The sequence below is a fragment of the Kogia breviceps genome, chromosome 1 (genome assembly GCF_026419965.1).
Source record: "Kogia breviceps isolate mKogBre1 chromosome 1, mKogBre1 haplotype 1, whole genome shotgun sequence".
In the NCBI taxonomy this organism is placed as follows: domain Eukaryota; kingdom Metazoa; phylum Chordata; class Mammalia; order Artiodactyla; family Physeteridae; genus Kogia; species Kogia breviceps.
In genome coordinates this window covers 24,786,305-24,857,269 of record NC_081310.1, presented here as the reverse complement: position 1 = coordinate 24,857,269, position 70,965 = coordinate 24,786,305, and the positions used below count along the sequence as shown (strand labels likewise).

The 70,965-nt window shown below is 47.6% G+C and overlaps 1 protein-coding gene across 2 annotated transcripts; it reads left to right on the top strand.

Moving 5' to 3' along the window:
- Positions 1–21,031: 21,031 nt before the first annotated feature.
- On the top strand, positions 21,032–64,269 carry RGS8 (regulator of G protein signaling 8). 2 transcript variants are annotated; one of them, XM_067029063.1, is made up of 6 exons: positions 21,032–21,240; positions 34,481–34,553; positions 39,460–39,561; positions 40,574–40,638; positions 57,729–57,895; positions 59,118–64,269. In XM_067029063.1, the coding sequence occupies exons 1-6, from the start codon at positions 21,135–21,137 to the stop codon at positions 59,298–59,300; spliced, it is 696 nt and encodes a 231-aa protein (XP_066885164.1). In that variant the 5' UTR covers positions 21,032–21,134; the 3' UTR covers positions 59,301–64,269. The 2 variants fall into 2 exon arrangements, with proteins under 2 accessions (XP_066885164.1, XP_058914924.1); XM_059058941.2 differs by lacking the exons at positions 21,032–21,240; positions 34,481–34,553 and adding exons at positions 35,925–36,053; positions 36,462–36,592.
- The last annotated feature ends 6,696 nt before the right edge of the window (positions 64,270–70,965 follow it).

The following is a 70,965-nucleotide window of genomic DNA, read 5'->3' as shown; positions in this document are numbered from 1 at the left end:
CATGTGACCTTGGACATGTCCCTTAACATTTCAGACTCACCTGTTTAGTGGGAGTAACAAAGCCCACCTTGCAGGGTAATTGTAGGGGAGTAAAGAAGATAATATTTATAAAGCGCCTGGTATTTGGTAAGCTCTTTAATTGTTACCCTTACTGTTACTATGTGCACTCTTAAATAGCAGAGAGCTGTGCTTGCAGTTACTCAAGAATTTTGATTTCTAAACATAAAACAAATGAGAATCGCTAGGGTGATGGGAAGCAAAGGAGGAAAATAGGGATTGGTTGGCATGGTGGAAAGCCCACGTTAGGATTTCTTGGCGCTCAGGGAGCTGAGATCCCAGGTCCTGTGCAGCATCTGGGAATTTGGGGAATTTAGCCGACATCTGGGGCCAGCATATCCCCGGCCGTTGATGCCAATGCCAAGTGCTTGGCACACAGAGATTCGGGTGAAGCTAGGCTGAGGCCATCACTTAGCTAGGTGGTCCCAGGGCTCCAGCCAATGCTGGCTGACCCTGGTCCACTGAGTAGCTGTCTTGATATTTGTCACTGGTGTGTGTCCCCAGCCACTTCTCAGTCCTCCTTTCCTCCCCCCTGGGTCTTGTCCTAGTCAGGTGTTCTGCTTCCAGTCAGGTACCCAGCCTGTGTCCTATTTCGGTTCTCAGCTTAAGGAGAGCAAAACTCCGCAAAGGTGAGGTATTTGCTAAAAAGGTGGGACCTGTGTTATTTTGCAAAAGACTCTCAGAAACTGAAAGGATGACATTTTAGTGGCAGAACGATAGGCAACAGGTTGATGTTTGGGGTCGGGGGCTCTGTCTGGCATTTGTGATCGGGATACGTCATCATGCACTGGCTACACACTCTGCTCAGAAGGCCAGTCCTTGCCAGATGCAGTGTTTTGAATAGTGTTCCTCTTAACTTGGAGGACATAAATAATCAGGAGAGTGGCTCAGTGCAGGGGTGGTATCGGTTCATCCCCTGTTCCATTCCCGCCGCAGGCAGTGACATTATTGCAGAGCAAGGTGCCTGTATGATGCCATACTGCCTTGTCTGTCTGCTCAATTCAGGAATCCCAAGCAAGGGGGTTTCTGCCGGTATCTCTGCACTTCCTGCCTCGGGACCCACACCTGTGGTTGCCTTAACGATGCCTTTGGCTTTTTGGGTGCCTGGTGCTCTGTACTGCCATGAAGTGCTGGGAATACGTCTGGAGAGGGGGGCAAAGAGTACTCCATAAACATGGAAAATGCTACAGTAGGAGGTTTATTTTCAGAGACTTTGTCGATTTCCAGGACGATGTGGAAATAATGTTACTACTGCCTGCATTTTCAGGATCACTTTCTGGTTTTCAGGCCCTGTGTTAAGCACTCTTCATGATGTACTGGGCACCTGTTGTTTTTGTTGGGCCTGCATGCCTCCTAGTCTCTGGTAACAGCACTTGACTTTGCTCTTGGGAACCACCCAGCCCCTAGAACATGTAATCTTAGGGGCCTGTTTTATTTGCCTCCCCTTTACTCCATCGGTGAAGGAGGGATTCTCTCCAAAGCGTTATGGGAGTGGATGGACACATGACTCCTGACACTGGACAGATGAGATTGACAGAAGTTTTTGAGTCACATGCTCTCGCAGGCTGGGGGAGGAGGACAGCACAGGCCACACAGGGTCACATGGGGGCTGCATGTGGGAAGAAAGGGAACAAGCAGAGGCTGTGGGAGGCAAACTTTGTAGTATCCAGGGTTTGGGGTGCCCCCTGGTTTCCACATGAGGATGTGATTGGGTTGTTTGAATAATTCCATGAGCTGGCAGGGAACTGAAGCCAGCTACTCAGGGATAGGCAGGACTTGCACTTGGTCTGTTTGATAAGGAGGGTCCTTTGACTAGGGGCCCCTATTTGCAGGAGCAGAGAGGGAGGAGAATTTGCGGTTAGGTCATTCGAGACCCTCCCAGTTTTCCCCAGATGTCAAGGCGCACGTGATATTGGGTCTGAATTTTAGGCTTTATACCACACCTGTAAATCCACATTCTGAGCCCTTCACTGGTAACAAAGATGGGTGTATGACCTGTGCTGGAGGGATCAGGCTCTCTCTTGGAAATACACAACTTGAGTTGAGTGAAACAAGATGGGAACAGTGAATGGAGTTGATGAACCCCAGTAGGGCTGCCTTGAGGAAGTTGTTCCTTTCTGCAACCTGGAATCTTGGTGTTTCACTGCCTTTTCCGGGACCTGAGCATTCATTTTTTTTCTCTTGAGCCTCGGCACTATCTTGTTAGTTAAGCTGTCCAGAGTTGGATTGTTGTAGATGTTTCCTATTGAGTGGATACCATGACCCTAAGGGATACGTGATTTTTGGTATCCTTTTTTTTTTTAGTGGTACACGGGCCTCTCACTGTTGTGGCCTCTCCCATTGCGGAGCACAGGCTCCAGACGCACAAGCTCCAGACGCACAGGCTCATGGGCCCAGCCGCTCCGCGGCATGTGGGATCTTCCCGGACCGGGGCATGAACCCGTGTCCCCTGCATCGGCAGGCAGATTCTCAACCACTGCGCCACCAGAGAAGCCCGGTATCCTTTTTTAAAGATGAGGAAACTGAGGCAAAGGAATGTTAAGGTTGCCTGAGCTTGCAGAGCAAGTAAGGGGCAGATTTGAAAGTGGTGAGATTTGAAAAAATAAGAATTAACTTGACAATAGTTTGCAACTCAGTATCTTTTTCTTTAAGACTGGGGATAGGTAGCTTGTCAGCATTTTAAATCCCAAGTAAGCAGGGGAGTGCCAGTGAGATACAGTGTTATCCAGTGCCAACACCTGGTCACCCATGGTATGTCATCCAGTCTTTGGCCCTATGGAGTAACTTAACAGTTCACCAAGAGCTAAGGAAATGCAGCCCCTGGATTCTAAAGGTGATTAGGCGTGAGGTGCCACATTGATGTGGAGATTGTAATTAGAGAGAGAAAGGTCATCGTCTTCTACTGGCTTGGGTGGGTTTGAGCCAAGCATATATTCTGTCCCAAGTGGGAAGGGTGTGCACGCGTGTGTGCGTGTGTGTGTGCACGTGCATGTGTACATGCTTCATAGTTCAGATTCTTGAGTTTTTTTCCTCACCAAGCACTTAGGCCTGGCCTTTGGTGAGCAGAGAGAGAAGACCTGAGGAAAGCAAAACTGGCTATAATGGAAATGATGAGAGCCTAGGTTTTCCCACTAAGATATAAGACCCATAAAATTAGGGAAGTGAGAGAAAACTGGACAATGTCCTATAGAGGATAAAGACCCCTACAACACACGTAAAAGCACATCGGCAGAAGTAGGAGGAAAATCAGGAAAAAGAAGAGCCACTAAAACCGAAGAAAGAAAGGAGGAGAAGGAGTGCGGTTAGGTCACTCCTTCTTTCTAGGTCAGAGGGTGCTGGCTGTCCCAGCGTGCTGCACAGGTGAGTCCTCACCCCTCTGCTCTGCCCGTGTAGAGCTGCTTAGGGGAGCTGTGTGTCAGCCAGCAGATGCCGGGAGCGTCAGCGTCCCCTTGGATGTTCAGAGGCCGTCACTTCAGGACACACAGCTCTGGGGCATGGCGAGAGAACCCGTGGTAGCCCTGAACCTTGCTCTCCACTGGGGCCCCAACCGACTTCCCAGAGTTTGCAGTCTGTGGTTCTTAACCGGGTCTGAGGGCCTTGGTGCAGAAGGACACAACGGGCCTCTGTCTGGAGCCAGTCGGGCGGCAGGAGAGATGGAGCTGTGCTAAGGCACGTGGAGCTAAAATTATCCTGTCCGTATTTCTGCAGCTGAAAGACACATACTGTGAAAGTCATTATGCTGTCAGTCCACGGATGGCTTCACACCCCTTGTCTGAGCCATGATTTCATCTCAGGGGTGGGGAAGCCCAGGCACGCCTCCTTGGAGACGGCTGCTCTTCAGTGCGGGGCTGACAGCGGCTGTGAGCCACATCTGTCTCTCCTTCATGCATCTCCTTGAAGGATGCCTTGGGGCCCAGGCCAGGGTTTCCTTTCCAGTACCGCCTGGGAGGTATGTGGGCAGAAAGTCTTTTGTCAGGTCGCCTTGCGCAGGGAGGAGGCCAGAGTGGACGACACACAGAGAGCAAAGCTTTCGCAGTTGAACACGCCACTAACGAGTACTTCTTCCCAGGCGTTGCTGGAGTTAGACTGCCTTCGGTGAATCCCAGCTGCACTACTTACAAGCCCCGTGACCTTGGCTTAACCTCTCAAGCCTTGCTTTTATCACTGGACAATGAGAAACTTACTTCATAGGTGTTTGTGATGATCAAAAGAAATAATCCACGTAAAGAGCTTAGCGCCATGCTGGCAGAGAGAAAGTGTCTAATAATATACATGTTCCTTATTGACGATGATGATGACCAGATATTTGTCGTAGGTGCCTCAGCCCTTGGACTTTTCCTGGCCACAGCATGGAGATCATCTGATCCCAAGTTAGGGGGTTATTGGAATGATTATCCGGGTGGTGTTGGGGGGCAGGGAAGGGGAAGACAGGAAAAGGAATAAGGATGGTTGACAAATATTAAAATCAACTTATTGATGCTTCTGGGCACACCCTATCCTGCTTTGTTCAGAGCCAATCTCAGATGGCCAATGTTCTTAGAAAGCTGGTTCAAACCACAGTGGCTGCAGTTTCTTTGTGGGCAGGAGGCCGTGTTCCTCAGCTGGACCAGCTCTGAGCACCACGAAATAGAAGGTTGTCTTAGCCTCTCCAGCCTCTTTCCTTGAGGCCCCTTTTTTTACGACGGTAGTATCCTCCAAGCCACCTGGGCTTGTCCTGTTCTTTTCTTGTTCTTACCAATACCTGGTTTTAGAACAGGATCTGAAACAGATTCACACTGAGATGTAAATGCTGGACAATCTAAAGTGTTACCTCCTCAGGGGAATTTGGTTTTTGAAATAAAATATACTTAACTCCCACATTAATTTTAAGAGTGGGGAAGGCAATCTGGGGGTGTCAGGTCTTCCTACTTAGGTGGTTAATTACTTGCTCAATCTCGGTGTTCAAATCTCCACCTGCTCAGTTTAGTAGGTGGCATGGTTAGCACCAGTTATACAGGGGAGTCAGAGTCTTTACAAGATGTATTTTTTAAAAATAAATTTATTTCTTTTTGGCTGCGTTGGGCCTTCTTTGCTGTGCGCGGGCTTTCTCTAGTTGCGGCGAGCGGGGGCTACTCTTCGTTGCGGTGCGCGGGCTTCTCATTGCAGTGGCTTCTCTTGCTGCGGAGCACAGGCTCTAGGCGCACAAGCTTCAGTGGTTGTGGCACGTGGGCTCAGTAGTTGTGACTCGCGGGCTCTAGAGCGCAGGCTCAGTAGTTGTGGCACATGGGCTTAGTTGCTCTGTGGCACGTGGGATCTTCCTGGACGAGGGCTCAAACCCGTGTGCCCTGCATTGGCAGGCAGATTCTTAACCACTGAGCCACCAGGGAAGCCCCTACAAGATGTATTTTTGAAAAGTTTCTCAGGGACACTGGGGCACTGAATCTCCTGCCCTCTCTCCCTCCCTTTCTCCTAAAACTCTTCAGTTATAGGAGAAACTATAAAGTAGATGGCTGCTTTTCCCTTGCTGAGTGATGCTTTACAAGAGGCATTTCTGAAAACTTGAAACCCATGGCAAGAATTGGAAGGATCCGCCAGCTCCCCTATACACAGCCTTGTCTTGAGAGGAACTTCAGGGACTTCCCTGGTGGTGCAGTGGTTAAGTCTCTGAGCTCCCAATGCAGGGGTCTGGGTTCGATCCCTGGTCAGGGAACTAGATCCCACATGCATGCCGCAACTAAGAGTTCGCATGCCACAACTAAGGAGCCCACCTGCTGCAACTAAGGAGCCAGTGAGCTGCAATTAAGGGGCCTGCCTGCCACAACTCAGACCCAGCGCAACCAAATAAATAAATTAAATATTTTTAAAAAAGGAACTTACTCTCCCTTGTCCTTTTATTAATGTTGTCAATGCTTGTTCACGATGCAGATATTTACTCTTACCTGAGTACTGATTCTGTGAGTATTAGGGGATCATTTCTAAGGCTTCTGCTTCATGCTCATCCACATCAATACTGAATGTCCTAGATAGAGTAGTTTTTTAAAAAAACCCGTGATACAGAGTGAGAATATACCTAATGTATGTGTCATTTCACATAACAATTCTTACTTTTACTATGTGTAAAATATGTTGTTTGACCTCTGAAACGAGTTCACTGATTCCCTAGGTCACCTGCAGTGAGGAGGCACCTACCTTGCACACATACAAGCGAGCCTGTGTGCTGAGTGCCTCTGACCTTGGTGCTGACAATGACCAGGTAAGCCTGGCTGGAGGTGCCCTCTGAGAGTGCCTCACTCATCGCTAACAGGAGGCCACCCTCTCTCCCACAACGCACCAAGGACAGCTTGGGGCCCAGATGCTCTCCCAGCAGTGGGGGCAGTGAGGGTATGTCTGGCATTCACACACTGCAAGTGACACGCACATAATCCACCTTACCAATTCCTCTTGCCCTCGTGGAGATGGCAGCGAGAGAGCGGAAAGGCATCTGTTTTAGTAGGAGAATCTGCGTGAAGGGTTAGTGTTATGGAGCCACACTTTTGTACCACTTCACATGTGGGTCCACCATGGCTCTTGTCCTCTCACCTGCTTTTCCCAGGTTGACACACTTGACTTCCATGGATGGCTGAATTGGGGAAGGCTTCTGCCCTTTGAGGGGCAGTGTCACAGATTCCAGGCCTAGGGACGCAAACCAAAAGGAAGGCTGTGACGGGCTTGCCTGAATGTGACACACTGAGTGTTTGCTTCCTCAGTGATTAATTCATCAGTAAATTCAGAAATGCTGTCTCAAGGGGAAACCTCTCCAACCCATTATCGTGAATGCTCGTGTACCCTGGGAAGTGACTCCTCTGCTATTTTCTACAAGCTGAGAAACGTGCATTTTATGCAAGCAGAGAAACACAGAAAATTGCAGTATGGTTCTTGGAGAAATCCCTATTTATCTGAGCCTTGTTCGATCAAAAGCCACCTAGGTTCTGCTGATATTTGTGTTAAAGACAGTGCTATTTAGGCTCATATTTAAAGCTGTAGCGAAATTTCAATTGTATAAACACCAAGTGTGTGTGTACACTTCCCGAGAAGATGGCAAACCTTAAAGGCAGACACTGTTATCTCATTCCTACTTTCTACCTCCTGCAAAAACCAAGTGCCGTGCTGCACCATTTCTTGCCGTTCAATAAATATTTGTTAAATGAATGATGCAATTTGTGGCTTAACTCCTACCAATTTTAATCTCAAATAAGCTTTTCTCAACACTCAGCCCACTCCCTGCACCCCTCCCTGACTTCCCTGTCAATGTGTGCTGAGGAAATGCAAACAAAACATAATTAGGAAGGTAAATGTACTTCGAAATGCACACATACAAACAAATGTAGGCCAAAGGCAAATTTAAATAGTTTTTCAGAGTTGTCTGTGGTTATTATCCCTTACCCTCTGCTGGCCCAATTTTAACAGATAATCAGGTTAGAGCTGATATTGGTTCTGTATTTCCACTTTAGAACAGAGGGGAAAGGTAGGAGGATGCTGTGAGGATGGATCAGGAGAAAATTAGAAAAAAAGTTAGAAAAACCCGAGTTGTGTTGAGTCGAAGACTCAAAAACAAAAGGGATAGTATTTTTATTTTATTTTATGTTTTTTAATTAATTTGTTTTTTAACATCTTTATTAGAGTATAATTGCTTTACAATGGTGTGATAGTTTCTGCTTTATAACAAGGTGAATCAGCTATACATATACATATATCCCCATATCTCCTCCCTCTTGTGTCTCCCTCCCTCCCACGCTCCCAGGTGGTCACAAAGCACCGAGCTGAAGGAGAAAAACAAATACCGTACGCTAACACATATATATGGACTCTAAGAAAAAAAAAAATGTCATGAAGAGATTAGTGGTAGGACGGGAATAAAACACAGACCTACTAGAGCATGGACTTGAGGATATGGGGAGGGGGAAGGGTAAGCTGTGACGAAGTGAGAGAGGGGCAGGGACATATATACTCTACCAAATGTAAATTAGATAGCTAGTGGGAAGCTGCCGCATAGCACAGGGAGATCACCTCTGTGCTTTGTGACCACCTAGAGGGGTGGGATAGGGAGGCTGGGAGGGAGGGAGATGCAAGAGGGAAGAGATATGGGAACGTGTGTATATGTATAACTGATGCACTTTGATGTAAAGGAGAAACTAACACACTGTTGTAAAACAGTTATACTCCAATAAAGATGTTAAAAAGATAAAAAAATAAAAGGGATGGTATTTTTTTAGCTGAAGCCTACGTCCATTTACATTCAGGCTACCCCTCTGCAAGCTCTAATTCTATTTGTTCTCTCATCAGGTTCGCTCAGGGCTGAGGCTGGGAATGGGTGGCAGGTAGGGTTTGTGAGACCAGAGCAGTTTGTTGCCCAGACTAGTGTCATCTCCTCTGGGGATGATAAAACTTTGCCAGCCCCCCACGGAGCAGTTCTGGTTTATGCTTTTGCTAGCACCCAAGCAACTCTCCCAGAAATTTGGGTTGCAGGCAAAAGCGCTCCTTCCCCTTCAGAGGGCAATTTGTTGAGGCTGAAGCCTGGAGGGCCAGGGATTTTTGCAAAATTTAGGTCAGGGCTCTGGCTGGAAATTGTGTACTCAGTCTAGACCATTCGGAATCCCTCTATCTTGTCCAGCATTGCAGGGTGCACAGCACATAACAGATACTGAACATGAATGAATGAATGGGTGAGTGCATGAATAAACTTACTGAAAACAAAATGCTCCTGCCTTTTTGTCATTGGCCTGCGCATTCCAATGACCCAGTGTACTCCCATTTAGTAGAGGTGACTTGCCATGTATTTGCAGTTAGTGGACTGTGATATATGTTAGGTGGATACGTATTTGGTGTAAATCGAGGGACAGAAGTTTTTAATCTCCTTCAAGATATTGGGTCATCTCCCAATGATCCATTCCTTTGACCTGGTCTGAAATTCCCATCGTAATTATCACTTAGGGGTTAGATAACAAAGCTGAAGAATTGAATTTGTTGAGGAAGTCCCTGGAAAAGTGTAACATTGATTTATTTAAGAAGTCACAGATAATATAAATATTTTACTTAGGATTGGACTTTTAACCCTCTCTCAGGTTAGCTGGTTGACCCCTTTGTTAACAAGTATATGAGAGGGACTTCCCTGGTGGTCCAGTGGTAAAGAATCCGCCTTCCAATGCAGGGGATGTAGGTTCGATTCCGGGTCAGGGAATTAAGATCCCACATGCTATGGGGCAACTGAGCCTGCGTACCACAATTACTGAGCTCTCGTACCTCAACAAGAGAGCCTGCGTGCTGCAAACTATGGAGCCCACGTGCCCTGGAGCCCACGCGCTACAACTAGAGAAGAGAAAACCCACATGCCGCAACTAGAGAGAAAACCCAAGCGCCGCAAAAAGAGATGGCGTGCTGTAATGAAAAGATCCTGCATGCCTCAACAAAGATCCCGTGTGCTAAAAAAAAATAAGGAAAATAAATAAATAAAATAAATAAATAATAAAAAAACAAGTATATGAGTTATAAGGCAAGAGCTTTAAAAGCAGAGAATCCAGCAGTGACGAGGAAAGATCTAAGGGTGGACGACAGCTCAAGGTTTTAGCTCAAAGGTTGACTGGACTCCGAAGGGGAGACCTTCGCCTCTGCCTCTTTTTTTTTTTTTTTGCGGTACGCAGGCCTCTCAGTGTTGTGGCCTCTCCCGTTGCGGAGCACAGGCTCCAGACGCGCAAGCTCAGCGGCCATGGCTCACGGGCCCAGCCGCTCCGCGGCATGTGGGATCCTCCCGGACCGGGGCACGAACCCGCGTCCCCTGCATTGGCAGGCGGACTCTCAACCACTGCGCCACCAGGGAAGCCCCACCTCTGCCTCTTTAGATAGAGGGTCCTGCTTTCCGATTTTATCCAGACCTTGCCCCATCCCCAGCTGGAAGTCAAGATCCTTTGTAAGTAGCATTCAGTTTTCCAGGTTGCTGGATATGAGGGATGCATCTAACGAGTAATCTTGATGTCAACCCTGTAATCTTAGCTCCTCTCAGGAGCAGTCGCTACCTCCGATGTAAGCGTTGCAGGAACCTTCTTTATGGTACACTTGGAGGGGCAAAAAGTTGCATTTGTCCCAAGGGAAGATTGGAATGTGGCACAAGAGAAATGGTAACTCGGATCTGCTTTTTCTTCTGAGTCTGACATCTTGCTGCTGGATGAAATTTCCTAAAATGCAGCTGTTATGATGTCATAATTCTGCTCAAAGACATCCAATGGTTGTTTTTTGTCCATCAACTCAAACTCCTACTATTCTACTCCACGACTCCAACTTCACTTTTTTGCCTTATTTGGGACAGAGCAACAGGTAGGGGAAGAAGAGGCCTAAATGTCATGGTGGACATACTTAACAGGTTTTCAAGAAAACATGACAGTATAACTGAATCACTTTGCTGTACACCTGAAAATAGCACAATGTTGTTAATCAACTGTGCTCCAATATAAAATAAAAAATTTAAAAAAATATGACAACCGCATTGAGCACATTTATATGACAAATTTCTTACAATGATTCACAATATATGTAAGTAATTTATTAGAATTGGGAAGCTTGGAAAGAATATTTGACTGGGATTTGGAAAACTTGAATATGAATCCCAGCTCTGCTATATTACTCACAATAAATCCTTAAATAATTTAGTTTCCTTCTGGTATCTCAGTTTCCTCAAAGATACTTAGCCCACTGGGTCATTGTGGTGATCAGAGTAGATGGCTGCAAAAGAGTCCTTTCAAATGCTAAATTTTCAATTCAAAGTTCTCTCGAACACAAAATTTCATCAGTTAACAAAAATTAGAGATTTCCAATCAGGGAATGGACCCAATCAATGAACGGAGAGTGTTTGAAATGGTTGTAAATACTGCTTGTAAAGAAAACACATCTCAGTACTTCTTTATTACACCAAAGCTCCTGCAAAATCTTCCTTATAATGAAAAGATGACGGTATTTGTCTACAATGGTCCTCATATGCTAGAACCAAACAGATGGAATTTAAAGGCTTTCCAAAGGAGGCGGTGCCGTATTACATTCACTCAGCCTTCTCAATAAAAGTAAAGGGCAAGAACTTTGGGACTTTTCTGTTAAAAAAAAAAAATTAGAGATTTCATTAATTGTTAAGTAAAGTGTTATTCAGTTTTTTTTTTTTTTTTTTGTACTTAATAAAAATGAGAAAGCTAGTAAAAAGAATTTGGTCTTCCTGAGACACCTCTGAATCCAGGAACTCTGTTTCATGGAGGCTATGGAAATTAGAGGGTGGAAGATGCATCCTGCAGCATCTGCAGGCAGAGTCCACCTGGGGCGGGACCTGGGGTCTCGGCTAGAATACCGCCCTGGACTGGCACCCCTTTCTCTCGAAAGGGAAGCCAAGAAGAATGATGCTCTTGGTTATATTTTAGGGCAGGTATGCTAAGGGGTCAGAGATTGGTGTGCTTATTAAAACACACAGGGGCAGAGTAACCCGATGTGTATGTAGGGGCGCTGTTTGGGGGGGTCAGGTTGGGGTGAGTGGTTACACCTGCTTCCTTCCATTTTCCGGGGCCAATGGCTTCAGCTGCTGCCCAGCAACAGCCAGCTCATCAAAGCCTTTGAGAACAGCTTTGAAAATGTGTTAGCCAATAGCCGGGCAGGATTGGCCTGGCAGCTGGGGGACCCCCTCGCTGGAGCAGAGACTTCTGAAGGAGAAGATGGAGGCCTTTCTCCCCCTGGCTGGCTCTCAGGGCTTGTAGGCACGCAGGACTCAGACGCTCAGACCAAAGCAGCTTCTTACCGCGTTTTTGCCCTTGGCCCACGGCTCCAGAAGGAGTCTTATATGCCCCTCTGCCGTTTTCCTTTGTGGGCTGTGAGGTGCCAGATCTTATCCAGGGCAGTCACCCTGCAAAGGTTTGCTCTCGCATTAAATTTGCCTGGAGTCCTCTCACGTGTCATTAATCAAGCAGCTGAACCGAGCGGGCACTGCTGGAGCACAGCATTCATTATGGTCCCCAAGGGATTCCTTTCACTAGATTCCAGATCTTTTGGTTCTTGGAATAGAGATATCCATGCTGCCAGGAAGGCCCAAGCCTGCAGCACGTTGCAGGCTGCTCCGGGGACTTTCCCTGTGTCCTTGTCGCAATCCCCAGGGATTCTCCACGGATTCTCAAGGTCCCTGCAGCAAGCCAGCTGACTTTGGGAAGCAGCAGCCCAGGGAGAAGAGCCTCCAACAGGGCTCTATATGGGAGTTTCTGAGGACACAGCCATATGGCTCGTATCCAGCCTGTTTTGTAAAATATTTGTCACTTTCCCTGTGGCAAGTGCTGGGATGACTCTGCCCTTTCCTTCTTCAGGACTGGTGCAGTTTTGAACACTGGAAAAGGAGTTTGCTCAGGTAGCAAATTCACCCTCACCTAAGTAACGTTGCTGATATTTTTTCATCTTCAAAAAGGAGAAATCTTGGGGAAAGGTAGATGTGGCTTTAATCTTAGAGGGAAAATAATTATGCATCAGGGAAGTACTTAGGTTTCTCCTAGGACTTTCTGGAAATGTTTTTTGGCTTTCCAGAGAGAAGGGATCATTTGTTCTTCAAGGAAATTTCAAGGAGATAATAATAATAATAATAAATAAATAACTTTATTGAGCATTTCTGTCTGGCAGGCATTACCGTAAGTATACTTATGATGACTTTTATGGGTATAAAAACTGAGGCACAGCAGGGTTAAGTTACCTGCCTACAGTCACACAGCTTTTAAGTGATAGAGCTGGGATTCAAACCAAAGCAGTCTGGCTCCAGAGTCTGCCCTTTTAACTCCTGTAATGGACACAATAAAACAAACAAACAAACAAACAAAAACCAGACAAAGAAACCATGTAATGATTAGATGATGCCAGCTCCTTATGCAAAGGTTATCCACTCATTTGTAGATTTTTATGGCTTTGGCTTCTTCTCCTTGATTTTGTATTTTTCTCCATTCTGTTGTCCAGCAGCCCCTGTGCCAGAGGGAAGCAGGGGAAGGAAGAGACAGGGAACTCAAATCCATCACTTTCAATCATCATTAGCCATTCTAGTAAATGTCAAGTGAGGAAAACAATCAGTTAATTTGTGTCATCCTTTCCAGTAGTACCTCTAATTCCCTGAATTAGAGACGATAACACGTTGCAGTTTTGGGAAACCCTATCAGTTCTGAGGCCTTACTTTTCTCTGGCTTCATTTGGATCATTTTCATAAGCAACGAGGGGTGGTGACCCATAACAACGTTTTCTCAGTTGTAAAATTCCATCCCTCAATTGAAAGAGGAATTATGTTTTTAATATAGCTTTACTTTTTGAGGGCCATTGATGGGAGTGGGGGGTGGGAATTACCCGTCTTACCACATTATATGTACATGCTGATTGTAAGACAACTTAGCTACAGAAATGTTAAAATGTGAGAAAAAAATGTATTTTAGAATTGAGAAAATATATTCTATTCCTATCATTCAACAAGGAATAAGCCTTGTTAAGGTAGCATGTTGTAAAGATTCTTCTTAAGTGATCTGCCCTCTCTGGGTATCAGAATTTTGATTACAGTTGTCAGCTGGAGTTCAGCCTTGTTCAGATGTCTATTTTTAGCAATAGCTGAAGGTTTTTTTTTTTTTTTTTTTTCATGACAAGAGGAGGATTACTTATGAATAAGAGAACCGACTCATGGAAGGGGTCTGAGTTTCTTGTTAGGAAGGGGCTGGCTTCAGGGGTTGCCCCCCTAATGGGATAGGAATTGAGTGGAGATTCTTATCTGAGGCAGAAGAGTTGGAAAAGTAGGAGAGGTGAGCCAGGTTTGAGATCAGGGAAAACAGATTCAAACTCCAGAAATAAATTCAAGCACCAAGACCGCAGTAGATTTGTCATAAAAATGGCCCCATTGTTCTATCTTGCCCTATATTCATGCCTTCATAATGTGACTTTGCAGCTCTTCTCATCGAGTGTCGAGTCTGTTTATCTAGCCCTTGAATCTCTGCTGGCCTTGTGACTCGGTCTGGCCAGTAAAGTATGGCAGAGTAAGGCTGTGGCAGTACCAAGCCTGGCCTTCAAGAGGTCTTTGCACTTCTGGTCTTTTTTTGGGAGACCTTACCTCTGCCATAAAAAGGCTTGGCTAGCCAGATGGTTGATAAGGGACACGTGCCCTGTCACCCTAGCCAACAGGCATTCAAGTGCCAGGCATGCTGGTGAGACCATCCTAGACCAGCCAGGCCCTGCTGACCCACCAGTTGACTTTGGATTCATGAGCCAGCCTAGTGAAGATCAGCCAAGCCTGGCTCAAATCAGCAGAACCAGCCAGATGACTCAGAGATACATAATCAATAACAAATGGTGATTATTTTAAGTCACTAAGATATTGAGTGGCTTGTTTCACAGCAATAACTAACTGACACAAAGACCATATACTGGATTGAAATTAGGGCACCAGACCTAAGGGTTTAGAATAAGACAGAGACTAGGTTTGGAGCAACAGCTGTTCAGAAACAAAAGATGGGCTTAGAGGATCATTGTTGAGAATGGCCTTGGGATGTCTATGACTTACCTTCTTGAGTAGATGGTCGATTCTTAAATTAGATGTTTTTTTAAAAAAAATTTATTTATTGTATTTATTTTTATTTTATTATTTTTTAATTTTATTTATTTTTTTTTTTTGCGGTACGCGGGCCTCTCACTGCTGTGGCCTCTCCCGTCGCGGAGCACAGGCTCCGGACGCGCAGCCTCAGCGGCCATGGCTCACGGGCCCAGCTGCTCCGCGGCATGTGGGATCTTCCCAGACCGGGGCACGAACCCGTGTCCGCTGCATCGGTAGGCGGACTTGCAACCACTGCGCCACCAGGGAAGCCCTATTTTTATTTTTGGCTGCATGCAGGCTTTCTCTAGTTGCAGCGAGTGGGGTCTACTTTTCGTTGCGGTGCGCGGGCTTCTCACTGCGGTGGCTTCTCTTGTTGCGGAGCACGGGCTCTAGGCGTGTGGGCTTCAGTAGTTGTGGCATGCAGGCTCAGTAGTTGTGGCTCGCGGGCTCTAGAGCGCAGGCTCAATAGCTGTGGCTCACGGGCTTAGTTGCTCTGCGGCACGTGGAATCTTCCCAGACCAGGGCTTGAACCTGTGTCGCCTGCATTGGCAGGAGGATTCTTAACCACTGCGCCACCAGGGAAGCCCTAATTAGATGGGTTTTGACACAGGGCAGAGGCAGAGTAGGGAGAATGAAACCTAGACAAGAAACCAAGATGGTTTTGTTTATAGAAGTATCCCTAGCATTGGTATCCTTAACACAATGCCTGGCCCTAGGAGGTGATAAATAAATACAAGTTGATTAGATTAATAAGTAAATCTTCTCTCTCCTAGAAATTTCATTTGTTCATTCATTCATCCTTTCAACGGATTTTATACTGAGCACTATATATGGGTGTAGATGCTCATAAGTGGGCATGATTCTGCACAGGTGTTTTTTTTTTTTGGTTTTTAAAAAATTTATTTATTTATTTATGGCTGCTTTGGGTCTTCGTTGCTGCACGCGGGCTTTCTCTAGTTATGGCAAGCAGGGGCTACTCTTTGTTGTGGTGTGCGGGCTTCTCATTGCAGTGGCTTCTCTTGTTGCGGAGCACCGGCTCTAGGCGCGCGGGCTTCAGCAGCTGTGGCTCGCGGGCTCTAGAACACAGGCTCAGTAGCTGTGACACATGGGCCTAGTTGCTCCGCGGCATGTGGGATCTTCCTGGACCAGGATTCGAACCCGTGTCCCCTGAATTGGCAGGCGGATTCTTAACCACTGCACCACCAGGAAAGCCTTCTGCAAAGGTTTTGAAATTCCATATCTACCAGACATGGAGTGTATGTAAACAATTTACTAAACATTTATCTTAAGCATGTGCATATGTACATCAAACTTCAGTGTATTCTGATATTTTCGTCCAAATCTCTCATATCTAAGGACTGGGTGTGGACTAGGAAATGTCTCTTCTGTTCAGGCTAGAACTCTCTTATTCTTTCTTCGACTTCTGCAAAGTCTATTGACCACATCTGGGTCTCAGGACATTCATGTCAGATATTAGTCTGGGATGTAGGGAATCCTTTCTTAAATAGCTGTTTAAGAGTGATTGTAGGTAGTTCTGCAGTTGCATAAAATTCAAATAGGATTCCTGAGCTCCAAAAGCTGCACAGTTCTGAGTGTGCTGAAATGTAGGAAAGTTTGTTTGCCTTCAAAGTGCTCCGTAAAATGTGAGTTGTAGCTAGTTATTGCACGTCTATTTTTGTGGTGCTGCAAATGTGTCTCACTTGGATCTACTGCCAGTGATGGGAGGGGTCAGGACCTGCTCCAGGAAAGGTTTCCAGAGTCAATATGAAAAAGGGCTAATCCCTTTAGCAGAAGTAATGCATGCTGAGATATCTCCTAGGTGTTCTTATCAAACACCTTCTCTGATTATGGTCTTTTATTATTCTACCGAGTATTTGTTTCATATATGCAATGATGCAGGCCAGTGGTTCCCATATCCAGTCCAACTATAGGTCCCAGTCAAAGATAAAGTTATCTCTAACCACAAAAAATGAAAGAAAAAGCTAACATGATCCAGTCTGTATGTGTGCATGCGTACCTGTGCGTATGCATGTGTATGTGTGTATATATTTCTTTATATCAATTTCTAAGTACCTAAATGTGGATGCAAAGTTTCCAGCTGGGCTTGCACGGGAAGAATTATCCTTCATTCTCAGATTATGTCCTTCATACTCTTCTTGGCATTAAGATTATTTTATAAAATAATGGCAACAGTAGATAACCACTTTTAATGTTCTTATTTGAAAACATAAAGATTGATGATCCTGTGGTTGCTGCCTGAGAATTTTATAAATTTACCAGGGCCATGATTTACAGCTCTGGAAATCACTGAAAGGCTACACTAGGCACTGTGAAAGACAAAGAAGGATGACTTCTTGCTCTCCAAGAGTAAGCAATTCCTGTGGGACAATTAGACATTAGGACAAAACATCTGGCAAAAAGTTATCTCCCAAAGCTGTGTTCAATAAATGGACTGTGTCATGATAGGTGAGTAAATTAACATATCTATTATATATCAAGAAAAAAATTAACCAATCTGAGGCAAAGAAGGGTTGACAAAGGTTTCAGAAGAAACAAACACAAATCAGCTTTCTCATAAAGCCTAGATTCTATTAGTTGCCAATGTCAATTTTACTCATTGATATTAGAAATGAAGTTGGGGTGGTGGATACATTAAAAATGGCTGGTGTGCAAGGAAAGGAGCTGGAAGTACACAGAATGGGTTTGAAATCTGGGCTACTCCAGGATGTATGAGTGAGCTTTTGCTGTGTAACAAAATATCCTAAAACTGAATGGCTTAAAACAACAACCATTTATTAGGTCATAATTATGTGAGTCAGTTGGGCAGTCCTTCTGATTTGTACTCGTTTAGCTAATCTTGGTTGGGCTTGCTCATTTGTCAGTAGTCAGCTGGTGGGTTGGCTGGTGGCTGGATTATCCACTATGACCTCACTCACATGTCTGGCATTAACTGGCTATTGGCTGGTTGGCTGGTACAGTAGTAGTGACTGGGTCACATGTTCCTACTCATCCAGTAAGCTGGTGCAAGCTTCTTCACATGGAGAATGTAGGACTCCAAGAGCAACAAGATAGAGCAAGCCCCATTTTACAAGTGCTTTCCAAGCCTCTACTTGCATCCTATTTATTTCTGTATCTCTACATTGTTTCATTCCTTAAACCAAAGCTTCCCAACTTGTTTGCCTAGTGTATACTGCCATGTACTCAGATATTCCTTCCCTCAGCATTTGGGCAGAGTGGCAGAGCCATGGACCCCACTTACTCCAGTGTTCCATAAAAATTTTTATTATTTTTATTTTTTAAAACAGAAACAAATATATGATTTATTTCAAATAACCTAGAGAAATTTACCAGTGTAACATAATCAAACCAGAAATAATCTCTTGCAGGTTGGAGATAGTATTGAAACTTTTCAGAAAGGAAATCCAAGAGAAAAGGGTTGTATTTTGAATGCAAATGTGATTCATTGTTCTCATAAATTGCTACTTAATTATACAAAATCTGAGATTCAGAAGGAAAAAGGTCTTGGGAAGATTATGAACTCTTTTAGCGATCTTTTTGTTAAATAGATCCATCTTTAAACATTTTTATTGCAGTATATCTGACATATAACATTAGTTTCAGGTGTACAACATTATGGTTCGACATTTGTATGTATTGTGAAGTGATCACAACAATAATAGTTTAAATCCATCACCACAAATAGTTACAGTTTTTTTTCTTGTGAGGAGAGAACTTTTAAGACTTCCCCTCTTAGCAACTTTCAAATATACAATATAGTATCATTAACTATAGTCACCATGCTGTGCATTACATACCGTGACTCATTTATTTTACAACTAGAAGTTTATACCTTTTGACCCCCTTCACCCATTTCACTCAATCCCTACCTCCCACCTCTGGTAACCACCAATCTTATCTCTGTATCTATGAGACTTTGTTTGTTTAGATTCCACATACAAGTAAGATCATATGGTATTTATCTTTCCCTGTCTGACATTTCACGTAGCATGATGCCCTCATGGTTGATCCATGTTGTTGCAAATGGCAAGATTGCATTCTTTTTAATGGCTGAATAGTATTCCATTGTGTGTGTGTATACATATATATACTTCCACTCTATTATGTGTGTATATGTATATATATATACCACATTTTCTTTGTCCATCATCCATTGATTTTTTAAAAAAATTTTATTGAAGTATAGTTGATTTACAATGTTGTGTTAATTTCTGCTGTACAGCAAAGTGACTCAGTTATAGATATATATTCTGTTTAATATTCCTTTCTATTATGGTTTATCACAGGATATTTAATATAGTTCCCTGTGCTATACAGTAGGACCTTGTTGTTTATCCAACCTATATATACCAGTTTGCATCTGCTACTCCCAAACTCCCAGTCCTTCCCTCCCCCATCCCCCTCTCCCTTGGCAAACACAAGTCTGTTCTCTATGTCTGTGCACATCTTAGCTATTATAAATAGTGCTGCAATAGAGACACAGATGCAGAGAACAAAAGTATGGACACCAAGGGGGGAAAGTGGGATGGGGGTGTGTGTGTATTGAACTGGGAGACTGGGATTGACATATATACACTAATATGTATAAAATAGATAATTAATAAGAACCTGCTGTATAAAAAATAAATAAAATTAAATTAAAAAAACCCCCAAAACTCAGATCTGCTAATGCAAATGATTTGACCAACACTCCTTTAAAGTTTTGTTTGTTTGTTTGCTTTTTTACCACCTGGTTGCAATGTACCCATTAATTTACATCCTCCACTGCGGCCTCCTATCACACTTTACTTTCTTCTCCAGCCTCCCTAGGAAGAGCACTCACCGTTCCCCAAACACCTGGGGCACCTCTAGACTCTGTGCCTTTGCCCGGGCTGTTCCTCAGCCTTGAATTCTCCTCTCACTAAACTCCGCTGGTCAAAATCCACAGGTAACCTTCACCGTGCGGGTCAGATGAGGCCTCCCGTGAGAGGACAGCTCTGCTTTCTCACGTGGACCCGGTCTCTCCTTCCCCTACAGTGTTTCTGTGTCACTCTTTGTGTCCTTAGTTCACTTATCTATACACTAGCATCACTTATTTAAATCCCTCTCTCCTTGGATCACCCGAGACGCGACAAGGATGTCTCCAGTCATCTTTGCAACCCCACAGCACACAGTAGGCTCCAACGATTGTTTGAATTGCCCTGATTTTGTTGAATTGGGGCAGTGTTTGATGCTGCAGTGAAATGGTGATCGTGACCCTTTTCAGAGGCACTGTCCAAACTGGAGCAACCATTCCCTGCCTGAGGGTCATCCGGAGCAGCGCTCGTCAGGGCATCTGAAGGCAGACCTAAAGGAAAAGAACTAGCTTGTAGCGGGGAGGACGATTCTCTGGAAGTCTGTCGCAGTTCTTGGCCCCTGCACCCCACCCCCTCCCTCTGGAGAAGGCCCTCGTTTGTGAGCTGTTTCCCTTCATTAGCTGTGCTTGTTGAGTCTCCGCAGCTGCACTTCCTTTGGTCTTCTCTGGTTTCACTGTTTGTTTGTTTCCCAGTCAGCCTCCTTCTCTGGCTGTGGTTGTAAATAGAGCCGACGACTGTCAGCTCAGGGGCCTGTGCGGTGAACGGGCTGCATGTGGGCGGCAGGTAGAGTAGACTCGAGAATCCAATGAGAAGGGTTGTCCTTCACCATCCAGAAGGAACTTTACAGACAGAAGCATCCCGTGGCACGCTCTCTCCATCCCCTCCCGGGCCTCCCTCTCGCTCCTGTTTTTGCCACCTCACGCCCGTCGCAGGTTGGGCCATTGTGAGAGGGGACACTCAGGCTTGCCTGTGGCGTGGAGTGACAAAGAACACGAAACGTTTCATGCGTTGTACTCTCCTAGGCCTGATTTTTGTCTCCTCGTCGAGAAAGTTGGAATTGTGCTTGGTCTACGCTGCCCAGCCATGCTGAATTCCTAAGCCAGAGTGGCCTGGCTTGTTGGCTATGGCAGGAGAGAGACCACCTTGAAGCCAGGGCAGGAGCAGGGCCTTTGTCTCTCGTGTCCAACCTGGTCTGTTTTTGAGCCAATGCAGGTTCTTCTCTCTCCCTGATGCCAGTTACCCCGCTTCACCTCCTTCCTCCGTGTGCGACCCAGGGGACCTCCTCCCTCCCCAGCCCCCACCCTCAGACCCCTCTGGGCTCTGCCTCTCTCTGAATTCTTCAGAGCCTCGGGCCCCTCGGAGGCAGCTGCCAGCGAACAAGCTGTCAGCAGGAGAGCCACATAGGCAGTGCCACCCTGCTCGAGTGTGCGGTCCTCCCCCGACTCTGCGTGGCAGCGCGCATCATCTGTCAGAGGGCCCCCTCCCCTCCCGCCTCTTCCCCACCCCCTTCCCCTGGCGCTAGCTGCATTCCGGTTCATGAGCTGCAAAGCCAGGCAGGCGAGGAGCTGAGCTAGTGGGAGCCGCGTGTTGCAGCCGCTCTGCTAGGGGCCGAGGTGAGGTGAGCTGCCCCTCGGCCACCCTCTCCCATGTACCAGGAGGTGGCCGACTGTCACCCAGGGCTTCACCGAGCCATGCCCAGCTGGGGCTCGCGCCAGCCACACCTTCCCAGCTGCACTGCCTACCGCCAGACAGGTAAGAGAGAGCAGCTCTTCCAGCAGGGCCTGAGTGGGTCCCTGAACAGGTCGTCCTGAGCCACGAGTCTTGCTGGGAAGTGCAGAACAACCCAAGGAAGAAAAGGCACAGTCCGCCAGTCATAAGCCCCCTTCATTCTCTAATAGAGCTCCTCAGCATGGGTTAAGCCAGTCACCCTTGCCAGGAGCTAGGGTGCAGGAATATGCCCATCCTTCCCAGTTAGTGGGCGCTAAGCTGCAGATGTCCTCTTTTTGTCCTTCCTCCTCCTCGATCCCAACTCCCCAGGTCCCCTGAAACCTGCCTTCTGATCCAAAGGGATGCAGTATCTTCCCTCGGATCCCTTCGGGAACTCTGCGAATATGGTAGGTTGCTATCTGGACCATGACGCTGTCTCTGTTAGTTTCATTCATGTCTTTTTCTGCGGTTGTTTTAAGCAGATCACCTGCACAGCAGTCTGGCTGCCCACAGCATCTCTTCTGTTTCCAGAGAGCATGCAGGTGTCCCGTGTTGCTGGTGACTAACACTGGTGACACATTCCAACGCAGGAGGACTCACAATCACAATGAGTTTGAGGGAGATCAGAATACACTGGAGGTCACCAATTTCTTTATTTTTTCAGCTTTATTGAGATGTAATAACAAATAAAATTATAATATGTTTAAAGTGCACAATGGGATGATTTGATGCATGTATACATTGTGAAAGAATTCCCACCGTCGAGTTAATTAACACATCCACTGGCAGGTCACCAATTTCTCGTTTAAAAATATTATTCCACCTTTTTATTATTATACATAATGCTGAAATAACATCATAGTTAAAATTTTGTTCACATTCTGGATTGTTTTCTTGGACATATTCTTAGAATGAGACTTGCTTGGACGACTTTTTAAAACAATTGATACAAGTGACATACATATAACATTCTTTTGGTTTCAGGTATACAACATAACGATTTGATATATGCATATATTGTGAAAAGATCACCACAATTAAGTCCAGTTAACGTCCACCACCACACATAGCTGCAGATTTTTTTTGGCAGGTCACCAATTTCTAAGCAGTGAGTCGAGGACACAGTTACCACCTACAGGAGGTGATGAATCTTTGGCATCAGCTAACTGGGTCCTTCTCAGAGCTGTCTAAGGGGGCCATGGAGGAGGAAGGTGGCTCTTCTCTGTGTTAGAGTCACTCAGTATCAGTCTATTGTTTCACTCCATACTCAAAACCTGCCTTTCAGGTCCTCATAGGTCTTTATCTTGGAAAGCATTCAATCTAATGAAATAGGAAGGAAAGCCTACCCCATCCTGCAACTTGGGTCATTTTTGAATTATTTGTTCCTACCGTTTTGGAAACCTCCAGAGTTTTCTCGGAAGATGCAAGAGTTGCTGGAATGTGGGGTAGTGAGCTAACTGTTATCATGAGCGCATCTAAGTGCTTGGGGAAAGTTCAAAGCTCTAAACATGCAATGTGGTAGTATGCTGATGATGGCTATTATTTTTAGTTTGGGCACAATAGCCCTATGAACACTCGATCAATCTGGAAAACTAGTTTTTATTAGCCATTTGCTCTCTGCTCGATCCTTAGAGTAGGTGTCCTAGAGGAAAGTTGATGGGAGTGGGGTGAGTGGGGACTGGAGTGTGTTGGGTGGCTCCTAGCCCACCATGGCCAGGCAGAGGTAAGCTGATCCCGGGAACCAGGTCCTTCTGGCATTTAAAAAAATTTTTCACACAGTGCCTTACACACAAAGGAATCTGAAAACTTCCTCATGTTCTTTGTGCAGTTGAATTAGACCTGCTAATGAAGCCAAGGTGTTTCCCCTATGGGTCAGTGAGCTCTGGCCTGAAGAGCATGGTTCTTTAGCCACAAGAGCCATTTCACACATGGCAGGGACTCCCGGGGGATTGAACAAGAGTGGATGGAAGGCACAAATCCATCGTATTTCCATTTTAAAAACCCTCCAAGTGTGGGTCTCAGGGAGAGGACAGCAGCAGCAGCAGCACTGAAAATGATGGGACGTTGTATAGAGTGGAAGAAGCCCTGGCTGTCCTGGGTTCGAGTCTCCCCTAGGGTCATTAATTGAATTACCCTGTGCCCTTCACTCAGGGCTCCTGAACAGTTTTGGTTTTGTCATTTGTAAAATGGGCACAAAAACAAGTGCCTAACTTCCCTCGAAAGGTTTTCGTGAGGATCAACTGAAAGAAATAATGATAGCTCCCAATTATCAAGATGTGCCGGGAAACTTTGCTAGGTACTTTCCTTACATGCTGCTGTTTAATCCTCCCCAATTCCCCCAACAAACTGAGTCTCAAGGAGCTTAAGAAACCTGATCAGCTAAAGAAGTGAAAGCAGTTTGTAGGCTGTGACAGTGCCATACAAATGTAAGTTTTGTTGTGTATCATGATTTCATGGCTTAGAATACTTGTCCTGTTAATCCTATCCCAGGCTCTCTGTTTTGTGCTTTCTCATTTCCTCTTTGTCCACATATCTCCAGCTCCAGAGTCACTAGAAATGCTCCTTGTGTCTCCTCTGTGCCTTGAGGGTTAGAATATTTTTTTTTGCTGTCCAAGAAGCATCAGCATTCTCATCAGAACATTTATCAGTGTTCTCTGTATGGAATTTCCACAAAGCTTTTGAATCCTTCAATAAAAGGTCCTAGAAAGAAGAGGGTCTCAGAGAAGCTGAATGGCTTCAGGTAGATTCCTGCCAGGGCCTTGTCTCTCAAGGAGAAGTGTCAGAATTTGCTCAGCATCTTTGTGCATCACAGCACACCCACACAACCCTGGTCCCTCCTCCTGCCCCCAGTGCAGACATTAATGTGCACCGAGCACAGGCTCGAAAGCAAGGCATCTCATTTCCCAGGGAGCTCTGTGAGGGTAGTAGCGGATCCCAGCGGGAGAGCTGTCCCCAGTCTCCACACCGCTATTTCCTGCCGCTGTTGCGGCCAGCCCCCATCCCTGGGTCTGATGGCTTGTGGAGTTTCCTTTTTGCATGACTCTAGGTGGCTGGCTAGAATGTAGCTGGCAGGGAGGACATAAAAGTCATTGGCTGAAGTCATTAAAAATGGAGGATTAGGACGAGCTTATTTTATATTCAGAGGAGGGGGAGAGTGCCGAAGCCGCCTTCTGCCCACAGCTGTAGACCCTGAGGGCAAATGGAAAAGCTTTCGTTACTGCCTCCGAAGGCGAAGAGATTGATAACCAGCACGCTGGCACTGCGAGAAAGGAGGAGAGCCACATTTCAGTCGTGGCAGTGCCTCGTGCGCTTACATCTCAGCCCCAGGGCTTTGAAAACTAGGTCCTGCTGCTTTGCCAGCTCCGGTCCTGCTGCCCTTTCCTCTGCAGCCTCCCCTCCGCCCCTATTTGGTGTTGGGCCTCTGTCTTCTATGACTCTGATGCTCTCCATGTTTTCATAAGGCTGAAAAATTTACAATCCATGTTTGCTTATATAGCTATGGAATTCTTACAGGAAGTTGGCGTTGCCTTAGTATTCTGATTTCAGAGATGGGAAAGTAAGGTCTTAAGCCAAGATGACCCAGCCATGAAGGGGTGGAGTTGGAGTTTCAGCCCTCGTTACCGGACTGGGAGCCCATGCTGTTTCCGTGACTCCCATGTTTCCGTGACCCTTCCAGCCAGCATCCTGCTCCAAACGTAGTTTCACTCACCCACCTGATGGCTGGTTCAGTTAAGTTCAGCAAATATTTACTGAGCATCTTCTTGGTGCCAAGCTCTGGGCGAGGTGTTGGTGATGTAGAGATGAAAAGAACATTTTTTTTTTTACCTGTGTAGTGTACATAGGTCATGTGATGGACCTATGCTGCCCGGTCCATTGCTTGGCACACAGGAGATACCTAAATGTTAGTTGAATAAATGAATGAAAGAACGAATGAGAGGATATACTTTCCTATCCTTGGTGAACTTGAGAGAGTCTGGTTAGGAGAAGAGAGTTGCAGGCACTTAATCGTGCCAGGTGCTGAGGTAGGGAAGTATGTCTGGGAGCACAGAGTAAGGCGCTTGCGGAACCTGGCTGTACAGGGGAAGCTGCTCGGAGGAAGTGGTCCTGAAGTGCAGCTTGAAGGGTGAGTAGGCAGAGCGAATGGTAGAAACAAGGCCTAGCAACTTGGAGCCGTGGTGAGTGCTCAAGATTGTGAACAGTGTGGAGTCACTGCAGCATGAAGCACAAGCCACGGGGGTGGTGGGTGACTCTCCAGGTAGGCAGGACCCAGCTCTTGGGGAGTTTATGTGTCAGAATCTTTTTTTGGCTGCGTTGGGTCTTCGTTGCTGCGTGCAGGCTTTCTCTAGTTGCAGAGAGCGGGGGCTACTCTTAGTGGCGGTGCGCGGGCTTCTCCTTTTAGTAGCTTCTCTTGTTGTGGAGCACAGGCTCTAGGCATGCAGGCTTCAGTAGTTGTGGCACGTGGGCTCAGTAGTTGTGGCTCGCAGGCTCTAGAGCACAGGATCAGTAGTTGTGGCCTGCGGGCTTAGTTGCTCCGCGGCATGTGGGATCTTCCCGGACCGGAGCTCGAACCCGTGTCGCCTGCATCGGCAGGCGGATTCTTAACCACTGCGCCACCAGGGAAGTCCTGTGTGTCAGAATCTTTATTCAAGCTCAGACTTTATCCTTAGGCTAGCGGGGCTTATGGGTTGTAAGGGGAAGGGAACATAATCACGTCTGTGATTTAAACAGGAGATTATGGCTGCAGAATGGAGTTGAATTTAAGGAGGTTAGGCTGGATCACAGATCATGAGGACAAGAACTAGGGACCGTGAGCCAGGACGTGAACCAGAGCAGTGGTAGTAAGGATAGAGTGGAGGCAGGTGTAAAAACTATGAAGGAGATTTAATCAGTATGATTTGGTAACTGGTTGACTATGGGAGATGACAGAAAAGGTGTCATCTCTAATTACTTCACTATTTTTGGCTTGAGTTACTCAGTGGATGGTGGTGCCAGAAACTGAAACCAGGGCTTCCAGAGGAAGCCAAGATTTGTGTGTGTGTGGCAGGTAGGGTGGGGAATAAATGGGTCAGGAAAAGAAAGGGATATGGTGTGCTCGATTTTTAGATATATTTGCCTTTGTTGCACCTGGGGAATATCTGAGGGGTATGCTCAGCAACCCATGGGCTATAACAATGTTTACAACTGGGAGGGGGCCCAGAATTAGAGGAAAGTATTTAGAAATGGTCAGTGTACCCGTGTGGTTAGGACTGTGGACAAGAATGAGATTGCCAAAGAAGCATTTAAGGAGAGAAGAGCAAGGAGCCAAGGTTAGAGGGCAGGAGAATATCAACATTTATGGGGGAGGAGGAGGAGGCAGCAAAGGAGACCAAGGGACAGGGCAGTTAGGAGAGTGTAAGGTCGGGGAGGTGAAGGGAGTAGAGATGCTAGAAGTGAACGGTCACCGTGGTGAATGCAGTGAAGAGGTCCTTAAGGACAAAGGTCATTTGACCTCACAGGATGGGAGTCGCTCTTTCAAGGGAGTGTAGGGATGGAAGCCAATTGTGAAGGATTGAGGAGGGGATAGGAAGCAGGGCAACTGGGAGATTCTCTCAGACAGCTTTGCTGACAAAGGGAGGAATACCCAAGAGAGAACGTTTTTTAAATGAAAGAGTATTTTTATTGGTAAGTATAATGGGAGAGAGAGAGAGGATAAAGATAGAGGCGAGAGTTGATAAAGCAAGGGAAGTGGGGAAGGAGGGGCTCGAAGCTAAGGAAGAAGAATTTGCCCTGAATTGACACATCTGAGAGGGATGGATGTGTCTAAATGTGGACAGACTTGTAGGGGAGGAGACGGGGAAAGAGGCTAAGGTATTTCATACCTGAGGCCTGGATTATCTTGATGAAACAGGAGATGAGGCTGTGGGCGTGTGAAGGATGGTGTTACCTGAGCCCTCGCTCTCTGTACTGTGGCTCTCTGCCCTTCAGCTGCCTTCACAGAAGCCAGCTGGCCACTGGGAAGCTGATTTGTAAAAACTGAGTTCACTGTTTAAGGCTGAGGTCACAATAGGGACAGAGAAGAGTTGGGGAGGTCAGCGAACAGATGGTCCTTTGCATCCTCAGCCGAGGTTGACTTATTGCCCTCCTGGATTCTGGGTGTGTAGGTGGGCAGGTCAGCAGCAGGAACAAAGGAGGTAGCTGGATTCTGCCCCAGCAGCTCTGGGCTTGAGTCCTGGCTATGACTCTAAGAAACGTGACTTTGGGCAAAGTCTTTAAAGTTTAGTTTCTGTGGGTGATATTCTAAGAGATACCCACTCTAACCTCTATGAATTTTGGCACCTACTTCCTAGGAGTCAAGTAATAGTGTTTTTTGAAAATTGATTTATTTATGGGGAAGAAAGTTTACAATGGAAAACATACAGGAAATCAATTCCCATTCAAATTGCACTTTTCTTCCGTATTTTGACTTCCTTGCACTAATAGTTTACACATGGTATGCTCATTTTACTAAAGCACATATTGTTACTGGTCACACTACTTAAAAAATATTTTATGCATAATATCAAATATACACGAGTCAAGAAAATAGGACAATGATCCCCTCTGGACCTACCACTCAGCTTCGATCCCCTTGCGCTCCCCACCCTAGATGATTTTGAAGCAGTTCCCAGATAGCATATCATTTCAATGCTAAATATTTCCAAGTGTATTTCTAAAGAAGAAGGTTGCTTAAGGAAAAAAAAATCTCAATATCAATATCACACTAATGACAATATCTAATCAGTGCTCACGTTTCCATAATTGTCTCATAATATTTTTATGGTTTTAAATTTGAATCAGGATGCAAATTAAATTCCATATACTATATTAGGTTGATGTGCTTCTTAAGATTTTTTTTTTTTTTTTTACCACCGATGACCATTGTCTGAGAGATAGCCCTGTTATTCTACATCTCCTGATTTCATGTAATTTCCCCCAGTGTTGGTCTGCCATTTAATTTTAGATCCAAGGCACAATTGCAGTTTAGACACCAAAGCCTCCAAAGTTTCATTGTAAAATTCCTCTAGACACATTTAGAAGGAGAAGTATAAAAATAATGAATAAAGAAAAGAGGCTAGAAAGAAGAAAAGGTGCAGGGATTGGTAAGGAGACGCATGAAGGCTCAAGAGGAACAAAAGAAAAGGAAAAAAGTAATAGAGACTTAGGTAACCCACTATCCACCAAGGTTGAAAATCCTTACAGATGTGTTTCATACACTTTGTGCTGTCACCTAGATTAGCGGGTGGCAAACGTTAATCTTTAAATAATAACATCTATTTATTTAGTGTGTTTTCCCAAACAGCTTATCAAATAGCTGAGCAGGTATCGTCGAAGTCATCCTCTATGTAAAGTAGGGAAGCAGTAGGAATTCTAATTCCCATTTTACAGATGATGAAACAGTTGATACAGCTAATAATAGTGGCTCACAGTAATTTGTCAAACATTGTGCTAAACTCGATGACATTATCTAATTTAACAAGCTGATGACATTGGTATAAGGATCGTTACAATCCTTATAACAAGCCGATGACATGATGAAAATAACACTCAGAGAGGGAGAGTAACTTGCCCACAGTTACAGATCTGGAAAATCAAGGAGTGGGGATGGAAACTCCGGGCTGTCAAACCCACTGTTCTTTCTTTCCAGGTCAGTCTACTAAGTCATCAATCTTGTTTTGCATATACTTGCTCACTGGCAAAATTCCATTTAAAGAGAAGCTCAGAACATCACTAAATATAATAACAGGGTACAGTGTGCTGGAATTTGCAGAGCATTTTCCTTCCCACAGACTGTCTCATTTCTTTCTTTTCACCACCTTGAAAAATAGGGCACGTGTGTTAATTTGTGTTTTACAGATGAGGAAATTGAAATTCAAAGCTTTTGATTATGTTAGTTAGTAATCAGGCAGCTAGTAAGGGCAGTTAGTGTCACGGAGCTAGTTAATGGCAGAGTTAGGACCAGAGGTCCTTTCTTCTGATTCCACATCCCGTGCTTCTCGGGTCCTCTCTGCAAATCTCACGGGCCCACACCTTTAGCTGCTACTTTTTTCCATGTCCCCTCTGATGTTCCTTGTGCAAAGTCAAGCAGGCTTATTGCAAATTAAATATCTGGATGCTTGAACTGATGAACAGGAAATGAGGCTGCTAATGCTCAGAGGAATGGAATCGAGATGCATTTTTTTAGCAGAATTTTGGGCCAAGTGGCCTCTTTCTGTCCTTCCTTTCCCTGTGTCCTTCCAGTCTCCATGGAAACCCCAAATCAATGTGGCATATGTTGATTCATGTTTCTACTGTTACTAGGAAGCTACAAACTGGAAGTTGCTTTTAAAAGATTTGTGGAAAAGCTTTAGCATGCTCACCAGAATTCAAATCTAATATCAGAATGACTTTTTTAAAAAGCTTTTAATGTGGTCCTATCCTAGGTGGTATGTTGATTAAATAAGCACACGGGGCATTTGGCAATAAACCTCCTCTTCCACTATCGTGGCTTTTAAAAATATTATACTGCAGACTATAATTCCCTTTATCTTCAATGTAATTACATTTCCGTGGCCTGTGTGACAATGGCAGGTGTCCTTTTGCTCGTGATTAATTCCACTCTGCCGGGACCCGGGCTGTTGGGAACAATAGTTTGCAGATGCCAGTAGGTACCTGTGCTGCTGCCCCTGGGTGTCATTAGCATTAGACTGACTTCCGTCTTGACCTGGAGACTGCAGAAGACGGGTGTGTTTCTGCCATAAAGAATCCTTGGTGATTTTTCATATTTTCTCATGCACTCAAAATCAAATACAGCTGACATTTATTAAACACCTGCTCCATACAAGGCAATGAGAATTTATAGCAAGGGGAGTAGGTCAGAGAGTCTGTCTTTGCGGAGCACGCAGTCATTTGGGAGGATCTGAAAACATAAATCACAAGGATAAACTACAGGCTGTGATGCAGGCTGTCAGAGAATCACACAGCACAGCGGTGGTGTTGGGATGGGGGGATTCCTCCCGATTGAGGAAGTTCTGGAAAAGCTTTGGAAAGGAGAAGTTTTAGCTTGGAGGTATTGGGTTTCGAGAAGGAGCTAGGAGTTAAGAGGCAGACCCAGGGTGGGGACATTCGGGGCAGAGAGACCAGCAGAGGAATCAGGTGTGTGCTTGCGTGCATGGGCTTGTCTGTGTGTGTGTGTGTGCACGCACACGCGTGTGTACAATGGGATATGAGACTGGATTGGTAAATGGGACCAAATTATTGGACTGTCAGGCAGGACAGAGAGCTACAACGGAGCCCATCAAAGACTATTATACAGATGATCTGCTTTATGGTATCTATTCAGTGGGTAACTCTTGTGGAAGTGGAGTGTGCCAGGACGTTTGTGGGGAGTGGGGGGTGATGAAACGGGGGCAGGAAGATCGGTGAGTGAGGAGTGGGTGAGGAAGGGCGTGCATTGTACTGGGTGCTGATAACCTCTGACATGGCCGTGTCAATGGATGGGAGAGGATGAAACTGAGAAATATATCAGAAATACAATGACAAGGTTTAAAAACCAATTCAACGAGGGGAATGGAGGAAAAGAAACCCGAAATACCTGTACTTGTTACCCTGAGGGGCTAGAACAGAGTGACGTCATGAACACTTGGAGGGGAAGGTGGTTGTTTTGGGGGCAGTCGAGTCTGTGGGGTCTGAGAGGGCTGGGGCCGTCTCGAAGACCTCTGGAAAAGCAGCGTGGAGCTCAAGAGAGGCAGGAACAAAGCACTGATTCTGGAGAGAAGCCGTGGCCCGTGCCTGGGAGGACTGGGTGTCCCAGGAGCAAAGGCCGAGTGGGACAAGCAACAAGGTACGGGGCAGCCCGTGATGCCAGAGCAGGGCTTATCATGACTGTTTTCCTGGGAAAAACCATCTGTCTCGAACAGCAGCAATGTTCCGCGCCCGGTCTTCAGCCAGCAACTCAGGAGCAGTAACCAGAGAAGAATCCAGAGCTCTGCATCCCTGGACCAGAGTCCAAATAACGAGTGCCTTTCTCATTAGCCCTCCAACCAGCTTGGCTTTTCCTGTCTCTCTCCTTCAGGAGAGAAGACCATGCCAGGATGCTCACCTCCTTGGCTCGGCTTAATACCACGCCCCTCCCTGACCCCATGAGTTCTTTATGTACCTGCCTCTCTATGAAGGAAGATTAAGTTAGAGTCCTCCCTTGAGAGGGGCCTGTACTAGGTCTGTGCTGCTCAAACTGGGTGCTGTGTGCTTGCTCCTTGGTGTTTAGGAGAGTTTTGGTAAAAAAAGAAAAGTTTGGAATGCTTCTAATTTTCTTTTTACTCATGCTAGCTAGAGGCATGTCCACACACTCTCAACCCTCTGCTCTTTATATTCCTGTTCTTTCTTTTAAAGCTTTATTCATGGGCTTCCCTGGTGGCGCAGCGGTTGAGAGTCCGCCTGCCGATGCAGGGGACGCGGGTTCGTGCCCCGGTCCGGGAAGATCCCACGTGCCGCGGAGCGGCTGGGCCCGTGAGCCGTGGCCGCTGAGCCTGTGCGTCCGTAAGCCTGGGCTCCGCAACGGGAGAGGCCACAACAGTGAGAGGCCCGCGTACTGCAAAAAAAAAAATAATAATAAATAAAGCTTTATTCAGTTCATTATGATATCTTTCCTTAAACATTTGGGTTGGCTTCTTGACTTCCTGGTTAATATTGATCAGCTTCCACTTGAGATTTGGGCCCATCTGCAGCCCTGCCCTGTCTCCTTGGTGCCTTTAAAATCCTGGATACAGGACTGGGCAGCTTAAGACTTGGAGGAGTCCCTCATCCTACCATTTTAGTGCTGGTAGAGTTCCCACGATGACGCTGCCTTCGTGTTAAGGTGAGAGGCGGAACAGAGGCTGGAGGTATGGAGTTTGGTAACAGACACGAGCTCTGCCACTTATAAACGACTTGTCTCTGTTTCCCCATCAGTAAGGTAGGGATGATAAAGATGCTGGCCTTATAGGATTGTTGTGTGAGTTAAATAAGATAATGAAGTGCGATGTTTAGCCCGGTGTCTGGCACATACTAAGTGCTCATTAAACATTAGCCCTGGGCAGGGAATCCAGGGGGGATCCACCTTATAATATAAACTTATCTTGGATTAGCGAAGTGCTTATCAGTGGGATTTTATTCTCCAGTTTATCTGTGTACCTCTTACTTATGGTGCAGTACACCAGGAAAATGCCCAGAAGTGAAGGATTCTCTTTATGCTTTAATTCTAAACCCCAGCTAACCTCAGCGTTCAAGACAGGAATTCTGAGGAATGGAAAACATTTCTTTCGCATCTCCTTTTATAACGCTAAGTTCCTTTTACCTAACAGAGGGGCACTGTGGACATTTTCAGAGAGAGACACTGAGTTAACTGTAGAGGCAGCATCAGAATTTTTATTTCATCCTGTCTTCAGGCAATGTGTGGTTGCCGCAGAATCAGTGTACTGTGAGAGTACAGTTTATGCAACAATAGATCTGCCAGGAAAGACTGGGTCCAGGTGTGACATAGTAGAAAAAGCTGTGCTCTAAGAGTAATAAGAAAACAAAGTCTGGTCCTTGAGCTGCCTCTGACGTGTTGTGTCACTTTGAAAAAGGCAGGTCACCTTTTCTACCCTCAGTTCTCTGATCTGTGACACAGGGATAATAATACTCTCTCTGACTATGGCATGGGGTTGTCCAGTGATGGTACATGACAATGCTTTCTACATTGTAAAAGGTCCAACAAATGGAATCTATTATCTTTATTATAAAAGCATCACTTCCCATAGAGATGTCCGCTGTGTCTAGCAAATGCTGCCTTCCGGGTTTCAGAAATGATTTTGCAGCAAAGTCTAGGTACATTTGGAGCTAGGTCCTGGGTGGGCGCAGGAGGCTCTGTCTTAGAGACCTAGAACAGAATGGGGAGAAGGTCAGTAAGCTTTATCCCAGGGCAGCGCTGTCTACACTTTAGCATGCACTGGAATCACCCGGAAGGCTGGCCCCATCCCCAGAGTTTCCAATTCTGTAGGTCTGGGGGTGGGGCCTGAGACTTTACATTTCTAACACATTCCCAGGTGATGCTGACACTGCCGGTCCAGGGACCACACTTGGAGAACCGCTGTACTAGGGCAAGCAGGAAGAGAGAGTCCTCTTTCTGGAACTGAACCGGGCAGTGTTCAGAAGATCCATGTGGGTAAGGTGATTTGGAAGAAAAAAAATGCAGATTGGGCAGAACAAAGGGAAAAGTCTCATCCCGTAACAAATGCAGGTAGGGGGAAGTTGCTAGGTGATGGATGAGGGAGAGAGGTGAATTTCCATGGTAGGGAAACCCAGGTGAGAGGCAGGAGCATCAATGTGGAAATACATGTGTCTGGGGAGGTGGGGATTTCTCATTAAGAAGTGGTGAGGAGTGGTGCGGCTGGTGCTGGGGAGAGGGACGGGCTGGGAGAGGAATGCCACCGCAGAGTAAGAGGGACAGCTGAGATGTGGCAGAGCGGGGTGATTTCAGGACTGTGTGGTCTGGCTCGGTAGTGCAGCACAATAGACCTTGGGAGAAGGGGTGGAATTTATATGTGTGACCTGCCCCGTGGCTTTCTTGCTGTCTGCATTTATCACATCACGTCACACCCAACAAGACAGCCCCCTCCTCCTGGTTCATTAGGAGATTTGATTCGGCTTGGCTCCTGCTGTCAGCAGCTGTCTGGGGCAAGATCTTTATGCTCCCTGCTCCCTAAGCAGCAACCAGCCTTCAGCCAGCAGCAGAGCTTATTAGAAGAGGCCCCCTGGACCCTTGATTTTCAGCCCACTGGTGGCGGGAGAGAGTTAATACCTCTGGCTTCTTTGCCCCCTGGGCAGCCTCTGGGTGCAGAGGAGGGCAGCTCTGGGCTGTGGGGACTTCCCCCTGAGCTGCTGAGCTGCGGCCAGGGGAGCAGGGAAGCACTTAGTGAGGCTGAGGACAAAAGTGCGGGAGGAGTGCCAGGCGAGCTCTGCTCAGGGGCACCTCCTGTATCCTGCCAATGAGGATGGGCGTGCAGACTGCCTGGGAGCTGAGCCGCCGCCCGCTGGGTGTAGGCTGCTTCAGTATTTACCGAATGTGACAAGCAGAGAGAAGAGCTTTCGGCGGGGCCGCTTGCTGCCCGGCTCAAGTGGTGGGAGGTGTGCTGTGCATGTATGCAATGTGAATATGTGTGTTTGTATGCGTGTGTGTGTGCGTGTGCAAATGTGCCTCTGTGTTCTTGCACACATGCCCTTCACCCGCCAAGGATCTGATTGCTAAGAGAAAGATCTACTCTTTCCCCAGAGCTCCTCACCGGCAACCTCTCTGACTATCCCGTTGGCAAAGACCCGCAGGCCATGAGGACTGGTCAAAGACAGTGAGTATTGCTTTGGCTTCTCTCTTTCCTCTCCGGGTGCCTGTGTGGGCTGATTGCATTATCCATATTTAATTAACCTGTCTCTCCATGCATATTGATTGCTTTCTTCCCGCTGAGGCTCTTACTTTCTCTTCCCCTCTTTATAAATCTTTGCTCTTTGCTTTTAACCATTTTTTTCCCTTGAGCATCCTCGCTTTCCAATATGTCCCATCCCATCTGTCCCAGAGTCACCTGTAACTTGATGCCCACTTATTAGGGCACATGTAGCATGGTGCCATCATACCCTCGGCCTTCCTGGGCTCTGAGAAACCCCAAACTCTGTCCCCTAGAAGTCGAGGGCCAAATGGGATAAGAGCCCCTAGGAGCTGGGATGAATGAGAAAGGTGGGGTCAGAGTATCCTGCAGATTCTTACTTAATCGACTCTAAGTTAATATAAGGGGTGGTGGAAGGGCTGAGGGGCAGTGATGGCCAGTGCTGGATTTGGAAGAGAGAGAGGCAGACATCTCAACAGCTCTGGGAAGCCAGCTTGGACTAGCAGTGGGGTGGGGAAAGCGACAAGGCGGTGACAGGAGACCAGGTGAGAACTGCCTCAGGTGACCTTGCCTGCTGTGAATGTGGGTGGTAGCCCCTGGTTCGGCTGAGCCCCAAGGTAATAAAGGAGGCTTCCCCCTCCTCTGGGGCTCTATCCCACCGGTCAGAGAAAACGAGGCTAAGGTACCCCAAACAATGATTTCTAGAGACCCTTACGGCTGTAAAGGGCTTTGATTTCCCAACTTCTGGGCAAGCAGGTGTATATGCACGGTTAGGACAAAGACTGAGGAAATGTCCTTGCTGTCAGGGAACACAGCCCTGGCTCGGTCTCCCAGAGATGAGCCTTTACACGAAGTCTAACTAAATTGTTTTCCCAGTCTTAACAGAGCAATCTTTTAATTTGATTGATTATAGTATTATTAGAGAAGGTTTTTTTCAAAAGTATTTGTGAAATGTTCTAGGCAATATCCAAATAATTTCACCTGCACAGATCGTGTTGGAACCTTATCTGTCTAAATTAAGTTTCTTTTAAATTCTATGTTTGGTGTCACGGTTCCCCAGGGGAACCCTTTATGGATGGGCTGCTCTCCTCGTGTGTTCCTTCCTATCAGTTTCTTCTGTGAGAACAAAGGGTTTGATGCTCTGAGAATGGGACCCTCAGGAGAGACAGATTATTAGTCTATCAGGCCTCCACCTCAAGACCCCCTTTCCCTGACGCCCTTCCTGCTTCGGGTCGGAAACAGGCCAGTGTGCAGAATGTGGAAGGTCAGGCAGCCTCCATAGGGGCAGGAAAGAGTGACTTGCATATTCATTCCTTCAGCCTGTGCCTGTGATCCCCGCAAAGGAGCAAACCTGAGTGGTGACAGTGCGTGACAAGCCTCCCCTGGAGTTCTTCCAACCTTCCTCCTGCTCACGCCCTCCCCAGGCTCCGGCACTCCCACCTCTGGGACACGTTCCCTTGGAGGGAGGTGAGAAGCAGCCAATCAAAGGATTCTGGAGCAAGTGCTGACCACTCCTCCCCCACCCTGGGCTGGCTGGTCACTTGGGTCCCACTCGAGTAAGGCACGGAGAAACTGTAATTTCTGGCTTGCCACGCCTGTGCTTTCCTCCCCGGGGGCTCGTGTCCCACTTTACGCTGATGGCCAGTGGCTGGGGAAGCAGGACCTCCTGACCAACAGGCAGCAACGTGAAGCCATCCAACAACTGGTCCTCGTTCACCCCCGGTCGGTCACCCTTGCTCAGGACCAGCAGACGTTCGTGGGGAACGGGGGGATGTGGGGGGAGGTAGTCCGTTGGCAGAAAGTCACCTGCGAGGACTTGTAGTGCAGTCAGACAAGAGAGGGGGCCCGCTCTTACAGCAGATTCTTTGATTTTAGGTGAGAGGACGTGAAAGGGTAAAGCCCTGTGTGCCCCGCAGCCCTATCTCCCGCCCTGACGTCCCTGCACACCAGCCAGAGGGTTAACCGTAAGCGGGTGCCTGTATGGCCGCTTTACTGATGCCACGCAGGTAAATGATGCTAACCTCTCCTCTCGGCCCCGCCACTTTCCTCTTCCTCCACCTCCCCACCTCCCCTGCTGTCTGCACCTGCTCCAAGCCGCCTGATGCCGTGGGTGGGCCACTGGCATCCGTCCCCCAGGCCTCCTGTGTGGACGGCGCTGTCGTTCCCCGGGTGTTCCTTGCAAAGCTGGGGCCTCGCAAGCAGCATCCGTAAGGCCCTCCTGCGCTCTGCCGGGACTTATGGGGTGGGACCGTGCATGTGTGTGCATTGAACCATTTAGGGGTCTCTGAGTTTCCAGGGTAGAGAAGAAAGATGAGGGCAAGTCTAGTCTTTTTCTTAAGTGACCTGAACCTTTGATTCTTGCTTCTACTCCTGTTATTTCAGGCCTATCTAAAAGGTTAAGTCTCAGACAAGATGGGAAATAGAACGATTGTGCCCCAAAGAATATTTTGTGGAAGATTTTTGCAAACTATTTGGGAGACTTACTGCTGTCTTGGTAATAAGTAGCACACTTTACCCTGACCCCTGCTAAACCTTGTTAAATGGCTTGCATGGATGTGCCGGTTTTTGAAATCCTCTTAATTGCTCTTTAGGGGCATCGACCTGACTCTTGAATGATTGATCTTTCTGAGGCACCAGGGAATGAACCGACTCCACTCTAAGTCGGTTCTGGCCTGTGGTGCAGCCTGAGCAGGACCTGCACTTGAATTCATGGAATGTGATGACTCAAGGGCCCTTAATCAGTTGCTGCAATAGCCTAGTGCTGAGGCACCCCGTGATTTGTAACAGTGAGTGGACATGAGACGCTCACTGTCAGGGAAGGGAGGATGGCTGTAGCCAATATTTTGAAATGCCGGGAAATCGATGCCTTCACAATGCACCTGGCTGAGATGAGCGGTAGGGGCACAGATTGTGCAGAAGAGGAGATATTTCTGAGAACTTGAATGTTCTGGCCTTAAAAGACTCCTCGGAGATGGATTGTGGAGGACAAGCGTTGTCCATCCCCGCCAGATGTCATACCAGCCCCGTAGACATTTGTTGGATAAGATCTCTGTGAACAGTTACCAGGGTCAGGGATGAAAACCCATCTGAAGTAAAAGAAAGAGCTTGAATTGGATCTAACGTCTCTGCCCAGGTCCAGGATTTGAGAAAATGAGAAGGGAAAGCCAGGCTGGAAGAACTTCCTTTCAACAAAGAGAATGACATCTTCTAGGACAATTGTCATGGCAAACTGTTACCAGTGTGCAGTCCCCTTTTATCAGTCATTCTTTTTCTTCTTTTTTTTTTTTTTTGCGGTATGCGGGCCTCTCACTGCTGTGGCCTCTCCCGTTGCGGAGCACAGGCTCCGGACGCACAGGCTCAGCGGCCATGGCTCACGGGCCCAGCCGCTCCGCGGCATGTGGGATCCTCCCGGACCGGGGCACGAACCCGTGTCCCCTGCATCGGCAGGCGGACTCCCAACCACTGCGCCACCAGGGAAACCCTATCAGTCACTCTTAAGTCCTGATTACCCCAAACCCCTCCCTCTTAGCTCTACCCTCCACCCGAGGAGTTGCCATGGTTAAAGGCCAGGGGTCAGTAAACTTATTCTGTCAAGAGCCAGGGAGTAAATATTTTTGACTTCGTGGGCCATACGGTCTGTGTTGCGACCACAGCAGCTTTAGACAATATGTAAACAAATGGGGTGTCGCATTCCGATAAAACTTTATTTACACAGACATGTATCTTGCAGGGCTGTAGTTTGCCAATCTCGGTGAAAGGTAAGGGTGGCCTAATATCGAGAGTCAGAAAGAGACATTAGCATAATTTCTCATTGGATCTGCCACAACAAATAACTACTAAGTGTCTGGTCCTTAGGAAAATAAAAAAATAGGAGAAATTTAAGCATGCATGTTACAATTTTAAATATGTTGATTGAGATAAACCAAAATATAAATAGGTGTATGAGAGCTTAGTTAAGTGAAAGTGCTGATAAAGGGCACCCTGGTTCTTTTTTTCTTTTTTTCTTTTTTTTTTTTTTTTTGTGGCACGCGGGCTTCTCACCTCTGTGGCCTATCCTGTCGCGGAGCACAGGCTCCGGACGCGCAGGCTCAGCGGCCATGGCTCACGGGCCCAGCCGCTCCGCGGCATGTGGGATCCTCCCGGACCCGGGCACGAACCCGCGTCCCCCGCATCGGCAGGCGGACTCCCAACCACTGCGCCACCAGGGAAGCCCCACCCTGGTTCTTGATTGCTGATTGTACCCACAGCTTCTCTCCACCTGTAGGCATCAGTCTTCACTGGTCTGTAGCCATTCATGTATATCCTCAGGTCTGTGGGATCGGTGGGAAGGACCTGAGGTAGGACGGACCTGCCCTGAAGCCCCATACTTTGTCTGTGCTCTGAGCTTCTATGACACGCACCCCTGTATCATGCAAGCATCCCTTTGCTCTCCGTATGGGTACCACTGGGGCTCTGTGATCAGGAGTTACTGCTGCTGCTACTGCTACGTTGCCCTCCTAGTGGGAGAGCAAAATGTGGATCGTTATTATGTCATCACTGTATTTCCTTTCCCCACAGAGAATCCTAATTTAGAAATTCTTCCAAGCTAACGACCTTCATTGACTTACCATCAACTTGCATGTCAGCTTTAAAAAGCATTAAGCCTCCAGGGGTAGGGGACCTATTACTATTCCGGTAGTCAAGATGGGGAGTGAGTATTGCCCTTGATCCTCTAGGTGTTTCTCCTCTTGTTTATGAGATCTTCAGGGGCCACCTGGGGAAGGGGGGGAGGGGGCAGCGCTGGCTCCTGCCACAGCAACTCCAGGGGCGCTTTATGGGGCTGACAGTTATTATTACGACAGCTCCCCATCCTCTGCCCCTGTGCTTGTTGCAGGAACAAAGGGATGAGGACTCGACTGGGATGCCTGTCTCACAAGTCCGACTCGTGTAGTGATTTCACAGCTATTCTTCCCGACAAACCCAACCGTGCTCTAAAGTGAGTAAATACGGCCACACAGCCTTCCCGGGGTGCCGACCGTGGGATGCCCACTGTGGGACTATACAGCCTCGTCTTCTCTGGTAGATGGCTGAACAGATGAGCCAAGTGACAACAATTTCCTGCCTCTTGGCAGCTCCTTTTATATCTCTGAATGTGAATGAAAAAATGTTATATTCCTTTTCGAAGTGTATGGCTTAACGATCTCAGAATAGGGACCCTCCTTTTTCTCCTAAGAAAACCATATCATGCACCTCCCTTATAAAGCTGCAGTGTAGGATACTTCTTGGTTCTACTTAGTTGTCAATCTGAGCTTCTCAGTTGGGAGACAAATTACTCAAGTCTACTCTAAAATTCTGCTTAGGTTCAGAGAATCTGGATTCAGTGCCTATACTGTGTTAAATGATGTCACAGACAGTACCTCATTTAACCCTCACGCGGCTCTGTGATGGGTGCCGTTATTCCCATCACAGATGTGAGGAAACTAAGGTGACAGTAAGAGATGGAGTCAGGAACTCAGCCTAACTTTTTCTAAGTCCAGTTTCTTTCCATTGTTAACTGTGACATGTTAATTAATTAATTAACTAGAAGTATAGTTGGTTTACAGTGACATCTTTATTTTTTTAGATTCTTTTTTTTTTTTTGGCTGTGGGATCTTAGTTCCCCGACCAGGAATTGAACCTGGACCCCCAGCAGTGAAAGCGCAGAGTCTCAGCCACCGGACTGCCAGGGAATTTCCCTATAGTGACATCTTTAAATGATACGCTTTCTTAGTTTTGCTTTTTAGACTGAAAGCCAACATATTAAACTTACAGAATTCCAATCCTGAGATTTTTTTCCATCAGCTACTTAAGAATATATACATTTATAGCGATAGGATTGTAGGAATCCAGGTATAATCTTCATTTGCCCTCCATTGTTTTGATTTATTCTCCTGAGCAAATCTCAGTGGTGGCTGAAGGAGAGGAGGTCGTTCCAGAAATATTCAAGACAGATGTTTCTTCTTTCCTAGGAGACTATCCACAGAAGAAGCTACGAGGTGGGCAGATTCCTTTGATGTACTTCTCTCCCATAAGTGTAAGTAGAATTCAGGTTTCATCACGTCTCGGCAAATCATTCATTTTGTAAAAGATGCACCAAATACCTGCCATGATCCACGTACTGTGCCTGGTGTCCAAGACAGCTCCAGTCTCTGCCCTCACAGAGCCTCCTGGCTAGAGGGCCTATAGACAAGAGAACATAATTTAAATGCAGCGGGAAGAGGGCCCTTATTTTTGTTTTCTGAGCTGAAAGGATGGTCCCAAGGAGCCTTCATGTTCTCAGCAACTTTAGCAAGAAAGAATGTGGCTTAGGGGGTTGCAGTGATGTGCTCAATGGGAATGACAGTCTAGATTCCATCCAAAGCTTGTTTTATAAACTGAGATGACCTCCCCACAAGTCACTGGAGAACCTCAGGTTACTCATCACTCAAAGGAACATTCTGTACATTTTGTTATTGACTTGAGTTGGCAGAGTTTTGAGTTTTCTTGTCCCTCCTTATTTGGGGGGTTTACTACCTCAGCTGGACTATACCCCTCAACTTCCGACCGGGTACAGGTTTTATTGTACACACTTCCGCTATCCCTCCTCTTCCATTTTCCCCTTTCCTCATCTTGTATGCCTTCTGTTTCCCACAAAGGCAAAAAAGAGTTGTGCATTTTGCACCGTGGGAAGGGCGTTTTGATGGCGGCCAGACTTTTCAGCTCTTGCTTTTTTCTTATGATAATCAAGTCCAAGTGCATTGGGCTTTACATCCTAGTGGCATGAAAAACGTGGGTGTGGGAGAATAGGAGTAAGGAAGTGCCTTTTGAAGAGAAAAGAAGGTTTTACACAGACATTCAGTGTTCCCCATAAATTCATCTTGCTGATATTAGAAGTCCTGATGATCTGGGAGCAGAAAGGCTTCTTTTAGTTTAGAGCATTGTTTCTACCTACTTGGGGGACCTAATTTTGATACAACAAAGTGAAGGGCAGTGGCTGATACACTTGTGTTCTCGATTGTGACCCAGCTCGGCTACCAGATAGTTGACGGCCTTGATGGAGTCCCTCAGTCTTCAGAAAATGTCTTTAGAAGTGATTTTGCTTTTTCATCTGGATGAGCAGTTCCCTCTTTCTACGCCCCTCATCCTAGTACTAATTAACGAGTGCTTTTGACTAGATTTGAAAACGAAATGCAACATTTAAGAATAAGCACAGGGCTTCCCTGGTGGCGCAGTGGTTGAGAATCCGCCTGCGGATGCAGGAGACACGGGTTCGTGCCCTGGTCCGGGAAGATCCCACATGCCGCGGAGCAACTAAGCCCGTGAGCCATGGCCGCGGAGCCTGCGCGTCCGGAGCCTGTGCTCCGCAACGGGAGAGGCCACAACAGTGAGAGGCCCGCATACCGCAAAAAAAAAAAAAAAAAGAATAAGCACATATTGTAGCAAGTGATTTTGTGAGACATCGTCATTTTAGTGTTCTATGGATTACACTTAGGAAAGAAAATAAAGCAGAAGAGATACAGCACATATAACATATGGCTGTACCCCCAAACAGCAAACTTCTGTGGTGAATCTGCTGAGGTAATGAAATATGTATGATAGTACTTAGAATTTGATAGTTGTTTTTTTACGGGGCGATTCTGACTTATTTTCTGGAATCACATCAGGCTAAACAAGTGTCACTATCAATTTACACCTTCTTTTCTGGCTGGATTTGATTCAGGGTCATCTTGAAGTTTGGCTTCTATTTCAGCCTCATGATGGACTCAGTTTAAGTCACTGAGGCCGTTTCCTCATTCTTAAATGCGGATGGAAGTACCTGTGTGCTACCTGTCACCTGGGTGTAGGAATCTTCATGAGGGGACAACTTTATTTATTTATTATTATTATTATTTTTTTGTGGTACATGGGCCTCTCACTGTTGCGGCCTCTCCCGTTGCGGAGCGCAGGCTCCGGACGCGCAGGCTCAGCGGCCATGGCTCACGGGCCCAGCCGCTCCGCAGCACGTGGGATCCTCCCGGACCGGGGCACGAACCCGCGTCCCCTGCATCGGCAGGCGGATCCTCAACCACTGCGCCACCAGGGAAGCCCGAGGGGACAACTTTAGATGATTTGGGGTTCTCCATGCAAAGGTGTTTTGTAAGAATATGGTGGAATTTTTCAAAAATGATGCTTGTATTTCTCCAATGAAAAAGAACTGTGGCTTGAGAATAAAACTGCAAGTTTCACTGCCAACGATTAACGTGAAGCCTTTATAGACAGATTTTATGATGGTAAAATTAGTGGATGGAAGCTTACGGTATGTTTGGCTTGCTGCAGTAGCAAGACCCCGTGATTTAGAGGTTTAACTGTATTTGTTTGACTCAATGACTTTTAGAGCTAAAGATACTTGGTTCTGCTTCTATCAGGGGTGCTTTGGGTTTCCAGGAATGCAATCACAATTTTCTGAGTGGGGGATTCCGCTAAGGGGTGTTACAAGCCAACCCCAGATTGCTTTGCTTCTTTGTAAAAAAACAAACAACAAACACAAGTACAGAAATAAGCTTTTTGAACTTCGAAGTTCTGTGCTCCTTCCTGGAGTCTGATGCTCGTTTTTATTTCTGCTTAGTATGGAAATAAAACGCCAATGGAGTGAATGTCTTTGAGAAGCAAGGGGCTTTTATTCCGGGGCCTCTGGCAGAATTGCAAGGTTCCCGTGAAGCTGTGGAGGGTCAGAGCCCAGCCTACCTCCAAGAGTGTGGACACCTTTCTGCAAGTCTAATTCATTTGGGTTAGTACTGTGACTCAGTTGGGGCTGATTAAGCTTTTCCAAAGGGATTACATGTGTGCTGGTCTCTTACGAGGGATAGCAGTTGATCGGAGGTGTGCAGGGCTTTCAATCAAAACAACAAAGTGTCCTAAAAGAAAGGAGAATGACTGAACGACTGGGCTACGGCAAAACGAGTGTTAGTCTAGAGCCCACTCCCTGGTAATTCTCCAGGCAGCTGTCCTCCCTGAGTTTGCTATTTCGGAAAATTCAGATAATTGTTCTTGTTCCCATTCTCAGTTTACAGAGCATCTCTGCCATCCTGCTCTGCCTGGATGTTTAGGGCACTCATTTACTCTAAAAAAAGGTGTCCCGAGTCTTCATTAGGGGCAAAATCTATGCTAAGCAGCTGATGGGAGAGGGGCCCCAAGATGAACCGGACAGTCCTTCCCTGGTGGAGAATGCAGGTTTCTGAGAAAACAGACATAGATACAGATAACACGAGAAATAAGGCCACGTGCTAAGATGAGGGGGCCTCAGGATTTCAAATAGAATCCTGACATTCAGTGTTCCTCTTAAATGCCACCTTGTCGATGTTAGAAGTCCTCACGATCTGGAGCAGAAGAGCCGCTGTTGGTTTAGAGCATTGTTCCATTTAATCAGGGAGTGTACTTCTGCAGAATTCAGAACACCGACTGGTAGTCAGACCTCTCGATTTTGACCCAGCTCTGCTGCTAAGTAGCTGGGCAGCCCTGCTGGAATCCTTCAGCGTCTTGGAAAATCTGTTTCCTCATCTCTACAGTGAAGGATCTGGATCCAAGGGGGCTGGATTGAGTTCTGCCCTATTGTTCTAGGATGCTATCTGCGGCAACCACCAGGATTGGCAGTCACTAGTCACCTACGGCAGGTGGTTTGAGTCCACGCTGCCTTGCAGGGTTATGTAAAGCTGCTTGAGAGCTGAAATGGCTTGAGCAACCAGATGAGAGGCGAAGGCGCCTGTGTTATGAAGCTTTCTCCTCTCCTTGGCGGGATCCCACTGGGCAGGGATGCATCTCACGGGTTCAAATCTCAGGAAAAAAAAGAAAGCAACTTTTACTATTTTTTAAGAATAAAAAAATCTGGAACGTAAATATTTGGGGAGGAATTTTATTTCCAATTACATTTGCTTACAAGTGCAGTGCAGAGCTAAAGACGTACCCGTGGAGGTCTGGGAGATAACCAGTTGCTAAGTGCTCTTTTTTTCTTTTTTTTTTTTAACTAACAAATGAAAAATGAAACTGAAAGTGCGGATGGCTTCATTAGATAGGGAGGGATTTCTAATGTGTGTTAATTTAGCATCTTTCTCCTGTTCATCCAGTGACAATTATAGACTCGCTGTCTGTGTGTGTGCACCCAGTCTGTCCCCAAGGGCATGTGTGCCTGCACCCACCTCTGCAGTTCATACTCAGGAGAATGAAGGCTCCCAGCTTGCGGGAGATCTTTTCTGACAGGTTGCTGGAGAGCACAAAATTTGGCGTCTTCTGCTTTTATTCCTCATGAGGTTCAGGCATATGCTTGTTATTTGTCCAGATTTTAGTAGGACGTTCAGTCCTTAACTCTGAATCAATTCTCCCTCCTTCCCTCTGCACCCCCCTCCAAGTGGTCCTTAGCTTTGTTTCATTGTTTGCAGCACATGGAGGGTCCAGGCTGACCTGTCCCCGCCAGGCCAAGCAAAGGCTAGGTTCATGGAATAGTGTAATTGAAAGCTGTTTTACATTTACAGAGGTAGTATTCATCTCTGAGCAAAAGAGAGCAGTAAAGAAGCTTTTAGGGCTTCCCTGGTGGCGCAGTGGTTGGGAGTCTACCTGCCGATGCAGGGGACGCGGGTTCGTGCCCCGGTCCGGGAGGATCCCACGTGCCGCAGAACGGCTGGGCCCGTGAGCCATGGCCGCTGAGCCCGCGCGTCCGGAGCCTGTGCTCCGCAACGGGAGAGGCCACAACAGTGCGAGGCCCGCGTACCACAAAAAAAAAAAAGAAGCTTTTAGTTAAAAAAAAATTAGCCCCTTTGGGATATAGAAAAATAGAATGAAGTGACCTGGTCACATAGCAACCAAGCAGAAAACCCCACACAAGCAAACACTAAAATTATCAGCTCATGAAATTCCTTACTTGTTCATGCAAATGGTCTTTAGCTCTAAAATGCACCATTTAATAAACAGATTTCCACCTGTCACACAGCTCTCCTCACATCCCTCTGCAAGCTGAAAGGTTCTAGAACAGTGTTACTCAAAGTGGGATCCAAGGAAGGCAACACCAGCAGCTGATGAGCCGATGGGAGCCTGTGAGAAATGGAAATTCTTGGGTCCCATCTCATACCTACGGAATCAGAATCTCTGGGAGTGGGGAGCAGCCGTCTGTTTTTGCTCAAGCAATGCTGATGTGCACTGAAGCTTGAGAAACACTGCTCTGAAACACAAGTATGGGAAACTATGAACCTGGAGCCTCCTGGAGGGGCAGGTGGTCTGTGCTTTCGAAGAACCACACTAAAGACTGTACTGCCGTTCTCCGGCAACGCATCCCTTTCACGGGACATCATCCATATATTGCAGAGTCCACGTATGTAGCAGGCGTGGTGGAGAGTGTTCACAGTAAATAAACAAACATGGCAGGTGTGCTTTCTGGATGAAGTGAGGATAAAAGTTAGAAAGAGATACTCGGATTAGAGTTGGATAGAAAAGAAACTTCTCCTCCTCCTTGCCACCCTCTCTGTATTGCTATAATTTTTATTTGCACCCAGGAACATGGATGCATTTAGCCTTTATAGAAGGAGTGCCAAGAATATCTAAGGCAGCTATTAAAAGCTTGTTGAGGGCTTCCCTGGTGGCGCAGTGGTTGAGAATCCGCCTGCCGATGCAGGAGACACGGGTTCGTGCCCTGGTCCGGGAAGATCCCACATGCCGTGGAGCAACTAAGCCCGTGAGCCATGGCCGCTAGGCCTGCGCGTCCGGAGCCTGTGCTCCGCAACGGGAGAGGCCACAACAGTGAGAGGCCCGCATACCGCAAAAAAAAAAAAAAAGCTTGTTGAAAAAGGTTTGAATGAAAGCATTTGGACACGCATTCTCTTGCTTACCAGCTGTGACCTTTGGTAAATTATGTAAACTCTGTAAACCTCACATTCCTCATCTGTAAAAGGGGAGTGCTTAGACTTACCCTGTAGAGTTGTTGTGAGGATTGAATGGAACTACGCTTGTGAAATGCTAAACATGATGACTGGTACGTGGTGGGGGCTCCACGAAGGATAAATATTCTTATTATTTTTATTATAACCCAACATTAAATCCATTGAGAACACATGCATTTCCTGACTCCTATATGCTAGAGATGGTGTCAGCTTCTTGATCCCATAGGCAGCTTGAGGCTGAACTCCGGGGGTCGGGTGGGGATCCCGTTAGCATCACCAGTGGGCTTATTCCAGTTTCATGATACCTCACCCCCTTTGCCACATGAGGTTGTGCCATCGCTTCTTCATACTGTCCCAACTTCCCCCCAATGTATGTGAGAGCAACCATCTGGGATGTAGTTTTTAAAAGCCTACAGTAGGTGAATCTGGTACGTTTCCTCTTTGAGAGTCCCTGCAGTATTGTTACATCAAACCAACCAGAAAAACATTCCTGAACACTTAACTTTTGAAATCTTTTAGGCTGTGGACTGGTGTACATGGGATTTGATAATACTTCTCTTGTTTTAGAGGAGTCATTTGTGAATGCTAAACTTTCACCCTATTTGGGGCACATCTCCTTTGTCACCCCTTTAATTAAAAAAAACACCCTTGCCAATTTCTTATAATAGTTGCAGATACAGGCTCTACCACATTTTTTTTCTGTTACTTGACTCAGTTTCTGCTTGGTAAAAATAAGAAGGAACATTGGACTAGGAGTTGTAAGACCCAGGCTCTCCTTCCTCTTCTGTGACCACGTCCTAGGAATAAGAAGCCATGCAACCCCAGGGCCTCACCATTTCCTTGTGTTCCGTGTAGGGCTGGATCATAGGATGTCCCGACTCAAAGAGTCTAGCAACCCAGGCCTACTACTATCATAATCTATCATCTTGCTATATATATATACTAACAAAGTAGAGATCATTGAAGAAAATTACGCGAATCACAAGACTGAAGTACAATTAGCATACTAATTGCTTGCCAGTAAATGTCAGTAACTGGAAATAGTTTGTTCTCTAAATAATCTTCCTACCTAAATCTTCTTAGCCCCAGTTATTTGCTTAAAAACCTTCATTTGATAGATAACATAAAAGAAAGGCTTTGATCCTGGGGCTATTCTCATCACCAATTTCAAATTAGTGAGCTTAGTTTTGAATCAAAGAGGTTTTGACTTCGTCATTCGGATATGCATCCTAGAGTTTATGAATGTATTTTCCTCTCCTCTCCTTTGTCTCATCTTGGATCCATTAACCAGCTTATTTTTTCCCAATTGATCAGGGATGCAAGAGGACTCTGGTCTTTGGGACTACACTTGAGCAAACAGAAAGCTAAAAAAAAAAAAAAAAAAAAAAAAAATCAAGAATCATTCTTGTGATCTTCTTTTTTTCCAAGCCTGGGAACTGAACTAGGCTCAAGCCCACCCCCAGTGCCAGCTAAATCAGGGCTCCTGGACCTTGAACTGTTACCTAAGCCACCCTCCCTGCTGCACCAGCTGCACTGCTCTTTCATAGTGACCCAGTTTCTTTTCTTATGTAAGCACCCTGCATCAAAGAACTAGAGGGAGGATGCCGGCCACAGGCGGCGTGTGCGGCCACGGGAGTGTTCTTGCAGATGCTGTGCATGCTCGAGAGGATGCCAAAATTCTGTCCAGTGTTCCAGGAATTCTGGACCCCATCCTTTCCTTTCCTGCGACTCAATAGACACGAATCTCAAAAATGTCTGACGTTCTTAGTGTCTTGACTTCGAAGGTCATGCAGAGAAAGCCAAAGTGAAGTGAAAATGAAATGAACAAATAAAAAAGGCAGATCCTCCTGTTTCTCTCTCATTCTCCTGAACGGTTTCTCACCCATCATCTTTAAGTTACCAGGGTTGTTTTTTTGGTGTGAGGCATGTAATGTTCTGTCCAATGATTCCTTAAGCCAGCAAAGTACAGGAATAATAATCACAAACACGTGTGGAGCAATCACCGTCTTCGTGTCAGGCTCTGCATGCTGTTTACGTGTATTAACTCACCTCATCCCCACGGGCCCACGGGGGAGGTCCTGTTAGCATCTGCATTTCACAGAGGAGAGAACTGAGGCACAGAGAGGTTAAGCATCTTGCTCAAGGTCACACAGAGCCGGGACACAGTCCCAGGCAGAATAGCTTCAGGGGTCAGAGAGAAATCACTCTCCAGCAGCCTGGAATCTGTGGGGGAGGTGGAGGGGGGACTCTACTTCTCTGAGTGTTGGGGAGGGATCTGAGTCTGGGATACCCCAGGGGGGTGAGTGGGTAAGGGGGGGTGGATGGTGCATGGCAGGTGTGGGCAAAGGAAGCACAGCTAACAAAGCAACTGCCTCTGAGAGATGCCAGTAGGTGCTGATGAGCCTTTCAGAGATGAACCGGCATCCTGCATTTTAACCAACTGCCCGCTTGTGGACAGGCAGAAGGGAAGGAGAGGGTCCTGGTGGAGAGAAAGGGAAAAATGGAAGGAGGAGCGAGAGGGGACGGAGGACAGAAGAAAAGGGAGAAGAGCGGGGAAAGATGCTGAGGAGTTTAGGGAGAGGAGCAGACAAAAGGCTTGCTGGGAGGAGGTGGGAGGTGATAGAAGGGGGAGGAAAAGATGTAGATAGGAAGAAGGGATCCTGCTGTAGCCTCATGCAGTTCCTTTGCTAGGTCACATGAGCAGGAAAGTTGGGCCAGGCTGGGGACAAGTGGTCTGTACACAGAGGCCCGCTGCGGCCATCTGCTCTGGGGCAGGGGAGGGGCTCCTGCAGCCATGGGGCGGTGGAGGGGGGCTTCCAGCCCATCTCACTTCCATTGTTCCGGGATGAAGTTTCTCTTTGCACAGTGACCCTCCACCCTGCCTTGCTCAGAGCCGGCCCTGGGAATATGAAAGGATGGGGAGAGGGGCTGAGAGGGGAGGGCAAGCAGAGGAGGAGGGCTGTGATCTCCACGTTCTATGCAGGCCTCCATGAGGTTTTCAGTGTGTCTTTGCTGCAATGCTGCTTCTCGGGTCCAGACCCTCCTAGGCCTTTCTCCCCTCCTTCCTCATCTCTCCTCAAGCTCTTCCCTGGAAATCCTGGTACATTTCAAGTGCTACATTGTGCTTTGTTTGGCCTCCCACTCCCGCTGAAGCCTGCCCTGGAAATGCAGGCAAACACAGTTTGGGTCAAGGCTGCCCGAGACAGGATGCACCTTTACAAGGTCACTCAGCTGTGCTTTGTTAAGAGTGTCCCCGGGCCAGCGTGGGGGAGTATGTCTGTCTGCTCTCTGAAGTGCCCCTGCATCCTGGGAGGGACACGTAGGGTGGGTATCAGAGCTGCGGGAAAGAAGAGAGTTTAGACAGATTCCAGGTTATGAGTGGTACCTAATGGCCTCCACTGTCGCCACAGAGGAGGTGATGGCAGGTGTTGTCCTGCCGGAGAATCTCCAGCTCTGTGAGCCGAACGGTGCGTTTGCCCTGCTCTGGCGTGCTTTCAGCACACCGTCTGATTTGGGGTGAACGTGCATCCCTCCTTTAGAGGAAGTGATGACGTGGAGCCTGCCAATGGTCACCGGAGGAGAGACAGGCGGAGTGGGCTCTGAAGTCGCGTCGATGCGTGTGTAAATCCACCTCTCACCCCTTACTGTCTAAGGGACCACCGAGACGTCTCACTTAAACTCTCCAAGGTGAGAAAGCCTTGGGCTGTGAGATGTTAAGGTGTTTTTCCAAGGTCACACAGGATTCAAACGCAGCCTGTCTGACTCCAGAGCCTCTGTCTTGATAATAGGGTTGGTGTGAGGGTTCTGTGAGTTGATATGTAGATTGGATACCATAGCACTTGGCCTGGGGTAAGCCCTTGATGAATAATGGCGAGGAGGAGAAGGAGGAGGAGGAGGAGGACGGAAAACCATCGTCTGAGAGCTGTGTGTGATGCGGGTGCATCCAAGTTGTGATGGGGGCACAGAGCAGAGCACTAAACCCTACCTGGGAGAGTTCATGAGATCCACCAGCCTCGCCTTCCAGATGAGGGTGCTGGGACTCAGTGAGGTTGAATGTGCTAATTATGGGCAGCCTGCCTGTGATCAGAACTGGTGCTTCTGGCTGAGACAGTGGTGCTCCCGTCCCAGGCGGGATGGGCAGGGTCAGTAGGCTGCCTCCACGGAGCTGCCAGACAATTGCAATCTGAGTGTGAGCGCACCACACGTTTTACTCCAAATCCCCATCCCCACTGAGTCAGTCTGAGCTGCTGTAATTCACTTGGACGCTACTGCCCAAGCCCATGCTTCTCTCTATGTTGTTCTACCCTCCGGTCCTCCTCTGCCTCCCTTGGTGACTTTTTTCATTCCCTCCCCACCTCATCTGTTGCCATCATTCCTGGAAACGTCGTCACTATTGTGTTGTTGCTTGAGGCCTCCTTGTCTTGTGCTGTGCCAATGGCCCTCCCTCCCCGGCTCTCCAGTAATCACTGGCGTCCCTCGGGCCCCACCGTTTGTGCAGAGCTGGAGAGTGGACCACTGTCTCACATAAGAATGCCGGGCTCTGCAGCTTGGCATCCTTGCCACTTGCTAACTGTGTGACCATTGCCAAGCTGTTTAACTGCTCTAAGTTTCATTTTTCTCTACTGCGAAATGGTGAAACTATCAGGACCTATGCTGTAGATTTGCCACGAGGTTCACGATGCATTCGGTGCTGCGCCTGGCCCAAAGTGAGTGCTCAATACCTATTTGCAGTGGTTATTTTAAAAATGCCTTCTAGGGCTTCCCTGGTGGCGCAGTGGTTGAGAATCCGCCTGCCGATGCAGGAGACACGGGTTCGTGCCCTGGTCCGGGAAGATCCCACATGCCGCGGAGCAACTAAGCCCGTGAGCCATGGCCACTAGGCCTGCGCGTCCGGAGCCTGTGCTCCGCAACGGGAGAGGCCACAGCAGTGAGAGGCCCGCATACCGCAAAAAAAAAAAAAAAAAAAAAAAAAAAAAAAAATGCCTTCTCTAACTTCAACTTGTCTTTACCTCCAGCTTGGCCTCTTCCTTTTTTAGTGTCCCAACTGCTGGTGCCTTCCTGCTCTCCAGGTTCCATTTGCCAGCCTGAAGCTGATGCGCCTGTCTTTTTTTTTTATTAATTAATTTATTTTTGGCTGCATTGGGTCTTCATTGCTGCACATGGGCTTTCTCTAGTTGCGGCGAGCTGGGGCTACTCTTCGTTGCACTGCGTGGGCTTCTCGTTGCAGTGGCTTCTCTTGTTTTGGAGCACAGCCTCTAGGTGCGCCGGCTTCAGTAGTTGTGGCACGCGGGCTCAGTAGTTGTGGCTCGCGGGCTCTAGAGCGCAGGCTCAATAGTTGTGGCACATGGGCTTAGTTGCTCCGCGGCATGTGGGATCTTCCTGAACTGGGGATCGAACCCGTGTCACCTGCATTGGCAGGCGGATTCTTCACCACTGCGCCACCAGGGAAGTCCCTATGCTCCTGTCTTTGAATGACGGGCACACCCCAAAACTAAAGGGTCTTGCTCCTTTCCTGGTGCATCGTAACGCTCTCCAGGAACTGAAATCTAGGTCTTCATAATGGTTTGCCTCTTTCCTACCAGAGTCCTGTTCTTTTTTCCAGAGTAGCTGTTCCCAGACTCTTTTCACTCTTATAGGTGTCCCCACCACAGTACATACTACATTTGTAATTATTCAATTAATTATTTTAAATGATTGCTTAATGTCTGTTACACGAGACTAGCTTGCAAGTTCTGTGAGGTGGTGACTTTATATGATCTGATTCTACCGTATCTCCAAAATCTGGCACGCGGAGGCAGACCACCTGCAGGGCCTTCATCCCAAATTACTAAAGAAGGTCAAAGCTGTTCAACCATGATGCATCTCAAATATGTCCCTTCCTGGACCATTTCTCTCTGTCTCCATCCACCCCCCTCTCTTTCTCTACTTTTGACTTTCAGGAAGTCAAGTTCATCCACTTCTTCTTGAACCCTTTCCTTCTCTAGAATCTGCCTTTACCAGATACTGTTCTTTTGCCCCTTCAATTGCTCTCTTCCCTTGCTCTTTCCCTTCTGCTTGCAAACACACCTGGAAAGATCTTGCTTCAGAGTCATATGGACAGTAGCGAAACTTGGCTGTTCTTGCCAGCTGTGGACTGGAAAATTTATCTGACTTCATAAGTTTTAGTTTCTTCCTGTGGAAAATGAGAGTGGATCATTTGTGCTATCTATGGATCAGCACTGCTGTGAAAATAAATCGAGCTGTTGTTTGTAAAATCTCCGGCAAAAAGCATGGCATGTAGTAAATAAATAAAACTCCCTGCCCCAGATCCTAAAGAAATAAATAAAAACTGTATCATTTCCATTTCCTACCACTTTCTCCAGCTAATATCAGATGGGAACTCCTTCAACATCCTGCACCCAAACTAGAAACTTTCCTGCATCCACATGCAGCCTTTCCTCTTCTTCTCCATCACAACGCTGTTCTCAGGCCTATTTTTCCTACCTTCCTGGAGGCAACATTTTATCAATGAAACTTCCTTTTCATTAACTTCAATTCCTCCCGCTCAACAAGTCTTTTCTGGCCAGCTCAACGTTTAATCATACCCAAGGCTATCTTACAAAAACCCCACAACACACAGACACACACAGATACCACCCCCCCCCCGCCTCTTTCCTGACTTCTTGTTTCCCTCCAGCTGTGCTGTCTGATCTCTCTACTCCCCTTCTCACAAGAGGCATCTGAATTCACTGTTTCAACTTCCTCCCCCCTCATTCCCCACTATACTTACCACAATATGACTAGGGCTCTTATCACACCACGAAGACTGTTCTTGCCAGTGGTGGCGGAATCTTGTCACCGAGTCTGAAGACCACCGCTTCTCAGACCGCATCTAGCTTGACCTCTGGGTAGCGCTGGACACAGTGGCCACTTCCTCCCTGAAATGTTCCCTTCCCTGGCCTTTTGGAATGCTGTGTTATCCTTCTGTCTCCGGCTCTTTCACAGGCCTCTTGGTGTATGTCTATCCTACAGGTAGGCTCAATAATTTTAGCATTATTATTATTATTAAACACTAGTTTTACTAAACTATTTCTGGTTACTCAAATAAACCTTTTTTTTAAAAAAAATATTTATTTATTTATTTATGGCTGTGTTGGGTCTTCGTTTCTGTGCGAGGGCTTTCTGTAGTTGTGGCAAGCGGGAGCCACTCTTCATCGTGGTGCGCAGGCCTCTCACTATCGCGGCCTCTCTTGTCGCGGAGCACAGGCTCCAGACGCGCAGGCTCAGTAGTTGTGGCTCACGGGCCTAGTTGCTCCGCGGAACGTGGGATCTTCCCAGACCAGGGCTCGAACCCGTGTCCCCTGCATTGGCAGGCAGATTCTCAACCACTGCGCCACCAGGGAAGCCCCTAAACCTTTCTTAATTGTAGGCCTCCGTGCCTGTGGTTTCCCCCTTTCTGCAAGTCTCTTCTTCCTCTTTCCCTTCCTTTTTCACTTAGCTTCCTTCTCCTCAGCTTCACATCTCGGCCTAGAAGCTTCTTCCTCCTCTAAGACTTCCCTCTCCTTCTCAGCTCTGGCTCAGGCGCCCTGCCACCCCGGGTACTTTCACAGCCACCTACGCTTTCCCTAGCATATCACTTATCATCTATACCATAATTACCGTAATTATGTTATCTTGGCTCAAATTGCTCTTTTACTGAAAGTTCTGTGAGCACTTAGTTGTGCCTGTGCTTTGTGTCCAGGCTCCTAGCAGAATGCCTGGGTCACGTAATGGGTGAAAGAAAGAAGGAAAGAATGAATGAATGAATGAGTGGAGATGGCCTTACTGCTGTGTTGGATTGGTAGTTAGGCTATCTTACGTTTCTAAATGCTGCATATTATTACTTGTGTGAACTCAGCCAATCCACTTCTCTAAGCCTGTTCCCTCATCTATAAAGTGGGGAGAAGTAAAGCAACGTTCCTGAGGGTACTCTGCAGGTGTTATCTCCTTTAATCCACACAAAGACCCAGCAAAGCTGAGATCTGCTGCAAGGAGATCATGTCTGTACCTTGGATAGGGTGAGACCACATAGTTTATTTATTATTTTTATTTATATTATTTTTTATTTATTTTTATTTATTATTTTTATTTATTTATTATTATTTATTATCCTCAGTAATAGCATCAAGGAAGGCAGAGAGGTAATTTTCTCTATCTCAGCTTGCTCACAAGCAGCCATTTTTGCTCGATGGAAAGCACAACAAAATCTAACACAGGGCTTCCCTGGTGGCGCAGTGATTGAGAATCCGCCTGCCGATGCAGGGGATACGGGTTCGTGCCCCGGTCCGGGAAGATCCCACATCCCGCGGAGCGGCTGGGCCCGTGAGCCATGGCCGCTGAGCCTGCGCATCCGGAGCCTGTGCCCCGCAACGGGAGAGGCCACAACAGTGAGAGGCCCGCGTACCACACACAAAAAAAAAAAAAAAAAAAAAAAAAAAAAAAAATCTAACACAAACAACAAACAAAGTTTTCAATTCAAAGCATTTAGTCTCGTCTGGTTTAAAAACAACAGGCTCTTCAGAGTCACTCTTCTGAGTCACTTTACATTTGCCCCTTTAGATAAACACATAGCGTTTTAGGGTTCCCCCAGCTCCGCACCTTTTCCTTCCCACACCCCGACCGCAGCGGGAAGGCAGCAGGGGAGGGCCTCTGGCCCGTGTCCCCCCCTGTGTCATGGATTGTGTCCCTGGCTCTTGTCACGTGTGGACTGGTCATTGCTCCGAGGCCACGTCGCGGAAGCAGCCCCGCCCACGCCGCGGAAGCAGCCCCGCCCACGCCCCTCGGCTGTCCCGGGCACTGAGTCTCCGCAGAGGCTTCCAGAGCTGCAGGTGGTTTTCCCTCCCACCTCTGCCTGTAGCCTCTGACAGGCATGCTGGCTCTCAAACCCCTGTTCTTTTAGAGCCCGAGGAAACTTCTAGAACTCCTCTATGAGAACTTGGAGGAGACAAGACATGGCAAAAAGAGCGCACCCACAAGGGATTTTATGGACAGCGATTTTATGATTTGTTCTCTGATGTATCCCAAGATTTTGAACAGTACTTCGTTCACGAGTAGTTTTTTTTTTTTTTTAATCGTTGAATTGAATGAATGCTTTTCGGAACATCTCTCTGCCTAATTAGTGCCACACCACTGCTTCACACTCACTTTGATTCGTAATTTATCTCGGATTTCTATGCCCTCCTCTCAGGGTTTTGAACCCAGTGCAGGAATGAGGGCCACTGGGGCACTGAGCAGACCTTTCGTATGAGTCTAAGCTGTGTTACTCTCCTCCTGCCGGGCACAGGGACAGTTTTATTTCCATCCTGCCTGATGGGAAACAACCTTATATCATATTCTGCTTTCTCCAGACTCCTTGTCTTACTGTTAAGGTGACCATGTGTCCTGGTTTTTGCCTATGGTGGTGATGGTTTATGTCTGTTGTCCCTGTGTAATTAACAGAAGTGGCCCCCTTGACTCTCAGAAATGTCCTGGCTGGGGTGATAAATTTCACGGCCACACCTACTTTTGTTAAACACTTTAAGCTCAGGCCTCCAAACTTAGATTTCTTTGTGATTTAAGGTTGAACTTTGGGATTTTCATCAACACCCTTTTCTCTCCCAAATTCCTGGCTGTTACAATTAAAAGACTTGACTTATAACTATGGTTCTAGTGTGGGCATTAAGATGTCTATTTTGAAAGATAAACAATGACTTTTTAATTAGGAGAAATAAAAATGTTTCAGAAAAGTGAAAACAGTTAAATATGTCAACCACATGACGCCATCAATCCATGGAATGATGGTGGACGGTGCCTGCACCTCTGGATGGAACTTCGATGCTCAGGGGAGTCCATCACCCAGAGTTAAGAACTGTTAACATATTGTCCTTCTAGTAAATTTTAGAAAAGAAATAAAACATTATAGCCAGAGTCTTTTTTAAATTAATTAATTAATTTATTTATTATTTTTGGCCGCGTTGGGTCTTCGTTGCGGCACATGGGCTTCTCATTGTGGTGGCTTCTCTTGTTGCGGAGCACGGGCTCTAGGTGCACGGGCTTCAGTCGTTGTGGCACGTGGGCTCAGTAGTTGCGGCTCGCGGGCTCTAGAGCGCACGCTGAGTAGTTATGGCGCACCGGCTTAGTTGCTCTGTGGGATGTGGGATGTTCCCGGACCAGGGCTCGAACCTGTGTCCCCTGCATTGGCAGGTGGATTTTAAACTACTGCACCGCCAGGGAAGCCCCCAGCCAGAGTCATTTTTAACCAATGCAGTCACTCCTTTATTTCAGGCTGTATCTGTCCTTCCTCTGAGGACGGCTGTAGAAAGCTATAGCTCTTATTTGATTTGAGGAGCATGCATTAAGGGTTAAGATAATTTATCAAAACTATTTTAAAATAAAAACATCAGCTGAATGCATAGGCTATCAGTGAATGTTGTTTCCCTTTCCAGATCTACGTGGTAACGCCGCACATCTTATTCCGACTGGAAGCTCTGTTTGGCTGTACGCATGACATTGATTAAGAAAAATGCAAGGATATGTTAATCATTAAATCATTTAGTAGAAAAATTATAATTAATCTTAATTAAAATGTATAATTTGATAAGCAAGATCTTTTAAAATAAAGCATCCATGGAATTAATCATTAAAATATGGGGCCTCAAAAGTTTTTTAAAAGAGGCTGAGAACCCCTTCCATATAACGGAATGGTTCTACAGACTGCATTTCAGTGGGTGTTTACTTTCAGACATTTTTCTGATAATAGCGAAGGATTTGCCCTGAGGCATCCACTCCCCCCCACCCTCCATCAGTTTTTCTTGTGACAGATTGTTTTTTCAGGTTGGTTGACTTGGATTGGTGCAGGGAGTGGATTACGTATATTAATTTGGCCTCATTAGAAACACAGGCTCACCAGTAGACCCAGGGGACAGCCACCTCTGCATTAGGGGACAGGCAGTCACCACCGAGGGCTGATTAGAAGTGACCAGGCCTTCCCACAGTCATTATTCCTATGGCTTTCTAAACATTTCTCCAGAATATCACTATGATCCTTGAATGAGAAGCATGGCTTGCCTCTGACGGTACCTGTGTGTTTAAGAGAATGGAGTCTTCAAGAGGATGTGGAGGAGAGCAGTGAGGGCTGGACAATCAGGGCCACTCTTGTGTTATGATTACCTTTCTTGCTTCTACAATTCTTGGACTTAAGCCTCTTCCTATTTCTCTTCCTTTCCACTTCCCTCCACCTCCACAGATGGGGTGGCTGCATTCCGCGCCTTCCTGAAGACGGAGTTCAGTGAAGAGAACCTGGAGTTCTGGTTGGCCTGTGAGGAGTTCAAGAAGACCAGGTCAACTGCAAAACTGGTCTCCAAGGCCCATAGGATCTTTGAAGAGTTTGTGGACGTGCAGGCTCCACGGGAGGTGTGTTGGCGGTGGGGTCTTGTCAGACCTCCATCCATTGCTCGCTCTCCTTGCTGGGGTTTGAGCCAGGTTTGATGGGGACTTTCTTCTGAAATGAACCTCACTGCTCTGATGGCTCTTGATACAAAAGGGATCACTTTTAAGGTGCGGAGCCCAGGGAGTCTATAAAAAGGAGCTCTATTGGGAGTATTTTAGCTGTCTGTCAGTTAAATATGTGCCAGCAGGAGCTGTGTTTCTATGCGGATTCTGCAAGATAGATGCCAGTAAATCCATGTTCGTTTTCCTAGTGGAAGGCAGCATGACTTGATGGAATGAACATGTACTTTGGAATCTTGTTCCAATATCAGCTCCACTACTTACTTGTCGTGTGACCTTGGTCAAGTTACCTGGTCTCTCTGAATCACATTTTCCCCAATGTAAAAGGCTATAATATCGCCCTTCAAGACCACTCTGAGTATTAGGAGTCAAACACCTATTCGATATTTGTCACTGCTTATTAATGAGTAATTATAGTCATTTATATTATTTTATGATCATTTATTATAATTACTTATAATAATAATATGAATTTCTATGTACTGCTATTTTGAGTTATAAAACAGAGTTTTACCTGGGAGAGTTTTATAGGGGCCAAATATTTGTTGTCTATGAGTTTAGGTGCATTCTATACCTAAAACTCTTCAGTTATGCTTTGACTTGGGATGCAGGAGGTCTTTGGCCAGTGGCCAGAATGCTGCAGGCTCCTTATAAATGCCGGTTGGAACAGAGATGTACATTCTAAACATAGTCTTTCTCCCTGGGGTATTTGTTTCCTTAGCAGCTGAGAAAGGACAAAATAGCAAGCTTACTTTAGGGAACCCATATTAATGCTTGTCTCTGGTTTAACTCTGACTGACATTGTGAAGACCCATGGATTAAGAGTTGAGTAATTTGGGGTTTTGCCTTGGCTGTTACTAACTTTCCATAGTAAATTAGACCAGCTTTTTAGTATCCCTTTTCTTCAGTATCTTTATCTATAAATAGGGATGAAAAATATCTGGTCTTCAGACCTCACAGGATTCTTCCTGGGATCAAAAGGGATGACCTTCAGGAAAGCAGTTTGAAAAGCATGAATAACCTTACGTATTTAAGATGCTGTCATTGATCATTATTATATAGGACCAGCTGCCAGGCACCTTGGCCCTCGAGGGCCTGTGACCACGCTCTGTGTTTGTGTCTCCAGGTAAACATAGACTTCCAGACCCGAGAAGCCACGAGGAAGAACATGCAAGAACCATCCCTGACTTGCTTTGACCAAGCCCAGGGAAAAGTACACAGTCTCATGGAGAAAGACTCTTACCCCCGGTTCCTGAGGTCCAAAATGTACTTAGATTTGCTGTCCCAAAGCCAGAGGCGGCTCAGTTAGACCTCAGATGGGGACTCTTGGAGATCACCGGCTTTCCCCTCCCCTTGCTGCCAAAACCATATTCTAATGTGAAATGTCATAGGTGTACAAAAGCAGTGGCATTTAGGTTGGGAGCCCAGGAGTGAGGAAGCAATGAAGGGCCATTCCAAAGTATGATCCAGCCACCAGAGCTCGGACTCTATTCCATTAACCCATGTTTGTGTTTTGGTTAGTGGTAGTACCTTGTCTCTGTCACCCTTCTCTGGGTCGGCAACTTGCCCTCCATAATGCCTTGGGTCATCTCCACTAAGAAGGCAGATAGGCCATGCTGGGCTAATCTGTAAATAATGCAAATGCAATTTCCACCACTTCCACACCCTCCTCAGTTAGGACTCCCCACTCTCTAAATTGTCCTATACTCTTGTGAGGAAGAGCTAGAAGGCTCTGGCTTACGTTTGTGATTTGCCATCACAATGTAACAGCCGGTCCTGCGTGCCGGGACCTCACGGTTTAGGAGAGAGGTCTCGGTGGAATCCCAGGTTTCTAGCACTGTCACTGATAGGTGGCCTCTGAGAGAAAGGGCACACTCCATGGAGTGGGCTGTTTCTTCCATTTGCATAAGACCAGTGTCACTGCCCATCTCAGCCTAGGAAATTCACAAGACTCCCATACCCTTGCAATTCCAGAAAGGGTCTTGGGACATGTCCTTCACCACTTCTGACGTGGAACTGCTATTGAGAAAGAAACAGCTTGCAAATCTCCCTCAGTTCTATCAAGAAGTTTTCTGGAAGTTGAATGAGCAGGGAATGTAGCACCGGTAGATTTTTGTGCAGTGGGCCACCATATAACCTCTCTGTTGCTTAATGGATTCTCTGCCTCCACCTCCCTGTGGTATCACACATCCCTGATCTCTTAGAATGATGGACGGCTTGGTAAAGGGAGGTGAATTCCCCTAGCATGGACAGCTCTCACAGTGCCTAATACTTTTCCTGTCTCTCCCTCTTTCCCCCTTCATGCAGGTCATGTAATTCCGATGGGGGAGAATGGGAACTTAGGCTGTAATTCTCTTTCCAGCTTGCTTCCTGGGAGCATGCTTTTTTAGAAAGGTTCCTCTCGTGAGGGCCATCTTGGCTGATCAGCAGCTTCCTTCTTGACTTTTTGAGATTGAACGTGGAACAGGAGGTGAGGCTAAGAAGATCACTGTGAACATCTGGTCGTAGAGAACCTTCCTAAATGTCCTCATGGTATCCCGGTGCTGCTCTTGGAAATACATCAGGAAACTTTTCCCTGGAGGATGAGCAAGACACAGGAGACTTACTCCAGCTGCCCGGGAAAAAGCTGACTTTGGCCCAAGACTGCGGTGCTGAGGAGATGAATCCTCAGCAGAGAGGCCAGAAAGTGGAAGAGGAGCCTGGGAGAGGCTGGTCTCTGGGTGGACTGAATCACAGAGAACGTGCTGGAGGTACTATTGGGGTAACTCACAGCCGATGGATTTGGATTCACTGCAGATCTCCAAAACTTTCAGCTTGACTCAATGAAACAGCACATGATTGGGTGTAAGCTCTGGAATGCAGGTGATTGAAAACTGGGCTGAAGTAGTCTCCTCGTGCAGCAGGGATGAGCCTTTTTAGATGTGCGGGTGTTCCAGTGCTTGCATTCCTGCCCAGTAACTTTATGAATCTCTTTCTTCCTTGGCTGCAGCTAGACAAGGCCAAGAAGGCTCTTGAGTCCCACGGGCTGTTAGGGTCCGCTGCCCTGCCGTGTATCTGTGAGTATCTGTTAGTGAGAGTTGACGTGTCTGTACGAACCATCGAGGAGAGAGAGAACACAGGCCTCCTGAAGAGACCTGTGGAATTTCACGTTCAAGAACTCTGCAGCCTCATGTGGGTGTTCCTAGTTAGATCAGGTAGTATTCCCCCGCCCCCACTGGTGAAAAACCATCCTTAGTTTAAGCTGCTAGAATTACTTTAATGATCAAATTCCGGAACAGGGTATTTTCAATGTTGTTTACATACGAAATGTACGTCTGCTGCCAACTCTACTGTCGACTAGGAGGTGCCTATAAATGGGAACAGCACAGAGTTATGGAGACCTGAAACGTCCCAAGAGGGACCTTTTTACCACTTCCACTGTCCCCAGGAGAAAAGTCTGAACAAGAGTGTTTTGCGGTCGCCTCATCTGGGGCCTAGAGTTCTTGCCAACTCTTGGTGGAACGAAGGCTGCAGATGGTGGTGTCATGGCGCTTGGTGACTTCCTCCCACGATGGGGAGGTGTGAAGGACCCAGCTTGGGTATCCCGAAATTTGCCGCTAAGTGAGGGTCCGTGGGCGTATGTTCGTGTGTAGAGGAACGTGATAGTTATGTTTACGGTACTCCCATGGAGTGTGTGTGTGTGTGTGTGTGTGTGTGTGTGTGTGAGAGAGAGAGAGAGAGAGAGAGAATTATGAGCACTAGACTAGTACACCACAGAGATGGTCTTCCCATGGGTGGAGCTTTCCTCACACCCTTTATGTCCTGCTTCCACCAGGAGGCACAGAGCTCTCCGCTCCGATGCTCCTTTCAGGCACTTTGGTCATGCCAACCGAGATTTTGGTCTGTGACAAAACAAACAGATATGTTTACAACATCTAGAGCAATATCCAAGCATACCTCATCCCTGACCTTCCACATCGCCCCGCCCCGCCCTCTTCCTCAGCCTCTCCACAAGCCGTCCTCTGCCTCGTTTGGTGGCCACCCACAGCGGCCGCTTCTCCACGTCTTCCTGGGTCCCTCCCGCCGGGCTTGTGCTGTGGACTGCCTTCCGGGCACCAGGCTTGCTCTGTGCTTGGGACCTTTAAAGTCTCAAGGCAAGCCATGCAGTAGGCCGGGCAGAGCTGTGACTTTGAGGATTGCTCTCCATCCCTGAGCGGCCTTTCAGCCCCACATGAGTATGAACCCGTTTGGGGTCTGGTGTGAGATTCCCTGTCGCCCTTGGCAAACCAAACAGAACACAATCAGTAACAACCCTTCATAGCCCTGGGCACTTCTGGGGTGAGGAATGTGCCCTGAGCAGAGCATTTATTATGAAACCCGGAAAGACTGTTGTAAGGGCTCATTCCCAGGTTCCACACCCAGAGATGCTGATCTAATCGATCTGGGATGGGATCCAGAAGTCTGCATTTTTAATAAGCTCCCAGGTGTGTAGTGGCCTGTGGACCCTACTTTGAAAAAAGGTGGTCTAAGACAGTGGTCTAAGACAGAGGCTCTCACCCTTGGTTTTTCAATGGAATCACCTGGGGACTTAAAAAACCCCGAATGTCTGTGTCCCACCCCAGAACAGCTTGGGGTTGGAACTCAAGGCATCAGTAGTTTTTAAACTACTCCACAGGTGGGTCCAGTGTACAGATGAGTTTGGGATGCCGGGCCTGAGGAGTGAGGAGGAACACAGCTAAGGGTAAAACACAGCGGTGTGAGCCGAGAGGGCTGGCGCCCAGCCAGACACAAACAAGCACAATAACCAGGAACCTGCCGGCCCTGAATTGGAGACTCTTAGGGTGGTTGCCTCTAAGCCCTCTCTGACTTGCGAGATAAAAATGTCTCTGCCCCAGCTGAATGCGTTGTCAGGCAGTGGCTATGCCAACAGTGGGGGCTGAAGGGGTCCTTGGGGTTTTCCTCGCCTGCAGGGTCTTGTTCCCAGGGCTTCCTCCAATCTCTCCTCCTAGGCTGCTTCGCTGTTTGTTTTCATGCGCTCTCGTGCTTGGTCATTTCGTGTTGGGCCGTGCCTCTGTACCCAAGGCCACGTGACATGGTAGTTGGACTCAGGTAGTGAGTGGGTGAGGGGTGTGTAGTAGTCATTGTGGTAGCACAGCAACTTCAAATTTCTCAAGGGAAGGTGTTTTACCCTCAGAATAGCAAGCTCTTAGAGGCTTTCTTTCCCAGGGCCACCACGGGGTTTTGGTTGCAGCTCTAAGCCCTCACCATTCCCTTTGGTCTTAGGCCGGATGGGCAGCTAGAAGGTTCCTAGTTGATTTTACCCTCTGGTGCTCTCCCCAGAACTTGCTGCTCTGGATTAACCAAAGCTGTGAGATGGCTCTCTGCTCAGGCTGCAGGCCCAGGCTCTGGGTGCAGGCCCAGGCTCTGGGTGCAGGCCCTGCCTCTGGGTACAGGCCCTGGGCGCCTGTCCTCGGCAGGGCCGGGTATCCGGGTGCTCCAGGCCCTGGACTGTGAGCGAAAGGCGTGGACTCGCTGTGCGGAGAGCCGGGCTGGGAATGGGGAAGACTGAAGAGGAAGGAGCAGGGGGGAAAGACAGGCAGGCAGCTCACGTGGCATCTGCTTCTCCATCAACCAGAAGGGAGAGGTGACGAGTGGTGAGTTCAGAGGTAGGATCGTCTCCCGTCAACAAGAGCGCCCGGAGCTCTCCTGACCCCGTCAGTGCCCACTGCCAAGCAAGGCAGAGGAATTAATGATTTTCCATCCGAGGCTGTCTTTCGGCCTGCCAAGTGTCAGCCCTCTTCAAATCGGCCTCCTCCGTTCTAGAAGCAAAGGAGGTGGCAAAGTCACCCCTGGCGTGGGGAGCCTGTGCCACTTGGCGTGAGACTGTGAAGGAAGAAGCCAAGAGCAGAGATGTCTTCCTGTCCCTGTGACCTCTCAGGATTCACAAGATGCTGTGGACCAAGAGGAGAGATGACAGGATGGGGCCACTGGCCCTCCCTGGTGTGGGGTCCTGGTCGTCTCAATAAACCGTTCTCTTCTTGATTCTTTCTCCCTTCTGCCCCTCTGCTCCCTCCCCTGTGCCAGGTACGGAGAAGGCGGCTGGGCTGATGTGCCCTCCAGGCGTGGTAGCATTCGCACGTGATGGCCCAGATCTGTAGCAGCTCATCTGCTGTAGAAACCGCTTGGCTGATGGAGTCCTCCTTGAGTTGTTTCATTACCATTGCACAGTGGAATAATGTCACTCACCTCTACTGTAAACAAGGCTGTGAGGACATAATAAACAGAACCTGAACACGCTGCCCTTTGCTCTCTGCCCACGTTTCTGGCCAGCTGACTCTTTATGAGGAAACGCTTCCCGTAACACGTGGACTCCCCGGGAGGGGGCACGCGGCCTCTCCCTTGCAGAGGATGGCACGGGGCTGGCCATCAGGAAAAGCAGCAGCGTGGGTGGAAACGGGATGGGAATGACTTGGGATGCGTTTGGAGGTGGAGAGTGACTTTGGGGTGTGAGAGCGGCTTTGAAACCGGGAAGGGGCATACAAACACGAGGTGGTATTTTTATTAGTGCCACCTACTGTGTGAAAACGCAGGGAGAGAAAAGGCTGAGGGATGGTTTATATATTTGATCAGCTGGAGCGATCTGAAGATGGAGTGGGCTGATCTTGCTTATGCCCCTACCTCCCTTGGTACAATCAGCGTGCCCCCGAAAGGCCTGCGTGAGTCATCGAATCTTCCAGAGTCTCTGGCGATGGGGCCCATGGAGGGGACCGTAGGGGAATGAGCTGGAGAGCCCGCTCACAAAAGCTCATTTTTCAGTTGTGGTGATGAGACAGAGATACACAAAATATTTTTCATCCAGAATAATTAAAATGTGCCAGAGAAGGTCTCTCTTTAAAGAAAAGCTGATGTTTCTTCAAAGGTGAATGCTTTGAGTTAAACGAAGAAGGCTTTGCCGTGCAAATGAACCCCCGCCCCCCCAAGCCCAGTTTTGTGGACTGGTCATGAGAGTTGGCAGTAGGCTGCTGCAGACAGGAGGCCCGCCCCTGGGGAGGGGATGGCGCTGGCTCCTCTCTTCCCAGCTTTGCCTTTCTACTCCTTCCTACCCCAGTTGCCACCTGGACTTTCTGACCCCGCCCCCAGGCCTGAGAAGAGCAGGGTAGGAGGTGAGGTGAGGGCGCAAGGGGCTCAGACCTCGGGCTCATGCCTCCTGGGATAGTAGGCCTCTGGCTCTCTGAACCTGGGAGGACTCTGGTGGGTCTTTCCCGAGCTCATGGGAGACCCTGTCTCTGGGGGATTCCTTCCTCCCTCCAGCTCTTCTCAACCAGGGTGAATGCTTTCCACCTCTGGCTGGTGGCTTGCTTCTTCCTGGGAGGTGCCCCGGCGTCTCTCTGCTGCAGTCTTGTTTGTCCCTCCAGGACGCCCTCTTGGACAGCTGCTTGGATGACCCTTTGCTAGTCTCTTTCTCTCAGAGACCCATGGCTGGCCCATTGGAAGCACTGGGGCCTCATCTGGCCCTAGAATTACCGGGCAGCAGCTGCTCTGCCTTTGCTCTGCAGCCAGAGCCTCCAGCCAGCCCACGGCTCCTCTTCTCAGTTTTCCAGGCTGGAGTCAGATCCCCAAGCATCAGGAGGCACACATCTGGCTCTCCAAGGGGCCCACCGCCCCTGCTCTCCCTGGGGGCAAAGTGAGAGGCAGGCATTCAGCCCCACGTGGGTGGGGTGGGACTCAGTCCTCTAACAGCTCTCTCCAAAAACTTTCACAAATTCTCTAGGCGTGACCTTTTGCCCTTGGAGACAGGCTTTGAGTGCCTGTCCCTGGTTCTCCACTCCCTCCCTGCAGTGTTTGCTTGATCTGGAACCCTTCAGATCTCCTATCGATCTCCTAGGCCTTGACGGAAGCCTCTCACACAGACCGACAGACCGAATGCTATGAGGGACGTCTCATTAACATGCAGTAAATGTGGAAGAAAACAAGCAAAGTCCCTTCTGGTCCTGTTGTTCACGTCAACAAAGTGAGATCCACAGCCAGAGGGAGACAAATGGGGGTCACTGAGATAACGCCCTCCCGTGGCTACACTTCTTGGTTGGGGGTCTGTCTTGGTCTCCCGCCCAGGAGCTGTGGGACAAAGCCCTCCTGAAGGCAGGAGGGAGAGAGTGGGGAATCCATCATGGCAGTGCTTCCGCCTGTTCAGGCCTCATTCTACAGCCTAGAGGGGAGTCCAGGTCCACCAGCCTCTGGCAATAGCAGCTCGTGCCCAGCCAGGGAAATAAAGTCACAGGCTTGGGAGAACTGTCTTTGCTCAGGGTTTCATCACACACCCCTCCTCATATTTGGGGCTCTGATGCAGATTCTGAGTTTGAATCCCAGCTTTAACTCTTATAAGTTGTGTGAGCCTGGGAAAGTTATTTCGCCATGCCTCAGTTTTCTCATCTTCAAAACGAAAAGAACAGGGCCAACTGCTTGGGGCTGTTGTGAGCCTTATGTAAGTTAACATAGAAGAGTGTTTACTGTGATGCCTGGCACATAGTAGGCACACAGGGCGTGCTAACTGGCATCTTCTCTCACGCTGGGATCACCAGGGCTCAAGCCAGCGCCCCCTTCTTGACTGAAAAAGGAAACCACTCAAAGCAAGTGATATGACAGGTTCAATGTCTCTTCCTTCCCTGCTAAACCATAAACTCCCCGAGGGCAGAGACTGTTTGCTTTGTTCCCTGCTCTAGTCCCTGAATATTTATTGAAAGAATATTGTACCTACAAATGTTTTTTTGAAAAAAAAAAACAAACAAAAAAAACAAATGTTTTTTTGAGCACCTCTTATAAGTTAGGCACTGGTATTGTTGGGAAGTGAAGGCAAGAAATCCGCCTCCTGGGCCCTCAAAGAGCTTATTTCACTCTTACAGGAGCTTAACCCTTCCCAAGGCCTGGGAGACAGACCTCAGATACCAAAGAACTCAACAAATGAGTGGTAAAGGAAGTTAAGTGGCTGCATAGTCACAGGGGCAATACTAATAGAAAACACCTCGGAGCCTAGAACTTGGCAGAGCAATTTAGATGCCTCATCTAGTTGAATCTCCACAACAATTCTAGGAGGTAGTGTATTGGTTTGCTAGGGCTGCCGTAACAAGGTACCACAGGCTGGGTGGTTTATAACAACAGAAATTTATTTCTCATGATTCTGGAGGCTGGAAGTCTAAGATCAAGGTGTAGTCAGGATTAATGTCTCCCAGGGCTTCCTTCCTTGGCTGGTAGATGGGACCTTCGCAGTGTGTCCTCACGTGGTCTTTCCTCGGTGCCTACACCACTGGTGTCCCTTTCTCTTCTTATGAGCACGCTAGTCAGATTGGATTAGGTCCCACCCTAACAGCCTCATTTTGAGTTCATCACCCCTCTAACCACCTATCTCAAAATAGAGTCACAATCCGAGGTACTAGGGGGTAAGACTTTAACATATGAATATTTGAGGGGGGTATAATTCATCCCATAACAGGTAGACACTGTTACCTCTTGTTATCCCCATTTACAGATGAGGAAAGAGAGCTTAAGTAACACACCAAAGGTCACACAACCTGTGCGTGGCAGACTAAGGATTTAGAACCCTGTAAATCCAGAACCGATGCTCTTAACCCCTGCTTTGCCAGCGGACCAGAAGGGAATGTGGGGTTGGGGGCATAGGGGTGGAGTGGGGACCTGAGGAGGTGTGGGGGAGGGGAGGGAAGGCTGGAACTAAATGCTCGTGGGATGGGGAGGATGCATAGGCACACCAAGGCAGCTGAGGCAGGGGTGAGGGTATGGGTGGACATCTGGGCTCCTGGAGAAACTGGAGGCCTGGTGGAAAATGATGGTGGCTGAAAGACACACTGCAGAGCCTGCTGGAAATTGGATTAGCCAATTACCTGCCTGAGCTGTTGTTATTCGGGTTTGTTTTGTTGCCGCCCGGAACTTGTACTTTCTCTCCCTTCGTACGATAAGTGATAAGTCCGCTGCTGTCTCACAGCGCCACTTGGCCCCCACCCCTGAGCCCACCACTCTTCTGGGGGAGGCTGAGTCACGGCCCCGCCCACCGCCTGCAGAAAAACCTTTGGCTCCATCTCCTGCATCTGCCATGGGGTGCGCACATTTCTCCCAAGGAGGGAGAGATGGCGCCATCTTCTCAGGCCCTGAGACCTACCTTGCAGGCACCAAAAGGGACAGGGGGCTCTTCCCCCAGCCACAGGGTGGGAAAGAATAAGAGACGTGGATGAACTAGCCTGAGACTGAATCCTGACACTGTTGCTTATTCTGTGTGTGTGACTCTAGGGAACTTAGCCTCTCCTAGCCTCTGTTTTCTTATTAGCAAAAGTGGGGGCAATAATGCCTACATTTCCAGGCAGGGTGGCTGTGAGGATTAGAGGTGATACGTGCAAATCACCTGAACCAGGAGCTGGTACAGATAGGGACTCAAAAAATGGCAGCTATAAGTATTAGAGACCCAGGCCCAAGGTTGCAGACATCCTGGCGCTAGGTCTCTAACCTTTTCTGGGGGCCAGGACCTGTCATGGAGCTGTTGGCAGTGGAAAGTCTATCGGGTCGAATGTAAGTTGTACTTGCAGGAAAACAGGACCTCTGTCATCTAGAAACAAAACAAGGCGGCTTTCGTTCAAGAGGATGCTCTGCCCTGGCCAAGATATCAGGACGGCTCCACGGGTGCCCTGTGAGCTAAATGTAACAGGCCTCACTCACTTGTCACACAGGCTTTTCAAAGGGCACTCAAAAGGCAACAAACTAATTGGACTTTGAACTGGCAGAGTTAAAAAAAAAATCCCTGTGTCTTTCAAAACCAATTTAACTGATCGGGCACCTCCAGTACACCGCTTTCTAATTAACCCCGGGACCAGAATTATACTTTTGACTTGTAACTTTTGCAGAAACTCAGGAAATGAAACTGATGTGGATATTCTCATTCAACGTGCAGAGTATGTAAGTGGCTCTGAAGTAGATTAAAATGGAGCCTGCCTCGACTACAGAATAGCTGTCTGGAGGTTTGCTAGGATATTAAGGGAAATCATTTCAATCATGTGTTTTAAAAGTGAAATCGTCAGGGTTTTCCAGTAAGTGCTTTATCAGGTCAGTTGTAACCAATAGCAAGGATGATGTCAATCTACAAGCCCGCGGGGCCTAGATTGGCAGCAACTCCCAGGAAATGGCAAGGAAGGGGGTGAGGAGCTAGGAAGGGGGCTTCTAGAACCTAAGGCATCAGAGTCACATTCAAATCACAGAAACCCTGGGTTTTCAGTAGCCCGCTGGGTTGAGGCCAACTTCCTCTCCCTGCATCACGGGGAGAAAGGGAGTTGACTCCTGCGGAGATGAATAAGGGGCAATTAGCCAAAAGTAATATCAGTCCTCACTGTGGCCTGGCCTTGGGGTAGACTGAACCCAGGCCAGAGGGCAAACAGGTTTCCTTTCCTGACTCGGGTTGGGCAAGGCAGTTGCTAAGATACGGGGACTTTGCAAGAGAAGAGGGGAGCTAGTGCTTGTGGGCAGCCAGGGGAGTCTTGGGACCCTGGCCCCTTTCACTGGCCAATGGCTCTTGGCGGGCAGCTCTGCGGAGGACTTGTCTCGGCCAGGAGGAAGCATTCTCACGCAGAGGGGTTGCAACAGGGCCCGCTCTGCAGCCACAGAGACAGTCTTGCTCTGTGGAAGGAGCAGCTGTCAGCCACCTGCTCAGCAGCCTGGGTTAAGTCCTCTTTTGAGCAGGAGCAAAGGAGGCTGGCCTCTAGAATAAAGGGTGCGTTCAGTGCCGCCTGCCCCGGCCATTAGCTTCGGGAGGTGAGCCGTGAGTGAGTGGGGCACGTGGCCTATGGCTCCACCTAAGGTCCCACACAGGGCCCCCTCTGGATGCTGGCAGCTGTCCCGTCTGTGGGCCTTTTTGTCTCAGTGCCACGTGCCCCTGGGCTCCTATGTCCCTGTCCCAGAGGAGGTGTCTGTCCCAGAGCCAGACAGGCTTGGCAGCCGGCTGGGCAGAGAGATTCGGGGGTGCCAGCCCTTCCACTAGAACAAGTGCAGGCCCCAGAGCAGGGCCAACCAACCACCTATGGGGTGTCTGTGCTTATGTAGGGAGGAGGTTTTGGGGGGCAGAGGAGCAGGGACATGTTCTATAAAGCTGTAGAAGAAAATGCCATGGGTACATATACACCACCAATCAAGAAAGAAGGAAACAGACCCAGAGGTGAGGAGGTAACGCATCCTGTAATCCTTGAGTTTGAGCAGAGAACTAGATGTAGAAATCGCCGCTCTTCACGAAGCACTTACTATATGCCTTACAAACACGGTTTAATCCTCCCGGCAGCCCTAGGAAGCAGGCATCATCCTCCTGTTTTGTAGAGAGGGGCATGAGGCTCTGAAGGGTTGGCAGGAGGGCACTGCAGACTCTGGCCCTGAGCTCTTCTTAGTCCTGGCCTTTCACAACCTCCTGCGTCTGTGCTCTGCCTTCCGAAAGGCAAAACCTCTCTAAACACCTCTCCTAGGAGAGAGCTAAGCCATTTATTTAACTTTTCATCTGTTGTTCATTTTCTCTCTTTTTATCCAGAATATAAGCTTTCCAAGGGCAAGAGCCAAATCTGATACTTCCTGGCAGGCAGCTCCTGCCGTCCAGGGCACTTGGATGCTACACATTGAGCACCCAAATGCTCTCTGATGATCCGAGATCACACTGGCTGTCCTTCCCGCGTGAGATGATCTCCCCGACCCTCTATCTGTAGGGCTTCCCTATGAGATAGTTTTCCCAGGTGGGTCCCACACTCGCTCTCCTAATCACCTTCAGCAAATTCCATCATAAGGTGAAGGTCTGAGTGAGGACAGGTCTGCAGCCTTGGGAAGGAATGAGGCCTCGGTCCAGAGGAACAGGGTCTGTGCCTGGGGGCCCCTGTGAGGAGGGGTTTTATGGGCCCTGCCATTACTTAAACATACACAGATCTGTGAATCCTGTAAGCCTGGAGCCAGCGAACAGCTGGCCTGCC

Excerpts from the sequence above, each read along its gene's own strand:
- RGS8 (XM_067029063.1), top strand. The coding sequence starts at position 21,135 with ATGTACCAGGAGGTGGCCGACTGTCACCCAGGGCTTCACCGAGCCATG. Across the intron at positions 21,241-34,480 it reads CACTGCCTACCGCCAGACAG|AGCTCCTCACCGGCAACCTC; the intron begins GTAAGAGAGAGC and ends CTCTTTCCCCAG. Across the intron at positions 34,554-39,459 it reads ATGAGGACTGGTCAAAGACA|GAACAAAGGGATGAGGACTC; the intron begins GTGAGTATTGCT and ends TGCTTGTTGCAG.